This window comes from Anomaloglossus baeobatrachus, chromosome 3 (genome assembly GCF_048569485.1).
Source record: "Anomaloglossus baeobatrachus isolate aAnoBae1 chromosome 3, aAnoBae1.hap1, whole genome shotgun sequence".
Taxonomy (NCBI): Eukaryota; Metazoa; Chordata; class Amphibia; order Anura; family Aromobatidae; genus Anomaloglossus; species Anomaloglossus baeobatrachus.
The window spans coordinates 590,436,094-590,508,182 of record NC_134355.1 but is presented as its reverse complement, the minus strand read 5'-3'; positions in this window follow the sequence as shown (position 1 = coordinate 590,508,182).

Genomic DNA, 72,089 nt, shown 5'->3' with positions numbered 1-72,089 from the left:
CAGGTTAGTCCGAGGTTTCTGGGCGCCTCTGCTGCGGATTTCAGTCCGCAGCCGTCCCAGCAAATGGCGCTCTCATAGAAGCGCCATCATCTGGCGCTGTATCCAACTCTTCCAACAGCCCTGGAGCCGGGTGGCTTGTTGGGTAATCATGCGGTAATACTGGCTTTGTTTTACTAGCCAGTATTAAGCCAGAGATTCTTAATGTCAGGCACGTTTGACCCGGCCATTAAGAATCTCCAATAAAGGGTTAAAAAAAACACCACACAGAGAAAAAATACTTTAATAGAAATAAATACACAGACACATTAGAGACTCCATCTTTATTACCCCCTGTCAGCCCTCCACGATCCTGCTCTTCTGTCTTCTTTCTTTCTAGTGTAGTAGTAGTGACGATTGTAGTGAGGATGAGGTTCCCCAGCCCATCATGGGCTGAGGCATCTCATCCTCACTACAATCCTCACTAGTGTAGTAGTAGTGACGATTGTAGTGAGGATGAGGTGCACCAGCCCATCATGGGCTGGGGAACCTCATCCTCACTACAATCCTCACTACAATCGGGAAGCAGCGTGCAGCCTTCACTCCGTGAGTGATCAGTGCTGGCTGTCAGTGGTAACAGCGGTAACGCTGACAGACGCGTTACCATAGCAACGGTGCTCTCGGAGCCGCGGTTAGCGGTGACGTCACCGCTAACTGCGTTTCTATGGCAACGGTGATCTCCGTTAATGACCGGCTGTGTCAGCCGGTCCCTAACAGAACGGGGAGTCGACCGGGTGCTAGAGCATGTTGCCGGTACACGGCGATACACATATGTGCACCGTGTACCGGAGAGATGCACTCGCAGGTCCTACATGACGTGTCATAGTCATGTGACCAGTCTGTAGCCAATGAGATAATAGCCACGTGACTGGTCACATGGCTATTTTGACGTCACGATAGGTCCTGCATCTCTGCTGGCAGTGCAGGTCACCGGGAGGATTCAGCGATCATCGGATGGAATAGCGGCAGGAGACAGAGTGCAGAAGGGATCGCGAGGACCGGTAAGTGTTATGGCAATGTTTATTAACTGTTTGTGTACATTTATAATGCATTTTTATGTGTTTGTGATTGCCTCCCATTATAGCCTATACGTTCGAGTTCGGTTCGTCGAACGTTCGACGAACCGAACTCGAACGGGACACCCGTTCGGCGAGCCGACCTCGAGCCGAACCGGGACCGGTTCGCTCATCTCTAGTAATAAGGAGTTAATGGCAGCAGCCCAAAGCTGCCACTAAGTCCTAGGTTAATCACGGCAGGCGTCTTCCCCAAGAAAGCTTTCATGATTAACCTGTAAGTTAAAGAAAATAAACACACTCACCTGAAAAATCCTTTATTTGAAATAGAAGACAAAAAAACACCCTCTATCATTACTTTATTAATCTCCAAATACCCCTCTAGGTCCGACGTGATCCACATGAGGTCCCATGACGCTTTCAGCTCTGCTACATCGGAAGCTGACAGAGAGCGGCCACAGACCAAGACCACTCTCTGTCAACTTCACGAAGCAATTAAAGTGAGCAGCGCGATCAGCGATGACGTCACTCAGGTCACCCGCGGCCACCGCTCTCAGGTGGAGGATTCCAGCGGTGGCCGCAGGTAACCTGGGTGATGGCACCGCTGATTGCACTGCTCACTTCAGTCACTCATGGGATTTGCGGTCACAGGTGTGTCCTTCACGGTTGACCGCTAATCAGGACGCCACACACAGACAGAGCCGCGAGATGACAATGAAGTTGGGTGAAGTTCATCCGAGTTCATTCTCATCGCTCGGCTCTGTCTGCGTCTGCTGTCAATGGGCATATAGCAGAGCTGAATTGTCGGGGGACTGCACTGACAAAAATGCATCCAAAACGGATGTAAAATGCATGCAAAATGCATTCAAAATACATGCATTTTGGATGCATTTGTAATAACCTGCAGGTAACGGGATACGCAAGGACTGCACGGAACCGGGGGTTAATCAATGCAAATTTAATAACATATTGCACAACACAGGTGGAGGAATAGTTCGGGAAAGGAGGGGAAGAAAAGCGGGAAGGTGCACAGCAGTAGATATAATGTAATATACATACAACCACTTTGAATAGATTGTCAAGGGTGGGAAGCCTCCGATAGTACTCCCAAAAGCAAAACACAAAAATCCTTATTAGGCAAAAAAAACCGCAGGGTCCTTGTTACCTTACTTGTATAACACAGTGCAGAGTCTTCTCCTATCTGTCCCTAACTAAAAGTAGTGTGCACACTTAACTGCAGGTTTCAGCGTGGGGTACCTCGTCACCGTTGGGGCCCGTATTCCGCCGCAGACACCTCTAAAGTTCAGTCTTTGTCCCGGCTCTGTAATTTGCTCGTGCTGTCTGGCTCCTCGCTCCACATCCAGCCTTTCTTGGATCTGTGTCTTGGGGAGATGTCACGCAACACTCAGGTACTTGGACCTTGTTCAGCAGGGCAGAATGCGGCCTTGCCTTCTTCAGCACGTCCAAACATACACCTCTCTGCATAAAAACAGCTACCAAACAAAAACTAGCTCCTCTTCACATCCTGTTCAGGACTGTACCAAGTAAATCAAGCAGCAGGGGGTTTGTGCCCGTTGTTCTTTGTTTTGACAGCAGGTGGCAGCATAACAAGGAAAAGTCCACAGTCTTCTAACCTATATATGTAAATGTTAACAGGTCTTACATTTCCCCCCCTCTTTAACCTCGGCCATCCCGGCCGATACTCTCCTGAGGTGCTCTGCACAGGGGCACACGGTGGCAACTCCTGCCCTGCTTCACAACCTGTTGCTTGGGAGCCAATGTCTTAAAACAGGATCCAGTGACAGAACACACAAATTCATCTGCCAAGTACCGATCAGGGGGAATACCAGCATTAGCCCGCTCAGTCCGGCGTGGTACTACGGCTAAGTCACCAGATGTCGGCGCCGTATCAGGGAGTACAGTATTCTCGTCCCCATCTCTGGCGATTGGTGACTCCTGCTCTGCACGGGTGGCACCTGTGTCTTGAACAGATGGGGGCGTGGATCTCTCCCAGTCTGCTGGGTTGGCCGGGGCCCGCCACCATTCTTCATCGTCAGAGCCCTCTTCGAGGGTAACAGGAACGGGCACGGGCACCATCTCCGAGGTACTTTGTCTGGTCCTGTCTTCTGAAAACCAGGGCCTCAGCATATTGCGATGCAGGATGAGGGTGCTGCCTCTTTGCTCGCCTCTCACTTCGTATACTGATCCGTGGGGCGAGATTCTTCTGATCACAATGTAAGGCTCTGTTTTCCAGCGCTCGCTCAACTTGTATCTCGGGTGCTTCTCTGCAACTAGTACTCGGTCCCCTGGCAAGAACGGGGTTTCACACACAGGTTTCCGCTGTGGATGTGTCTTTTCTTGCAGCCGCTTGGTGACAATTCGATGGATAGTCTCCAGCCGTCGACGGTGACAGTCAACCCAGGAACCCACGATCTGACCTTCACTGATCTCGGGGGGAGCCAGGTTTAGCTCTTCAATGCCTCTTCCAGCTCTTCCAAACTGTAGCACGTACGGGGTGTACCCAGTGGTGGAGTGGACACGATTATTGTACGCCCACACGAGTTCTGCGAGATAGCCGGGCCAGTGATTCTTACGATCATCCTCTAACGTGCGTAGCATTTGTAGGAGGGTCCGGTTAAATCTCTCGCAGGCTCCGTTGCCCTGTGGATGATAAGGCGTAGTCCTTGACTTCTGCATTCCGTAAATCCTTTGCAGCTCTCTCATGACACCGCCCTGAAAGCAAGCCCCTTGGTCGGAATGTATTCTTTTGGGGCAGCCGTACACCCGGATAAAGTCATCACTGATGGCTCGAGCAGCTGATTCAGCCATCTGATCTCTGGTGGGTGTCACCACCGCAAATTTGAGGAAGTGATCTGTCATCACAAGAAAGAACTGATAGCCCCGGTGCGAGTGACCAATCTTCAGATAATCGATCATGAGTACTTCCAAAGGCTCTTTGGTTGCAATAGTCTGTACTGGTGCTCACTGTGGGGGAGCTTTACTTAACTCACAGGAACGGCACAGTTTACAGGCCTTCTCTACTGCCCGAAGCATCTGAGGACAGTATACTATTCTTTGCAACCACTGGTAAGTCTTGTCCGGTCCAAAATGGGCTCCCTTCTCATGCGCCTCTTGGGCCAATGGTACTGCCATCTTCTGGGGTATCACTACTTGCCACCACACTTCCAACTCTGTAGCTAGGTGCACCTTCCGATACAGCATCCCTTCTTGCACCGACAGCTTATCCCACTGGCTGAGAATCTGGAGGGCCACGTGCGACAGGGTGGCCCGTATTTCCTTCTAGGCTTGCGCTGCAGGATCACCCACTCTTTCACTTGAAGCAGTTCTGGGTCAGATGACTGGATTTTCACCTATTCCTCTCTGGTTTGGCCAAGCAGGCGTGATGTCGTGCCCGACGTAATTTCCAGCATACGCGCCTCTACCAATTGAGCGGTGAATTTACTGAAGTCCGGAATTTCGTCTTCCTCCAACTGTTCATCTCTCTCCCCCACTGGGGCTTTGGTGGTAACACGAGATAGGGCATCCGCATTCTGATTTTCATGCTTGGAGCGGTACTGCACATGATAATTGTATCTGGAGAGTTGTGCCAGCCACCTCTGTTCCATTGCTCCCAGTTTGGCGGTGGAGATGTGAGCCAGGGGATTATTATCCGTATAGACTTCAATTTGGGCTCCCGTGAGATATTCCGAGAACCTTTCGGTTATTGCCCATACTAGTGCTAGTAACTCCAGCCGAAAGGAACTGTAATTCTCGGGGTTGCACTCGGCTTCCCGTAACGTCCGACTTCCATATGCAATCACCCGTTCAGTACCATTCTGTACCTGGGCCAGTACTGCACCCAGGCCGTAGAGGCTTGCATCTGTATACAACCGAAAAGGGAGGTTATAGTCTGCATAGGCAAGCACAGGGGCGCTAACCAAGGGCTCTTTCAATCGGTGTAAGGCTTCTGCTTGTCTTGGTCCCCAGCAAATTTTCTGTGCTTTTGGTCCTTTCGCAGTCCCTCGGAGCAATTCGTGCAAAGGTTCTGCTTCCTTCGCGAAATCTTTGATAAAGCGACGGTAATATCCGGCTAGCCCCAGGAAAGCTCGAACCTCCCGCACTGTGCTGGGTGTGGGCCATTGTAGCACTGCTCTCACTTTACCATCGGAGGGCTGTACGCCGGCTTCCGACACCTTGTGTCCGAGATATTCAATCTCTTCCTGAAAGATCCGGCATTTTTTTGGTTTCAGTTTAAGCCCATGGGCCCGTAACCGCTGAAACACTTGACCCAGGTTTTCTAGATGTTTTTCGAAGGTTGCAGAATACACTACTATGTCATCCAGGTAAATCAACGTGGCCTCGAAGTTCATGTCTCCAAGGCAACTTTCCATGAGGCGCTGAAAAGTTCCTGGGGCATTATTTAGTCCAAACGGCATGCGATTGAACTCGAAGAGTCCCATGGGTACAATAAATGTGGTCTTGGCCTTGTCTTTCTCTGCCACAGGGACCTGCCAATATCCGCTGGCCAGATCAAGGGAGGAGAAGTATCGTTCCTTTCCCAGCTCCGACAGGGACTCCTCTATATTGGGCAGAGGGTAGGAATCGCGAACCGTGCATCCATTAAGCTTGCGGTAGTCAACACAGAAGCGGGTAGACCCATCCTTTTTCTTGACCAGCACGATTGGGGCAGCCCATGGACTCTGACTTTCTCTTACCACCCCGCTCTTCAGCATCTGCGCCAAGAGCTCTTTCACCTCTTGGTAGTACTTTGGGGGTATTTGTCTGTACCTTTCCCTGATCGGTGGGGCATCTCCCGTGGGTATTTCGTGCTGAATCTTGTCAGTACAGCCAAAATCTTCTGCGTGACGGGAGAACGTGGCTTGATTCTCCCAAATAAAGTCTTCTATAGCTTGGGCTTGCTTCGAAGCGAAGGGGCTCAGGTCCACTCCCATCTGCCCTAAGATGACGCGACTGTTCCACTGATCAGTGGGTTTCTCTTTTATTTCCATAGAAACAGCCCAAGTCCAGGCTTCCCCTGCCATGGGCTGCAATTCAATCGATTCTGCGGTCGCCACCTCTTCAGGCGCCAGGTAGACATGGGCCAGAACAACTCCCGAGGTCACGGTGTAGGCCTGTTCACCGGTGTTCACGCAACGGAAAGGGACTCTTCCATTTCTTACTGTTGCTAAAGTGCGAGCCACCAATGGTTCATCTCCGTTCTCTTCACCACGGTAAGGCTCCACCAACACCTCCATCCCCTCGAGTGTACGGTGGGCTCCGACTGGCAAGGTGAGGACTGTCTCACGATTTGGAGGTAGAGTAATTGTTGTCTGTCTTGTGACTCGAACCCTCCCCACTGGGTAGCGGCTCCCACCATTCCTCCACAGTCCTCGGGCACGGATAAGGTGTTGGAAGACCTTTTGGGCGGGCCTGTTAGCAACTGTCGTCTTCCAGTAATCACAGCCCCCCTTGTTGAAGAGCAACTGGTCTAATTCTTTCAGGACGTTCATACCCACGATAGCCGGCACCTCTCTGTCGTACCGGCCCTCCGTTAACACAATCCCTTTTTTGCCTAAGTTCTGGCCACATGCACGTATGTTCATCCACACGACCCCTACAACCGGAATGGGAAGATTGTTTGCAGCCCTCAGTTTGATATGTGCCCCTTTGTCAATGGATACAGTTTGTCCAAAATGTTGGTAGAAGAACTGTTCTGGCATGGTGGTCACTTGGGACCCAGTATCCATCAAGCATCTTACTTCTTTCCCTTCAAATTCGGCCATGATCGTCGGCGTGCTGGCTGCTATATCTTCAGGGCATTGGTTTTCTCTAAGCTCAGTTGGTCTCCCCGCCATGTGCCCATCCATGGAGGGAGGCACTAGTTTAACGGCGGTCTTTCTTGAGACGTCTTCCTCTCCGGACAGTGTCGGAATAAATGGTTCTGATTTCCACAGTTCCAACACTGGTACTCTCCAGCGGGTCTCGATCGTCTCTGCTCGATCTGTCCCCTCTCTTCTTGATAGGTATGCGTGCGGGTATTTGGCCGCGGTGCTGTCGTTCTTACTTCTGACGCCGGGGCTTGCATATTCTTCAGCAGCTCTTGTAGAGCAGTAACCGTCTCTTGTAACTGATACACTTTAGCCTCAAGTTGGCTCGGTTCTTTGTTTTTCTCACCCGGGACTATCTTATGCATACAAACTTCTCCCCAGGCGTTCTGCGGGTCGCAATTTTCAGTTTGTGCGCGGGAGACTGCTTCTTCCAATATTTCCTGGAAAGTTAGTTTTTTTTCTACCCTGAGCCGCTCACGGAGGGCACCTTTGATCTTGGGGTTATGTAACCCACGGAGGAATTAAACTCGTAGGGTACGGTCAGCATAACCGGGGGTTTGTGCTAGCTCTGGCTCTGCTGTAAGCATTTGTCTCATTATTCTCTGAAGTGCATTTGCATACTGTGGCAGACCTTCTTCTTCACCCTGCAGCCTGTAGAACAGTTGTGCCTGTAAATCTCTTGCTTCTGGTTTCCCGCCATACACTCTCTCAAGAATCTTCACCACCTGCTCTAACGTCTTTCGTTCACTCTCAGGGCGCAATAAAATAGTCTCTTGAGCATGGCCTTCAAGGGCAATCAACAGTATCTCCCCATGATTTTCTGCAGTCACTCCTGCTACTCTCAACATGCCCCTCACTCTCTGCGCCCAGTCATAGAGAGGTACATTGTTGCCAGTAAAGTTTGGTATATGGGTCAGCATAGCCCCCAGGGACAGCTGCCTTTCTGGTATTCCCCCATCAGGATGTATTAGAACACCTCCATCAGCGACACCCCCCTGTCCGTCCATTGTTCCGTACCAGCCTGCGTGTCCTGCCGACTACGCCAAATGTAATAACTTGCAGGTAACGGGATACGCAAGGACTGCACGGAACCACGGGGGTTAATCAATGCAAATTTAATACCATATTGCACAACACAGGTGCAGGAATAGTGCGGGAAAGGAGGGGAAGAAAAGCGGGAAGGTGCACAGCAGTAGATATAATGTAATATACATACAACCACTTTGAATAGCTTGTCAAGGGTGGGAAGCCTCAGATTGTACTCCCAAAAGCAAAACACAAAAATCCTTATTAGGCAAAAAAAACGCAGGGTCCTTGTTACCTTACTTGTATAACACAGTGCAGAGTCTTCTCCTATCTGTCCCTAACTAAAAGTAGTGTGCACACTTAACTGCAGGTTTCAGCATCAGGTACCTCGTCACCGTTGGGGCCCGTATTCCGCCGCAGACACCTCTAAAGTTCAGTCTTTGTCCCGGCTCTGTAATTTGCCCGTGCTGTCTGGCTTCTCGCTCCACATCCAGCCTTTCTTGGATCTGTGTCTTGGGGAGATGTCACGCAACACTCAGGTACTTGGACCTTGTTCAGCAGGGCAGAATGCGGCCTTGCCTTCTTCAGCATGTCCAAACATACACCTCTCTCCATAAAAACAGATACCAAACAAAAACTAGCTCCTCTTCACATCCTGTTCAGGACTGTACCAAGTAAATCAAGCAGCAGGGGCTTTGTGCCCGCTGTTCTTTGTTTTTACAGCAGGTGGCAGCATAACAAGGAAAAGTCCACAGTCTTCTAACCTATATATGTAAATGTTAACAGGTCTTACACATTCTTTTTGTCAAAACGCAGTGTCAAGTCTGCCAGCGGGTGCACTTTTTTCTGCACTGGTCATGATGCATGAGCCCTAAAGGTTTTGGAGATGAGTAGGTGAAAAATGTACAAGTGTGGAGAAGAAACAGATGTTTTGGAAGGACCGGAGGTTATGTGTGGTAAGTTATCAGGAGATTATTTTGGAGATACATTGAAAAGACACATTGATGGCTTCATAGGTCAATGTTAGCAGTTTGAACAGGATACATTTGGGAATTGGGAAACCGTTAAAGGGAACCTGTCAGGTGCAATATGCACCCAGAATCACGAGCAGTTCTGGGTGCCTATTGCTAATCCCTGCCTGACCGTCCCTGCATACACTAGCATAGATAAAGGGATCTTTAGAAAAAGTATTTCTAAAGATCTTATATCGTATGCTAATGAGCGAAGGGACTTGTCTCAAGGACGTTGCTTCCCTTGCCAGTTGGCCCCATTAGCATGATAGTATACCCCTGTGGGTGTGATAATGTGGTGCCCCTGTGGCATCAGGCGCCACAGGGTACTCCACCTCACCCAAAGTGCAATAGTCATCTCGGATTCGGAGGAGGTCATCACCGGTAAACAACCACCACAACACATCCAACACATAACACGGGAGCTCTGTGACTGGGACTGGGCAAGGATAGGAGCCGGGGGTAGCGTTCATGAGGTATGGGACCTCTTGCCCACTAGTTCAGCAACCCGGGAGGCAGGGCACCTGCAGGGTAATTTAGGAGCCATCTCACATTGCAGGCAGTCAGCTGCAGGCTCAGCAACCGTCAGGTCGCACTCAGGAAGAGACAACTGTGCCGCCCCCGTGGGAGCAGCGAAGCTGCTCTGATCCGGGTTCGCTGTGGCTCGAGGGTCTCTGGACCCGGGGGTCATGCGGCCACTCTAGTGAAAGGGGTATTTACAGGGGAGTTATAGTTCGTGATGCCACCCGTTGTGTGTGGTAATTGGGAGTACCACCGCTGCCGCTAGGAGTACCCGAGTGTGATGGAGTGGGGCAGCAAGGTGTTGCAACCCTCAACGGATAGGGTGGATGCCCCAGGACTCGGTGAGGGGTGCCATGGGGTGCAGGGGTCATTCTCGTACTAACTCAGTTCATAAGCAGACACTGACATCCGGGTAAACCAAGTCTCTGGGTACTGCTGTCGCTGAGGGGAGCTCGTCCGGGTCCCGTCCCCACGTGGTGCTGCCTGGTGATCCGTGACCTGCCTCCTGGCACTTAGTTTGACTTCAACTTGATGGCCCGGTAGCATTGAACTAGCCGGGCCCCGCTCCCTACTGTGGCTAAGGGGTACTTTACACATTGCGACATCACTACTGCGATGTCGTCGGGGTCAAATCGAAAGTGACGCACATGCGGATCCACTAAAGACGTCGCAACGTGTAAAGCCTAGAAGCACCGATAAACGATCGCAAAAGCGTCGTAAATTGGTGATCTGTGTAGTGTCGGTCATTTCCATAATTTCGCTGCAGCGACAGGTACGATGTTGTTCCTCGTTCCTGCGGCAGCACACATCGCTGTGTATGAAGCCGCAGGAGCGAGGAACATCTCCTTACCTGCGTCCCGCCTGCAATGAGGAAGGAAGGAGGTGGGCGGGATGTTTATGTCCCGCTAATCTCCGCCCCTCCGCTTCTATTGGCCGCCTGCCGTGTGACGTCGCTGTGACGCCGCACGACTCGCCCCCTTAGGAAGGAGGCGAGTCGCCGGCCAGAGCGACGTTGCAGGGTAGGTAAGTGCATGTGAAGCTGCCGTAGCGATAATGTTCGCTACGGCAGCTATCACAAGAGATCGCATCTGCGACAAGGGTGGGGACTATCGCGCTCGGCATCGCTACAATCGGCTAGCGATGTCGCAGCGTGCAAAGTACCCCTAAGTATGGGAGTTTGCTCTCAGGGCTTACGCTTGGGATTTTCTGGACCATTTGGGTTAGAAAGTCCTATCCCCCTCGTTGCGCTAATGCCCTGATTCTGGAGCGGGTGGGAATGGACCGTAAAAGGCACCATTCTCCTCAGGTGAATTGTCGGGTTGCCTGAAGCTACTCTCCGACCTAGCGTCCGTGTACCCCGTCATGCCTTCAGTCCCGGACCGGTGATAGTACTACATATGTGAAGATGGTTGACCTCGTGGAGATCAACATCCAACACAGCGGACACACCATCACATGTTTCTCAACGCATTGATACTAGAACAAGGCCCCCCTGGGAAAATATGCAAAACAAGAATGCCGCGGAGACACCATCACATGTTTCTCAACGCTGGCAGGAAACTAGCCTGGAATTTCACTGGGAAGGAACAACCACGGGAACGGCAGTCTCCAGTCAAGGAAACAGCCTATACCAAAACATGGTATCTATCCACAGACAGCTGTTTCGGGGTATTTGCCCCTCATCAGTGTGGAGTAGTAGGAACCACTTAAGTAGGGACCCAGAACCAAGTGGGAGGCGGAATACTGCACGGAAGGGCAGCTTGTGCAGTACCCTGTGACAACCTGATAGTCCAGGGGCACAAGAGTCAGAAGTGACAAGGACAGATAGGGGCCCTTGGTCTGGAGCTGGAGGCTCGACCTGGGTTCTTAGGAAGAAGGGGGATCTCAGAGTGCACAAGGAGGGCTGCAGGCACCTGTGACCCATTCCATGGCCCAAGAGCTGGGGTGGAGGGAAGACCACTGGAAAGGACACACAGAAGGAAACACCGAACCTTGACCACTGAACTATCCGGGATCGACTAGAGCCCATCACAGCAGAACATGGCACTCCAAAGGCGATGTGACATAAGTTCTTAAAGAACTTGAACTGCACCCATCATCGCGACCAGCACCATCGGCGACTACTACCACCACTATTCTCCCTAGGGCCTAGCTCTACCTCTGGAGAGCTACAACACCTGAGCTGTGTCACCATCCACCCCAGTAGAGAGAGACTTCCTACAGCGGCGGCTGATAACTGAAGGCACACCACAGGTAGCGTCATGAATAACTACTCCTATCATACCCATCCCCATCTTTATTGACAACGCCGGGGTCACGGAACTGGGCCAGGCAGCTGTGACATCCCAAACCGACACCGGCCCAGTGACGAGTAACCCTCGAGACCCCGTGGTCGCGTAACTAAAATGCTAATGAGTGTGTGATGCCCTGGCCTATCAGGTCGTCACAGGGTATTGTGCAATCTGCCCTCCTGTACAATATCCACCTCCTCCTTGGTTATGCGTCCCTGACCTTTGGTGTTGCCAAGAACAAGCTAATCAAAATCCTAGGAACACTCTGCACCACACCCACCAGACACACCAGTGGCTGACCTGAAGGGAATAGGGTCGCCCACTTGGGAGGTTGGTTAAGGGGAGGTCTGGAGTGTCAGGAGATAGTCAGTGTAGTGTTGGAGGTGAAAGTGAGAGGAGGTCAGGACCTGGGCTCCTTGGAGCTAATAGGTGGCAGACATTGGTCTGGGCCTAGTAGGAGCTGGACCCCGGTCGCAGGGGATCGTGACAAGGGCCACGGACTGTCAAGGAGGATAGCCGGCTGCCTTGTGCCATCACCAGGCAGGGGCCTGGGCACAATGGGGTACGTGGACCTAGGTCAGGAAGGAGCTTCAGGCGTCCTGGCAATTTACCCAACGAGGACGGAGCCTTCAAGATCCATTCTCCACCCACTCCAAAATCTGGGTAATAGTACAACGAGGGGGATAGGACTTTCCCAATACATAGTCCAGAAAATCCTAAGCGTGAACCCTGAGAACAAGCTCATCCAGTGAGCCACACTGGTGAGCGGGACCCGATAGTTCTATGCTAAAGGGACCAGTTAAAAGTAAGGTGCCACGGAAAAGGCCACAGGCTAACAAGCAGCACCAACGGACATGGGATCCAGGCATGCTCCCTCCCAGCTGCAGCGATATCAAGAACTTTGGTTTACCACGGTTGTCGGTGTCAGCGTTATTGGACTGAGTACTTAAGTGATTCCTGACTGTCCCAACGGCACCTCCCTGTCACCAACACCGAGTCCTGGGGCATTCCCCCTACCAGTGGAGGGGTTAAACATCTGGCTGCCCACACAATCGCCACCGGGTACTACCCATTGCAACGGTGTACTCCATGTTACCACGCACCACAGGTGGCGTCACGAACTGTCCATACAATCCCCTTTAAATAACCCCCTTTATTCCGAGTGGCCGTGTGACCCCGACCCCTGGGTCCGGAGACCCCTCGAACCACCGCAAATCCGGATCTGAGCAGCGGCGGCAGGCTGCTGACGCAGGGGTGGCACATGTGCAGTATCAGAGGATGGATCGCCGCCCGACGCTGGATTTTGGCTCAGTGCGCATGACTGTAGACTTTCGGTCATGCGCACTACTTCAGTATGAATCCGGGACGGTACACCCGGCTTCAAAGTGCGCATGACCACAATTCCGTAGTCATGCGCACTAATCCGAAATCCAGCATCGGGCGGCGATGGCAGCGGAGAAGTGAGTCAGATCATCCTCTGACATTGTGCATTCATTAGCATGGTAGCACACCCACAGGGGTGTGCTAATGTGGCGCCCTGGACAAGCCAGGGGCCACAGAGAACAACACCACAACACCCCACGCTCCCAGCAGGCACATCAAAGTCAGACACAAAACCCTTGTTGCCTTCCTCCAGGGGCTGATGTCCACACCAGGGGGTGGGCCAGGCGATTGGTCCAGCCCACCGTGGAGTTCACAGTCCTGGAGGCGGGAAAGCAGACAGATCAGTTTTGACAGTGACAGTGGAAGAAGGAAAGTGTAGTAGCAGAGCAACTGACTGACAGCGTCCGGGTGTGTGGCCCGGGCGAGACAGCATGGTTGGCAGACGGTGGTGACCGTCTGCAGGAGTGGCCGATTGGAGTCTACCATAAGGACCGTGGACGGGTGGTGGCCCGGCGGTACCGGACCGGTACACAAAGAGAAGCCAGCACCATCTGGCAGGGGCTTTTCGGACCCCGGCAAGGCTAGGAGTCGCCGTGAATTTGCCGAATCCGTCAGTGAAAGGGACCTCCTGGGTTTCCAAACAGTCAAGTCCCGACAGAAGGCAACAGTCCAACCAAGTGAGGGAGACACCGCCACCGCCAAGGCAACCGTTTCTCAGGGCCAGCGCCTGCGGGCAAAGGGGGCTCCTCCGGCCCATATCCAAGCCAGGGAGCGGGTTACCGGTGGGAACCCATTGGAACCGTACAAGCAACTTAGGTGCAGGGAAAGGCAGTTACCACCAACCTGCTGGGAGACAACAACACCGCAGCCGCCTGTGGGACCCTTCCATCCAGCCGAGTATTTTACCGAGAACTGTGTCTTCATCATTGGGCTGAGTGAGTACCACCGTGCCGTGCGGCACAGCGCTGCCCCCGCAACCCTGCACCTCACCAGGCCCCGCACCCGCCTGCCATCCAGCCCTACCCCATCACCGGGCCCCGGGACAACCAATCCCCTACCCACGGAGGGGAGAACTAACAACCAAGCTGCTCCCTGTCACCGCTCCCAGGATCCCCGTCCAGAGCAGCGGTGGTGTCACCAAAATCATGGCGTCATGGACAATATCCCTAAACCAAACCACCCCCTTTCACTCACGGGCGAGGAGCGCCGCTCGAGTCCCCGGGATCCGGCCCATCGCTCGAGCCACCGAGTAGCAGCAGCAGCAGCCGGACCCGAGCAGTGGGAGAGCGCAGTGTCCCCTCCTCCGCCCGCGACACTAACATGCAAATGTGGCCAATTAGCAAGGGAAGCAACACGCTTTGGATTAGTCCCCTTACTCATTAGCAAATGATAAAACATCTTTAGAAATATTTTTTCTAAAGATCCCTTTGTGACGCCCTGGACTAGCCACAAACACAACATCACACACAACCCCTCCCCTGGTTAGGCAACAACAGTCAAACAAAATCCTTGTTGCCACCCTCCAAGCTTTATGTCCACACCAGGTGGGACGGAGCCAGGTGGTTGGCCCCGCCCCACGAGGAGTTCACAGGCCTGGAGGTGGGAAAAGTAAACAGATTTGTCTGGAAAGGGAAAGTGGCAGGACAGAGAAACTGTTGGTGTCTGGGTTGGAGCCCAGGCACGTACAGCAAGGTCGGCAGACGGTGGTGGCCGTCTGCAGGAGTTGGCGCAGGTTTGCGGAACCGTAGGACCGGGGACGGGTGGTGGCCCGCCGATACCGAGCCGGGGAGCAGATCTGTACCAAGCACAAAGGCAGGGCCATCAGACCCCGACCAGGCTAGGAGCCGCTGAAAAGGTCAAATCCGATAGTGACCGGGACCCCAGGGGTTCACTCACACCCAAGACCCGACAGAAGGCAACAGTCCACACAGTGAGGATAAACAGCCACCGCCATAGGCTAAAGATCCAAGGGCCAGCGCCTGCGGGCAAAACGGGCTCCTTCGGTACATACACGCCGGGGAGCGGACTACCAGTGGGAAACCATCGGAGTCAATACATTCTACAACAAGTGCAGGGAAAGACAGCCACCATCAACCTGTCCGGGGAGAGCAAAGACACTGCAGCCGGCTGCGGGACCCGTCCATCCAGCCGTTTGGTTTACCAGAGACTCTGTGAATCTGTGCCTGAGTGAGTACAACAGTGCCATCCGGCATCGTGCCGCGCTGCCCCGCAACACTGCACCCCGGCCTTCCTGCCTCCCCTAACCACCACCGGGCCACGGGAACACCAACCCCTACCCACGGAGGGGAAACCAACATTCTAGCTGCTCCCTGCCATCGATCCCGGGATCCCCGTCACCAGCAGCGGTGGTGCCCATTATCACCATGACCCGTGGGTGGCGTCACGAACTATCTCCCCAAACAAACCACCCCTTTTCACTCGTGGGCGAGGAGCACTGCTCGAGTCCCCGGGTCCGGCCCACCGCTCGAGCCACTGAGCAGCAGCAGCCCCAGACCCGAGCGTAGCGAGTGCGGCCCCTCCGCCCGCGACACCGTTATCTATGCTAGTGTATGCAGGGATGGTTAGGCAGGGTTTAGCAATATGCGCCCAAATACTGCTTGTGGTTCTGGGTGTATATTGGACCTGACAGGTTCCCTTTAAGGGATTTGGAGAAGGGAGAAGTGGAAAAGTAGATTAGAGAGAAGTGGATTAGTCAGGTAACAGTTAAGGATGGACTAGAGAGGTGTGATAATGTTAGCAGGGAGACCATAGGACATTGCAGTGGTTAAGGCTAAGTTCACATTTCCGTTGATTTGTATCAGTCACATGCGTCGCTTGACGCATGTGACTGATGCGCTGTTCAACGCTGTACAACGGATGACAAAGAACAGAATTCTTTGTCGGATTCCGTTGTGTGCGGGGGGCGGAGTTCGGGGGCAGAGCCGAGCGGGGGGCGGGGCCAGGCGCTGAGGATGTCAGTGGAAGTGCTGCGGTCTGCATGGCTGGGGACAGGTGAGTGTATGTGTGAGTGAGTGTGTGTATGTGCATGTATGTATGTATGTATGTATGTGTGTGCACATGCAAAGTGCGGGAGGGGGCGGAGCCGAGCGGGGGGCAGGGCCAGGCGCTGAGGATGTCAGTAGAAGTGCTGCGGTCTGCATGGCTGGGGACAGGTGAGTGTATGTGTGAGTGAGTGTGTGTATGTGCATGTATGTATGTATGTGTGTGTGTGTGTGTGTGTGTGTACATGCAAAGTGCGGGAGGGGGCGGAGCCGAGCAGGGGGCGGGGCCAGACGAGGGTGTCAGTGGCAGTGCTTGTCTGCATGGCTGGGGACAGGTGTGTGTGTGTGTGTGTGTACATACATGTGCGGAGTGCGGGAGGGGGCGGGGCCGAGCGGGGAAGTGTCGGCCTCCCTGCACACGTAACCAGCCTAAATATCGGGTAACAGCAAAGCACCCGATGTTTACCTTGGTTACCCGATATTTACCTTGGTTACGGGCCTACACCGCTTAGCGCTGGCTCCTTGCACCGTAACCAGGGTAAATATCGGGTAACCAACCAAAGCTGGTGACGTGTGCAGGGAGCCAGAGAGCATGCGCAGCGAAATCCGACGGATCTCGCTGCTCAAAAAACGTTACATGCTGCGTTCCTCCCGCCCGGCGGTCAGTCGTTCCATGACTGATCACTCGGGCGGAGGGTGCAACGCAGCATCATCAGTCACAATCCGCTGCTCATACAAGTCTATGGGAGCAGCGGAATCCGCTAAACGGATTCCGCTGTTTACAAGAGCAGCGGATTATGACTGATAGATTTTAGCGGAAATGTGAACTTAGCCTAAGGCAAGAGATGATGAGGGCAAGCACTAGCATTTTAGTAGATTCAGTGTTGAGGAAAGGACAGATTCTGGACATATTTCCAAGTTGCAGGGGGAATTACATCAAGGCAGTGGACTCTGCTATGTGGAAAGCATGATGTAATTTATTGTAATATACACTGTATATTGGGGAGGAGAGCTAAGTGGGATGGAAGAAAGATAATGAGTTTGTTTTTTTCACATTGAGCTTAAGGAAACCAAAGGAGGATATGGCTGTTGGACAGCAGGGAGGTGATGTCCTGGCCGGAGAGGTAGATGTGGGTATCAGCATATAGGTGGCACTGGAAGCCATGGTACATTATGAGTTAGTTCAGACCAAGGTATAGATGGAGATTAGTAGGGGTTCCAAGACAGAGTATTAACACCAACAGAGAGAGAGGGTGGGATGTGGAGGTTGATTGGGAATAGGAGATGCTAGGTCATGTGCATACATTGATTAATAATGAGTTTTTACCTCAGCATTTGTAAGCCAAAAGTGGGTAAAAAATCTAGAAGTGGTGAAGTGTTTCTATTATACTTTTCATCTGACTGTTCCATGTTCCACTCCTGGTTTTGGCTACAAATACTGAGGTAAAAAACTGACAACATACTCAAAATGTGCATGTGGGCTAAAGGAACAGTTACAAAAGTGTAAGGGGTACTTTGCACATTGCGACATCGCAAGCCGATGCTGCGATGTCGAGCGCGATAGTCCCTGCCCCCGTCGCAGCTGCGATATCTTGTGATTGCTGCCGTAGTGAACATCATCACTATGGCAGCTTCACATGCACTCACCTGCTCTGCGACGTCCCTCTGGCCGGCGACCCACCTCCTTCCTAAGGGGGTGGGTCGAGCAGCGTCACAGCAACATCACATGGTAGGCGGCCAATAGAAGCGGAGGGGCGGAGATGAGCAGGACGTAACATCCCGCCCACCTCCGTCCTTCCGCATAGCCGGCGTGAGCCACAGTGACGCAGGTAGGAGATGTTCCTCGCTCCTGCGGCTTCTCACACAGCGATGTGTGCTGCCGCAGGAACGAGGATCAATATCGTACCTGTCGCTGCCATGACATTATGGAATTGTCGGACCCTACACCGATGATACGATTACGACGCTTTTGCGCTCGTTAATCGTATCATAAAAGATTTACACACTACGATATCGTCTGCGACGCCGGATGTGCGTCACTTTCGATTTGACCCCACCGACATCGCACCTGTGATGTCGCAACGTGCAAAGCCCGCCTAAGGAGTCGGCAAGATGTTTGATGTCAAAGGAAGAGAGAATCTATAATAAGAGGTAGTGGTCAACTGCGAAATTCGATTCTGAGAGAATAACTCAAACGTGTGGTGGGATTGGCTGTGCACAGATTGTAGCAGAGGTTGCATGGTAGAAATTTAAGATGGGATATACAGGGAGATGTCTGGCAGTGCTGGACCAGCAATAGCACCCACAGCAGTAGTAGGATAGTATATCACTATAAACAGAATGAGAAGCCAAAAGATTTATGGCTGGCTTGGCTGTGCAGTAGCTATGGCCGAAGCCGCATGGTTAGAAAAATATAACAAGGCAGGGAATTGGATGTCTGGCAATATATGGCCAGCAACAACACCCACGTCAGCAGTACAGTAGTACACTACAAAACATAGTAGGAAGGCATGTGTGATTGGTACAATGTGTAATGGCAGCTTCACAAGTCACATGGTAGAAAAATGTGTTGGAGCCTGCAAAGAGAGGTCTGGCAGAATAAGGGTTAGGCAGTTATCCAATCGGTAAACATTTCCTGCTATATAGGTGCTTCCATTATCCTACCCTCTAATCACATGATGAAGACAGCAATCAACTGTTGAAACGCGCAGTGTCCGTTAGAGGGTTTCAAATAAAAGGTTTGTTTATAAAATGTACTCACCTACACCATGTGCAAAATTATTAGGCAAGTTGTATTTAAGAGGTTTTTTTGTATTATTGATCAACAGCTATGTTCTCAATCAACACAAAAGACTCATAAATATCAAAGCTTAATATTTTTGGAAGTTGGAGTGTTTTTTTTTAGATTTGGCTATCTTAGGAGGATATCTGTTTTTCCAGGTAACTATTACTGTGCAGAATTATTAGGCAACTTAATAAAAAACAAATATATTTCCATCTCACTTGTTTATTTCCACCAGGTAAACCAAAAAAACTGCACAAAATTTAGAAATAGCCATTTCTGACATGCAAAAACAAAACCCAAAAATTTAGTGACCAATATAGCCCACCATTCTGTATGATGACACTCAACAGCCTACTGTGACGCCCTGGACCCCAGGGGTCACAGGTAATTACACCAGCGACATACACTTACACCCCCACCCCCTGTGAGGTCACACACAGTCACCCGAAAGGGAAGCCTGATGCCTCCCTCAGGGCCAGTAGAGCACACCAGGTGGGCGGAGTCAGGCGGAAAGACATGCCCACCAAGGAGACTACTGTCCTGGGGCAGGAAGTTCAACTTCAGAAGAGACAGACAAGTTTTGAGTGGACAGTGAAGTGGTAGTGGAGCAGCTGTCACTGACCCGGGTAGGAGCCTGGGCCCCTTTGGAAAACGTCAGGCAGGCAGGCGGTGGTGGCCGTCTGCAGGAGTACCGGTACAGCAACCGGCGGAACTGTACTGACCGGGCCTGGGTTGTGGCCCACCGGTCCTGAACCGGGGAGTCAAACGTGTACCGGAGCACCAAAAGGAAGGGTACTCAGACCCCGACCTAGCTTAGAAGCCACTGAGTATAGGCGAATTGACTGATTGCTGGCCGGATCTCATGGGTTCATCCACAACCAAAGACCCGAAGGAAGGCAACAGCCTACCAAGACCGGGTGAGCGCCACTGCCAAGGGCCAAACACCCGACGGGCCAGCGCCTGCGGGCAACAGAGGGCTCCTCCGGCAGCTCAACGCCAGGGAGCGGGCTACCACTGCTGAAGCAGGGGGAGCCGAAACACAAACATCTAGAGGTGCACGGGAAAAGGGGCCACCATCAACCCCGCAGGGGGACATCAGCAGCCGGCCGCGGGGACCGACCAGACCCGAACTTTGGTTTACCAGTGACTCAGTGTGAATTAATCATGAGTACACCAGTGCCATCCGGGCACGACACACTACACCGCGGCACTGCGCCCTGCACCCCGACTACAACAACGTCAAACCATCTCAGTCCCCCACCGAGCCCCGGGACACACCTCCCCTACCCACAGAGGGGCTAACATCTCGGCTGCGGCTCCAACACCGTTCCCGGCCGAGCCCGCCATCACTCCTGCCGCAGCAGTGGTGCATTCCCCGTCACCACGACCCATGGGTGGCGTCACGACCCGTTACACATGACCAAACCACCCTCCATCCGCCTCCCCTTTAATAAGAGCAACGTGGCCCCCGGTCCGGAGGCGCTTGTGCCACCGACAACCCGAGCCCGGACCTCGAGCGGCTCGGCCCGAGCAAGCGGAGGAAGCTGCCGGGCCCCTCTCAGGGCGGTACACGTATACTCTTTCTGGCATCACGAACAGGATTCGGACAGTCCACTTACCTGTGGCAAGTGCGCCTTAGAAGTTTCCATCCATGGCGTAAAGCCGAAAAAGTTGAAGTCCCGCCATCTTGGCGCGAAAGTTTTCCGCTCGAGTCGTCTTCCCCGAGCAGTGAAGGCGCGAAAAGAGAAGCCCCGCCCACGAAGGAGGAGTGCTAAGAGAAAACCAAGGGGGAGGCGGGCGAGAAGGCTGCCAGATGCAACCGAGAAGATAAAAAGGCAGGGACTCCAGGACCCTGCATCCGTTCTGTTCCTGGACACAGACTGTGCAGCATGGCGACTCCCGTCCAGAATCCCGAGACCCTGGAGCCCGCGCAAGGAACGGCGGTGTGGGTGAAGGCCCGGACGGAGGAGATGTGTCGCCGCCTCCTGCACCAGGTAAGCTTCCTGGTGGAGCACTGGGCGGCGGAGATGGGGGAGATAGTGGCTGCTGTGCGGGTCCATGAGAGGATGACGGTGTTGGCAGGGTGGGGAGGCGACCCACGTCCCTATGCCCTTGAGGAGTGGGTCATCGCGGCTGAGGGGCTCAGTCTGCTGTTGCCCGCCATACCGCCTCCTCCATTGCCCGTGGCAGTTGTTGCTGCACCTCTACCCGTATCCCCACCCCCAACATCGGTGGCGGAGTACGTCCCGGGCGTGAACGGGAAGCTACTGGAGGAGGCAGGCCTGGACTTGCAATGGAACCCGGCCGCGCAGAGCCCGTTGCCGGAGGAGACCCCTTACCGGACGGCACCTGAACCGGAGGTGACGCTGAAGGCCCCCGAAGTGGCCGCACCCAGAGGTACCCAGGCTCCAGCAATCCGCCTGGCCAAGAAGGCCCCAAAGGCAAAGCAAGCCGCTCCAGGGTCGCGGGCCTCGGCTGAGGTTCCGCGGGGAGGCAGCTGCAGGGCAGCAGAGCCGGCCGCGACACAGCGGCGCTCCCCTCCGAGAGTGTCAATATTGGTCGACATTGGAGAGCGCCGGCTGGGCCAGACCCCCACTGAACCAGACCCCGGGCATGTAAACCCACCATACTGGGAGTGGCAGCCCAGCCAGTTGAGTCGGGAGATTGCGGCCCGTGAAAGGAAGAGAGAGCAGGTGCTAGCCCGTACCATTGAGGGGAAGGAACACCTGAGGAGTGCTGGCTACTGGATACAGGGCCCCACCCACCAGGGCCAAGTCTGGCGCTTCAATAAGGACAAGGGCTGGGGCTTCTTGTACGACCCCGGCCTGGAGGTAGAGGTGTTCTTCTCCTGGCCGGATGTAAATATCCATCTCACGTTCGGGCACCCGGACCGTGACCTCCTGCCCGGCGATTTGGTGCACTACACCCGGCACCGAGAGGAGAGGGGCTGGTTTGCCCTAGATGTCCGGAGTAGCAGACAGCCCCCTCCTCCACCGTACACCCCCGAAGTAGAGGTGGAAGATGAGTTCCCTCTTGATCAGTGAAATGGAAAACCGTTGCAGCTAAAATGGACCCGTCCCCGTTGGGACTTGTGCGTTGTTAAAACCCCTGTTGCGTGAGTGACTGCTCATGGACAAGGCCGTGCCGGCCACCCAAAAACGTATGGGGTTGTAAATATTGCCTTTTCCTGCCCTTTTATCATGCCTTCCCGTACCGTTGGCCTCCGGAGAGGCAGATTGGAGGAAGGACCCGCAGCAGAGCAGGCTGGGGTCCGGTCACCACTGGGACTGGTGACCATCCTCCGGGGAGCCCTTGACAACTGCCGGGTGCACTGAATTGTACCCATTCCCGCCTGGGTGACCTGCCACGTTCCCGTTTCCGGACTGGGGAAAAGGGGTGCTGCCCGTTTCTTAGGGGCAGCATCAAGGCTAGGTTGTTTGGGTGGGGAAGGTGGAAGGACATGGACCCGTTCCCATTTAATAAAGTTTGAAACGTTAAAGTAAAATGCCTCCCATTAGGGGAAGACCTTCAGTAATCATATTTTGTATTCATGTTATTATAATTGTAAATGTTTACCCGTTTTTTTTTCCTGTTTTACAGCTGAAAAAGGAAAATAAACCGGAGTTGGTCGGGCAGCCCACGGACGGTCTGCATTAATCCAAGGGGATATGTGATGCCCTGGACCCCAGGGGTCACAGGTAATTACACCAGCCACATACACATACACCCCCACTCCCTGTGAGGTCACACACAGTCACCCGAAAGGGAGACCTGATGCCTCCTTCAGGGCCAGTAGAGCACACCAGGTGGGCGGAGTCAGGTGGAAAGACATGCCCACCGAGGAGACTACTGTCCTGGTGCAGGAAGTTCAACTTCAGAAGAGACAGACAAGTTTTGAGTGGACAGTGAAGTGGTAGTGGAGCAGCTGTCAGGGACCCGGGTAGGAGCCTGGGCCCCTTTGGAAAACGTCAGGCAGGCAGGCGGTGGTGGCCGTCTGCAGGAGTACCGGTACAGCAACCGGCGGAACCATACGGACCGGGCCTGGGTTGTGGCCCACCGGTCCTGAACCGGGGAGTCAAACGTGTACCGGAGCACCAAAAGGAAGGGTACTCAGACCCCGACCTAGCTTAGTAGCCACTGAGTATAGGCGAATTGACTGATTACTGGCCGGACCTCACGGGTTCATCCACAACCAAAGACCCGAAAGAAGGCAACAGCCCACCGAGACCGGGCGAGCGCCACCTCCAAGGGCCAAACACCCGACGGGCCAGCGCCTGCGGGCAACAGAGGGCTCCTCCGGCAGCTCAACGCTGGGGAGCAGGCTACCGCTGCATCTAGAGGTGCACGGGAAAAGGGGTCACCATCAACCCCGCAGGGGGACATCAGCAGTCGGCCGCGGGGACTGACCAGACCCGAACTTTGGTTTACCAGTGACTCAGTGTGAATTAATCGTGAGTACACCAGTGCCATCTGGGCATGACACACTACACCGCGGCACGGCTCCCTGCACCCCGACTACAACAACGTCAAACCCTCTCAGTCCCCCACCGGGCCCCGGGACACACCGCCCCTACCCACGGAGGGGCTAACATCTCGGCTGCGGCCGCAACACCGTTCCCGGACAAGCCCGCCATCACTTTAGCCGCAGCGGCGGTGCATTCCTCATCACCACGACCCATGGGTGGCGTCACAACCCGTTACACATGACCAAACCACCCCCCATCCGCCTCCCCTTTAACAAGAGCGATGTGGCCCCCGGTCCGGAGGCGCTCGTGCCACCGACAACCCGAGCCCGGACCTCGAACGGCTCGGCCGAGGAAGCGGCCGGGCCCCTCTCAGGGCGGTACACTACCATCCATAGATTCTGTCAGTTGCTTGATCTGTTTACGATCAACATTGGGTGCAGCAGCCACCACAGCCTCCAGACACTGTTCCGAGAGGTGTACTGTTTTCCCTCCCTGTAGATCTCACATTTTATGAGGGACCACAGGTTCTCCATGGGGTTCAGATCATGTGAACAAGGGGGCCATTTCATTATTTTTTCATCTTGTAGACCTTTTCTGGCCAGCCACACTGTGGGGTAGTTGGATGCATTTGATGGAGTATTGTCCTGCATGAAATTCATGTTTTTCTTGAAGGATACCGACTTCTTCCTCTACCACTGCTTGAAGAAGTTGTCTTCCAGAAACTGGCAGTAGGTCTGGGAGTTAAGTTTCACTCCATCCTCAACCCGAAAAGGTGCCACAAGTTCATCTTTTGGACTTTTCAGAGCCCGTAAAATCTCTCTTCTGACCCATTTTGCCCGTGGAAAGGAAATTGTCTAATAATTAAGCACACCTTATATAGGGTGTTTATGTCATTACTAGAGATGAGCGAACCGGTCCCGGTTCGGCTCGAGGTCGGCTCGCCGAACGGGGGTCCCGTTCGAGTTCGGTTCGTCGAACGTTCGACGAACCGAACTCGAACGTATAGGCTATAATGGGAGGCAATCACAAACACATAAAAATGCATTATAAATGTACACAAACAGTTAATAAACATTGCCATAACACTTACCGGTCCTCGTGATCCCTTCTGCACTCTGTCTCCTGCCGCTATTCCATCCGATGATCGCTGAATCCTCCCGGTGACCTGCACTGCCAGCAGAGATGCAGGACCTATCGTGACGTCAAAATAGCCATGTGACCAGTCACGTGGCTATTATCTCATTGGCTACAGACTGGTCACATGACTATGACACGTCATGTAGGACCTGCGAGTGCATCTCTCCGGTACACGGTGCACATATGTGTATCGCCGTGTACCGGCGACATGCTCTAGCACACGGTCGACTCCCCGTTCCGTTAGGGACCGGCTGACATAGCAACGCAGTTAGCAGTGACGTCACCGCTAACCGCGGCTCCGAGAGCACCGTTGCTATGGTAACGTGTCTGTCAGCGTTACCGCTGTTATCGCTGACAGCCAGCACTGATCACTTACGGAGTGAAGGCTGCACGCTGCTTCCCGATTGTAGTGAGGATTGTACTGAGGATGAGGTTCCCCAGCCCATGATGGGCTGGTGCACCTCATCCTCACTACAATCGTCACTACTACTACACTAGTGAGGATTGTAGTGAGGATGAGATTCCTCAGCCCATGATGGGCTGGGGAACCTCATCCTCACTACAATCGTCACTACTACTACACTAGAAAGAAAGAAGACAGAAGAGCAGGATCGTGGAGGGCTGACAGGGGGTAATAAAGATGGAGTCTCTAATGTGTCTGTGTATTTATTTCTATTAAAGTATTTTTTCTCTGTGTGGTGTTTTTTTTAACCCTTTATTGGAGATTCTTAATGGCCGGGTCAAACGTGCCCGACATTAAGAATCTCTGGCTTAATACTGGCTAGTAAAACAAAGCCAGTATTAACTCATGATTACCCAACAAGCCAGCCGGCTCCAGGGCTGTTGGAAGAGTTGGATACAGCGCCAGATGATGGCGCTTCTATGAGAGCGCCATTTTCTGGGACGGCTGCGGACTGAAATCCGCAGCAGAGGCGCCCAGAAACCTCGGGCTAACCTGTGCTGCGGATTCCAATCCCCAGCTGCCTAGTTGTACCCGGCTGGACACAAAAATGGGGCGAAGCCCACGTCATTTGTTTTTTAATTATTTCATGAAATAAGTGAAATAATTAAAAAAAACGGGCTTCCCTATATTTTTGGTTCGCAGCCGGGTACAAATAGGCAACTGGGGGTTGGAGGCAGCCCGTGGCTGCCTGCTGTACCTGGCTAGCATACAAAAATATGGCGAAGCCCACGTCATTTTTTTGGTGGGCAAAAAAATTCTGCATACAGTCCTGGATGGAGTATGCTGAGCCTTGTAGTTCTGCAGCTGCTGTCTGCTCTTCTCCATACAGATAGACAGCAGCTGCAGAACTACAAGGCTCAGCATACTCCATCCAGGACTGTATGCAGAAGTTTTTTGCCCCCTGAAAAAATTATGTGGGCTTCGCCATATTTTTGTATGCTAGCCAGGTACAGCAGGCAGGTACGGCTGCCCCCAACCCCCAGTTGCCTATTTGTACCCGGCTGGGAACCAAAAATAAAGGGAAGCCCTTTTTTTATTATTTCATGAATTTCATGAAATAATTAGAAAACAAATGACGTAGGCTTCGCCCCATTTTTGTGTCCAGCCAGGTACAACTAGGCAGCTGGGGATTGGAATCCGCAGCATAGGTTGGCCTGAGCTTTCTGGGCCCCACTGCTGCGAATTGCAGTCTGCAGCGGCCTCAGAAAATGGCATTTTCATAGAAGCGCCATATTCTGGCGCTGTATCCAACTCTTCCAGCACCTGCCTGCTATACCTGGCTAGCATACAAAAATATGGCGAAGCTCACGTCCTTTTTTTGTAGTTTTTTGGCAAAAAAAATAAAAAATGCTTCCCTGGATTTTCCATTGCCAGTGAAGGTAACACCAAGCAGTGGGGGTTAGCAGCCAGTAGCTGCTTGGATTACCCTTAGCTAGCAATACAAAAAATGCAGCGGGAGCCCATATATATTTTTTTTAATTATTTATTTAAATAACTGAAAATAAAATGGGCTTCCCTGTATTTTGATTGCTGGACATCACAGTGCTGTAAAAATAAATCTTTAAAAAAATGACGTAGCGCTCCGCGGTATTTTTGATTCTCAGCGCAGATAAAGCAGACAGCTATGGGTTGCCACCCCCATCTGCCTGCCGTTACCTTGGTTGGCAATCAAAATACAGGGAAGCCCATTAATTTTTTCTATTTAAAAAATAGTTAAAAAAAAAAATGACGTTGGGTCCCCCCATTTTTGATAGCCAGCTAGGGTAAAGCAGACGGCTGTAGCCTGAAAACCACAGCTGGCAGCTTTACCGTGGTTGGGGATCCAATGTGGAGGTCCCCTCAGGCTCTTTTTTTATAATTATTGTATAAATATTAATAATTACACAATAAAAGTAGGGTCCCCCCCAAATTGGATCACCAGCCAAGGTAAAGCAGACAGCTGTGGTCTGGTATTCTCAGGGTGGGAAGGTCCATAGTTATTGGGCCTTCACAGCCTAAAAATAGCAGGCCGCAGGCACCCCAGACGTGGCGCATCCACTAGATGCGCCAATCCTGGCGCTTCACCCCAGCTCATCCAGTGCCCTGGTGCAGTGGCAAACGGGGTAATAAATCGGGTTGATACTAGCTGTAAAGTAACCTGAGATCAAGCCCAGCAGTTTGTGATGTCATGGCGTCTATTAGATACTCAACATCATAAACTGTCAGTACTAACAAAAAAAAAAAATCGACAAAAGAAATTTATTTGAAAAAACAGTCCCCAAAACATTTCCTCTTTCACCAATTTATTGTAAGAAAAAAAATAAAGGGGTCCCACGACGACTCTGGACCGTCTAGAATATGGGGGGGAGACACTCAGGGAACGTATCCCCCATTTTCTAGGAGTGCGGACCCTTCATGTGAGGAGTGTGGGTGTAATGAATCTGCACTCACTCTTCTCGGGTCCACAGCAGCAGAATCCATGTCGTAATGGTTGCTACCAAAGCTGCAATGCCCTGCTCATGAGGTAAGGGCATGCCTAATCAGGAGAACTACTGTAGAGGAAGCTCTGCTCACTGGTATATAGGTGCTCAGAGGTAATAATAGATAAAATTAGTGAGTAGCCTCGGCACTCTAAATCTCCCAGACTAAGTCAGTAAGTCACAACGGATAGTAATGCAAAATCACTCTTCATTTGTCCGTATTAAGAAAAAATTTTTTTTCATAAGCATATATGTTTTTGTCCAAAACAAGTTACAAATGACGTTTCGGCCTGAGCCTTCGTGAGATTGGACTTATCTGCATGTAATCATGAAAAATGACAATAATCAGTATCACATAAGAGTGAGAGAACAATAACATAAACTCGAACAATGTAGAGGTACAATTGGGATGCAGCAAAAAAATTGCAACACAGCAAGAAATGAAACACATGATACAAATGTCATAATACAGTACAAGGACAATATAGTAATGACAAATATGGGGTCAGAGTAGACTTAGACAGCTCTGGTACGAAAGATATGTCAATCATAAAGTAACATGTGCAGTAGGTGTAGAGCTACAGTGTGCATGGCAGAGCTAATGGGTAGACTGACCATAGAAAAAGAATGGAGAAAAAGTGGAGAAAAAGTGGAGAAAAAGTGGAAAAAAAATGGAGAAAAAGTGGAGAAAAAGTGGAGAAAAAGTGGAGAAAAAGTGTAGAAAAAGTGGAGAAAAAAATGGAGAAAAAGTGGAGAATAAGTGGAGAAAAAGTGGAGAAAAAAATTCTCCACTTTTTCTCCATTTTATTCTCCACTTTTTCTCCACTTTTTCTCCACGTTTTCTCCACTTTTTCTCCATTTTTTTCTCCACTATTTCTCCACTTTTTCTCCACTTTTTCTCCATAAGTGGAGAAAAAGTGGAGAAAAAGTGGAGAAAAAAATGGAGAAAAAGTGGAGAAAAAGTGGAGAAAAAAAATGGAGAAAAAGTGGAGAAAAAAATGGAAAAAAAGTGGAGAAAAAGTGGAGAAAAAGTGGAGAAAAAGTGGAGAAAAAAATGGAAAAAAGTGGAGAAAAAGTGGAGAAAAAAATGGAGAAAAAGTGGAGAAAAAGTGGAGAAAAAGTGGAGAAAAAGTGGAGAAAAAAATGGAGAAAAAGTGGAGAAAAAGTGGAGAAAAAAATTCTCCACTTTTTCTCCATTTTTTTCTCCACTTTTTCTCCACTTTTTCTCCACTTTTTCTCCATTTTTTTCTCCACTATTTCTCCACTTTTTCTCCACTTTTTCTCCACTTTTTCTCCATAAGTGGAGAAAAAGTGGAGAAAAAGTGGAGAAAAAAATGGAAAAAAAGTGGAGAAAAAGTGGAGAAAAAAATGGAGAAAAAGTGGAGAAAAAGTGGAGAAAAAAAATGGAGAAAAAGTGGAGAAAAAGTGGAGAAAAAAATGGAGAAAAAGTGGAGAAAAAGTGGAGAAAAAAATGTAGAAAAAGTGGAGAAAAAGTGGAGAAAAAAATGGAAAAAAAGTGGAGAAAAAGTGGAGAAAAAAAATGGAGAAAAAGTGGAGAAAAAAATGGAAAAAAAGTGGAGAAAAAGTGGAGAAAAAGTGGAGAAAAAGTGGGGAAAAAAGTGGAGAAAAAGTGGAGAAAAATTGGAGAAAAAGTGGAGAAAAATTGGAGAAAAAGTGGAGAAAAAAAATGGAGAAAAAGTGGAGAAAAAGTGGAGAAAAAAATGGAAAAAAAGTGGAGAAAAAGTGGAGAAAAAGTGGAGAAAAAATGGAGAAAAAGTGGAGCAAAAGTGGAGAAAAAGTGGAGAAAAAAATGGAGAAAAAGTGGAGAAAAAGTGGAGCAAAAGTGGAGAAAAAGTGGAGAAAAAAGTGGAGAAAAAGTGGAGAAAAAGTGGAGAAAAAGTGGAGAAAAAGTGGAGAAAAAAATGTAGAAAAAGTGGAGAAAAAATGTAGAAAAAGTGGAGAAAAAATTGAGAAAAAGTGGAGCACCCTTTGATGCCTTTCATGTGGCACTAAGGGGTGCTTAGCTTTGTATTTAGCCAAAAAAATGAAAAAAAAAATGACGTAGGGTTCCCCCTAGTTTTGTAGCCAGCTAGGGTAAAGCAGACGGCTGCAGCCTGCAGACCACAGCTGACAACCTCACCTTGGCTGGTAATCCAAAACTGAGGGCACCCCACGCTGTTATTTTAAATTAAATAAATAATTTTAAAAAAAAAACACGTAGGGGTCCCCCAAAATTGGATCACCAGCCAAGGTAAAGCAGACAGCTGGGGCCTGATATTCTCAGACTAGGGAGGTCCATGGTTATTGGACTCTCCCCAGCCTAAAAATAGCAGGCCGCAGCCGCCCCAGAAGTGGCGCATCCATTAGATGCACCAATCCTGGTGCTTCGCCCCAGCTCATCCCGCGTTCTGGTGCGGTGGCAAACGGGGTAATATATGGGGTTAATACCAGATGTGTAATGTCACCTGGCATCAAGCCCTGGGGTTGGTGAGGTCAGGCGTCTATCAGATACCCGACATCACCAACCCAGTCAGTAATAAAAAAAAATAGACGACAAACACATTTTTATTTGAAAAAACACTCCCCAAAACATTCCCTCTTTAACCAATATATTAGAATGAAAAACAAATCCAGGTCTGGTGTAATCCAAGGGGTTGCCATGACGATCCACACTGTCCCAGTCAATGAAGAGCAGGATGTTCCCCATTGGCTGGGAGAGCAGTGCAGTGACCTGAGCTAACATCAATGGGTCAGCCCAGGTCACTGCAGGGGATGACAAGTGCTGCTGTCAGCGAGGTACATTACCTGCGCTGATCTCCAGCACACTGACAGCCCCTGTGACTGAGTTCAATGACCGGCGCCTTCACTCCAAGTATCGCGAGAGGTCCGTGACGTCACTGCTAGTCAGTCTCGGGTCGGAAGCGAGAGGTTATGTGACAAGCGGTGGCCATGGAGGACAGTGACAGCGCTGAGGTCGGGATGGCGGGACTTCATCACCGCAGGTAAGCCGAGCGGGGTGTGTGTGTGTGTGTGTGTGTGTGTGTGTATGTGTGTGTGTGTGTGTGAGTGTGTGTATGTATGTGTACATGCCGTGGGCAGGAGGGGGCGGAGCGAGCTGAGCGGGGAAGTGTGGGCTTCCTGCACGTAACTAAGATAAACATCGGGTTACTAACCAAAGCGCTTTGGTTGGATACCCGATGTTTATCTTGGTTACCAGCTTCTGGCAGGCTGCCAGCGATGGCTCCTGCACACTGTAGCTGTAAAAAGCCCTGCTTTTTGCTGCTAGAACCGTTCTCGAACGTTTCTAGAACTATTGAGCTTTTGCAAAAAGCTCGAGTTCTAGTTCGATCTCGAACAGCCTCCAAAATCACTCGAGCTTAGAACTGGAGAACCTCGAACCGCGAACCGCGCTCAACTCTAGTCATTACACCACACCCCTCCTCATTACAGAGATGCACATCACCTGATTTACCTAATTGGTAGTTGACTCTCAAGGCTATGCAGCTTGGAGTAGAACAACATGTATAAAAATTATCATGTGATCAAAATACTCATTTGCCTAATAATTCTACATGCAGTGTATATACACATAGTGTATGGATTGGGAATGGAGCATTGATACTACATAGATCAGATGCCCCAGAACACTTTGATAGAAGACACCCTCGTGCCCACCTTATAGAAAATTACAATCCCCCCCTTTCACATAGTGTGCCGTCATTACAGACAGAGACTGCCAGGCAGGGAAAGAGACAGACAGAAAGACAGACAGAGACTGCCAGGCAGGGAAAGAGACAGACAGACAGAGACTGCCAGGCAGGGAAAGAGACAGACAGATAGACTACATGCACAGATACACACACAGCCCTACAACAGGCACATTTCCTTACACACACTATAAATTACCTCATCTTGAAGCTCCTGATCGGTGCAGTGCAGGAGGAGAGCAGACACTGAGAGCTGCACGGAGGCTGCAGCAGCTGAATAACAGGACCTGCCAGGTCACTGGTCATGTGACCAGGCAAGGTCCTTCATCTAAGCCTCCGTTCTGCTTCAGTACATTTCCTGTCCTGCTCTGCACCGATCATCACATAAATCAGTGCAGGAAGAGAGAGGGCAGCTCTCTATGCGTAACCCGGGTGCCTCACTGCCCTGATGATGGCCCTGTTCCCTGGGGCTCGGTGAGGAGAGGCAGAGGCATGAAAGGGGAGGGGCCTGGGCTATCAGTGGCCCCGCCCCCCTCCTGGCTTCTGCTTACGGGGCCCTTTACAGGAGTCATGATTGTAATACCCTGATGATGGCCCCCGTCCTGCCGATGTGCTGCAGGGCGGGCGGATGACCCAGCAACTTTTAAATGTTTCATACGGATTATAATGGGGGCCCATTACTTTTCTGAGCATGGGCCCCCTGGAGCCTCGGGCCCATTATAATCCACCTCTGCAGGGCCGGCATACCCGGGCAAATGCCAGGGCCCTGGAGAGCTGGGGGGGCCCACTCGGCCTCGTCAGTTCTGGTGCCCCTTGGCCGGGGCCCACTCGCCTTAGTAATTCTGCCCCCGGGCCGAGTTCCGGGGACCGCAGTCCTCGGCAAGAATCTGCAGCGCCGTCCCTTTAAGGTGCGCAGACTTCCTGGTTTGAACTTCATCTGTGGGCGGAGCTACTGCCCGGCGTCCTGCTCAGTCCCACAGATGAAGGAGTTGCAGTGCCAGCCAGCGACCCCCAGCACAGCACTTCTTTCCGGCGCTGCGTGGCCCCTCTCCACCGTGACCTGAGCCATATGTGCCCTCCCCGCCCCCCCCAATTTATGGGCCCTGGTGAGCTGTATGGGCTTCTCCCCCCCTAGGTGTATGCCCTGCTCCCCCAGTGCCGTATGTGCTGGCCCCCAGAGCTGTGTGTTTGGCCCTCCAGAGCCGCGTGTGTGGGCCCCCAAGAGTCGCGTGTGTGGGCCCCCAGAGCCGCGTGTGTGGGCCCCCCAGAGCCGCGTGTGTGTCTGTATGTATGCAGCAGAGCTTTGTGTGTCTGTATGTAGTAGAGCTATGTGTGTATGTATGTAGCAGAGCTATGTGTGTATGTATGTAGCAGAGCTATGTATGTATGTAGCAGAGCTATGTTTGTATGTAGCAGGGCTATGTGTGTATGTATGTATCAGAGCTATGTGTGTCTGTATGTAGCAGAGCTATGTGTGTATGTATGTAGCAGAGCTATGTGTGTATGTGTGGCGCCCCAGCATCTGGTTGCCACAACAGTGTTGTCCCTCCAAAGGGTTAATGCTGAGCCTGGAGGTAGTTGGGGAAGTCTATTAGCCAGTAAGCACCAACATGCAGCACGGTTTCTCCCTCAGGCTCAGCAGGGGGAGCTCTAAACCTGGGGATCCAGGGAGCCTTCCTTAAGCCTGACCTGGGGGAGGAGTTAAGTACTCTGAGAGAAACGTTGAAAAGGGAAGGAGTTGGAGTAGTGCAGTCCTGCAAGCTGGGGTCTGGGGCTAAGATAGCTCAGTCCAGAAAAGCAGGATCTGCAGAGAGGCACGGAGAAAAGATTCTGAGGAGAACAGATTTGTTCCGGTTCGCCTTAGAAGAAAACACTGAAAATTAGACATCGGAGTCTGTTGTTGCCAGGGTGTTAGATACCCCAGTAACCAAATCCGAAGGGCAGGAGGACTGTAGGTCTCCTGGCCCCCAAAACAACCCGAAGGTACAGCTGCATTACCGGGGCCCGGTGTGGACTCCAGCAGAGAAGCATCAGAGAGGGCCTTCGCAACCTACCATGCGGGAACGGGACGTACCACAAGTCCCAGCAGAGAGAGGGCTCCCGCTAAACCAATATTGCAGGGTTCTGTAAAAGAGAAGAAAGAGTAAGGAGAAGGCCTCAATACTCACCTGGCCAAGGAGATAACCCCAACTGCTTCCAGGCCGACCAAATCGCCATTACCACTGTAACGGGTCCCAGGACTGCACCGTTTGTCGCAGAGTAAAAGAAGGTAAAGAAACTGCTGTTTGTGTCTGTTCCTTTCACTGCCCTGTCGGCCCTGCACCACATCATTCACAAAACCATCATAGACTCTTACAAGCACCAACGGTTGCCCCGGGGTACCGCTCCACCTGTGGGGAGCAGAACCATCATAGCTGCCATTACATCAGCCCCGGAGACCCCATCCAGCAATGGCGGCTCCATAGCCGCAATCCACAGGTGGTGTCACGAATATATATTTCCACAAACTTTAACACTACCATCTCCCCCATCAACACCGCCACTTTTATTGACTCCACCAGGGTCACGGAGTCGGGCCTCGCCACCGCTGCCTACCCTGGACTAGTCCGGCCCGACACCGAGTCACCTAAGGCCCTGTGGTGGGCGAGTCAACTTTGGCATCACAAACAGGATTTCGTGCCCGGTCCCACCGGGTACTGTGGGCCTACGAACTGCATTTAATAGACTGTGATTAACTTGTGTGAAAAAGCTGCCGTTACCATTGACACTGCCAGGTGCAGGAAGAAAGGGGGCGTGCCAAAAGAAGAGTGCGAGAAAGGCGCACCATCTGAGCGACGGTTGGTTAACCCCGCGCTGCCCTGAAGAAAAGGAGCGGAGCCTGGTAAGGTCCACTAAGGGGGAAGAAAGATGTCCGATGCAGAGGAGGAGCAGGTAGCTGCTATAGCCCAAGATGCCGCAGCACCGGCCAATGTAATCCCAGTCGCCGTTGCCCCAGCTCCCGCTGTAGCGCCCGTAATGCCACTAACAATGCCGTACTTTCCGGGAGCGGACTGGCTACCGCAGTACTCCGGGGAGTCACATACGCTGAGCGACTTCAGAGAAAGACTGCGCAGCTTGTTTAAGGTGTATCCTCTAACTGAAAGCCAGAAAGCGGGCATAATAATAGGACAGTTAACTGGCGCAGCCCAGCGTGAAGTAAAGTCCTGGCCTGACACTGATAAAGGGACTAACCCAAATACTGGCCAAGTTAAAGAATTCTTTTGAAACCCGCACTGCAGCAGAAATCAAAATGAAATTCTTTGGGTGCAAACAAAGGGCACAAGACAGCATACGAGACTATGCCCTAAACTTGCAAGAGGCGCTAAGAGCAGTTAAACAGGTGGACCCAGAGAGTGTACGTGGTGAAGACAAACTACTGACTGAGCAGTTTATAGAAGGGCTCCTGTCAGACACTCACAGGACACAGCTGCGCATTATGGTTCTGCAGAACCCTGCCCTGGATTTTGCAAAGTTTAAGGACCAGGCCATTCGGGTGCTGAGAGAGTCTACACCAAATGACACAGTACCCCTCCGGCCTCTTGCTATCACATACCCAGAGGTGGTGCCTGCAACCCGAGCCACTGCAGGGGCTGAAGCGCAGACCCTGGATAATGACCCCTCTGCAGATCTCAGACATCAGGTCCAAGAACTGACCAAGACTGTGGTTGCCCTCGCAAAAACAGTGCAGTCTCTACAAGTTACCCCATCGTCGGCGAGAATCAAGTTGGCCTCCAGTCCAGATGACGTCCCGTGGATGCAGCAAAGGAGGATTCCGCCGACCCGAGGAAAAGACACAGACCGGTATAATTCAGCTGGACAACCGATCTGCCACCGCTGCAGCCAGGCGGGCCATTACGCAAGGCACTGTCCTTTAAACGGGCCGAACCTGGGGCCAGGAGCCAACCCCCAGGTGTAAGAAACCCCGGCTCGACTTCCTGGCGCAACGACCGGACCTTCCTATTGTGCTGGATGTGTGACGCCCTGGACTAGCCAGGTAGTCACAAACATAACACCATACACCCCCCTCCCTTAGACAGTTACATCAGTCAGACGAAAACCCTTGTTGCCTCCTCCAGGGTCTGATGTCCACACCAGGTGGGGCAGAGCCAGGCGGTTGGCCCCACCCACCGAGGAGTTCACAGGCCTGGAGGTGGGAAAAGTGACAGATTGAGTTTGGAGGTGAAAATGAGAGGTCAAAAAACTGTCGGTGTCTGGGTAGGAGCCCAGACACAAACAGCAAGGTTGGCAGATGGTGGTGGCCGTCTGCAGGAGTTAGCGGAACTCTGCAGAGCAGTAGGACCGGGGTCGGGCGTTGGCCCTCTGGTACCGAACCGGGGAGTGAAGTGAAGCTAAGCACACAGGCAGGGCCATCGAACCCCAACTAGGCTTGGAGCCACTGACAATAGTCAAATCCGAGTGTGACTGGAACCCCAGGGGTTTCCTAACAACCAAGACCCAACAGAAGGCAACAGTCTACACCGTGAGGATATACAGCCACCGCCATAGGCTAGAGATCCAAGTGCCAGAGCCTGCGGGCAAAACGAGCTCCTCTGGCACCTATACGCCGGGGAGCGGACTACCGGTGGGCAACCACAGAGGTCAGAACATTCTACAAGGTGCAGAGAAAGACAGCCACCATCACCCTGTCTGGGGAGTGCACAAACACTGCAGCCGGCTGCGGGACCCGTCCATTCAGCCGTTTGGTTTACCAGAGACTCTGTCATTGATTATCTGAGTGAGTACACCAGTGCCATCCGGCACCGTGCCGCGCTGCCCCTGCAACCTTGCATCCCAGTCATCCAGTCTCCCCGCTACACCATCGGGCCCCGGGATCACCAACCCCTACCCACGGAGGGGACAACATCCTAGCTGCTCCCTACCATCGTTCCCGGGATCCCCGTCACCAGCAGCGGTGGTGCCCTTATCACCACAACCCGTGAGTGGCGTCACGAACAATCTCCCTAAACAAACCACCCCCCTTTTCACTCGTGGTCGAGGAGCGCTGCTCGAGTCCCTGGGTCCGGTCCACCGCTCGAGCCACCAAGCAGCAGCAGCAGCAGCCCCGGACCCGAGCGTGGCGAGCGCGTCCCCTCTGCCCACGACAGATGGAATCCCTTTGACTGCCTTCTTGGACACGAGGTCCCAGGTAATGACCATACCTTATGTACTGTACAAAAGATACTGGTCCGAGTCAGCCATTACCCGTGGCCCAGATGATGATTTAACGATTGTAGCCAGTAATGGCCAGCCCGTGCCTCAAATTGGGTACAAAGAGGTAACCATTAAAGTGGGGCGGGTAGAATTGCCATCTCAGGGAATGATAATTGTGGATGTTGATCGCAAAGAATCTCTGCCAATGTTGACAATCGGTACAAATGTGATGGAAAATTGTCTTGCCGAGGAGATAATTTTGTTGCAACAGGTGGCTGAAACTGCCAGTTCCAGGTAGCAGCGTGCCCTATAGAGGGAGATCAGAGTCCTGATGAGGAGGCAGCAAGTAGAGCTGGTCAGAGGAGAAATTGGCAGTGTGAGGGTAAGTGACCCCTTCCCCATTGCAATACCCCCAAGAAGTGAAATGTTGATATAGGGCAGCAATAGGCCTCAGGGGTCAGGATTACCAGGCCCTGGTAGAACCTGTGTATTCAGACAGCAGGACTGGAGTCCTAACAACCAGAGGGGTAGCAGACGTCCGCAAGGGAAGAGTACCCATCCGCATCCTGAATTGTGGGGAGGAGGAAGCCAAATTGCCCCGGTACGCCACTGTAGCTAATCTGTACATTGTCAGTAATAATGCCATCAGGACAATGGAACCCTTGATCTCGTCCAACCAGGTGGAAGACAATGGCTCCAAAGGAGAGCTGGAGGACTGGTTTCAAGAATTACATGTGGGCACCGACTCCACCCCTTCACACCAAAAGCATGGGGTTTATCGTGTGGTAAAGGAATACGATCAGGTCTTCAGCAAACACCCTCTAGACTTTGGGCAGGTAAAAGGGGTTAAACATCGGATCCCCACTGGTGACCATCATCCCATTAAAGAGAGATACCGCCCTATTCCCCCAAGCTCAATACCAGCGTGCCAAAGAAATGTTACAGGACATGAAGGAGGCGGGGGTGATCAGAGACAGTTGTAGCCCCTGGGCAGCTCCACTAGTGCTCGTAAAGAAAAAAGATGGCACAATGAGAATGTGCGTTGATTACAGTCAAATTAACCGCATTACACATAAAGATGCTTATCCACTACCCAGAATAGAAGAGTCCAGCTTTGAAATCAGCTAACTATTTCTCCACCTTGGATCTCACCAGTGGGTATCGGCAGGTTCCAGTGGCAGAGGCAGACAAGGAGAAGACTGCATTCACTACACCAATGAGCCTCTGCGAGTTCAACTGTATGCCTTTCGGGCTCTGCAACGCCCCAGGGACATTTCAAAGATTAATGGAGTGCTGCTTGGGCCATTACAACTTTGAAACCGTGTTATTGTACCTGGATGACGTCATAGTCTACTCGAAAACCTATGCAGACCACCTGAGGCACTTGGCAGAAGTGTTTGAGTCCTTGTCCGAGTATGGCCTGAAGATAAAGCCGTCAAAATGTCACCTCTTGAAGCCAAAGGTACAGTACCTGGGTCATGTAGTCAGCGCAGAAGGTGTGGCACCTGATCCAGAGAAAGTCACAGTAATCAAGGACTGGCCAAGACCCACCACAATAAAGGAGGTGCGGCAGTTCCTTGGGCTGGTGGGCTACTACCGAAGGTTCATTGACGATTTCACGAAAATAGCAGCGCCTCTTCAAGATCTCCTGGTGCGTCAGCCGAAGAAGGCTAAGAAGCAAAGTCCTCCATTCAAATGGAGCAGTCAAGTAGAAACATCCTTTGTCCGGTTGAAGATGGCTCTCACTGGAGAATAAATTCTGGCTTACCCTGACTACCGCCAGCCGTTTGTACTGTACACAGATGCCAGTAACGTGGGATTGGGGGCAGTTCTGTCCCAAGTACAGGGAGGCCGAGAGAAAGTTATAGCCTACGCCAGTAGAAAGCTTCGTCCCACAGAGAGGAATCCAGAAAACTACAGTTCCTTTAAGCTGGAGTTCCTCGCCATCATCTGGTTAGTGACCGAATGCTTCAAGCACTATCTGGCGTCGGCCAAGTTTACCATCTTCACGGACAACAATCCGTTGACCCACCTGGCAACAGCCAAGCTAGGTGCGCTAGAACAGCGATGGATGGCTCGGCTGTCTAACTTTGACTTTACCATCATGTACAGCATGTCAACTCACATGTATCTTAATGAATAAAGTGAGATGTTTTGTACATGATTGTTGCCTTATCTCTCCTTTTTCTCCGGTTTTATATATACCATCATGTACAGAGCTGGCCGAAAGAATAACAATGCTGATGCGCTGTCCAGAATGCCTCATTTACTCGAAGTTGGAGAAGACCAGCTTTCCACCAACCGGGTGTCTCCCAATGCGGGCATGCTGTAAAAGAGAAGCGCTCGAGTCAGCAAGGGGTCTCGGTCAACCCATTACTCTATCATTGATGGGAGGAAACACAGAACAGTGACTCGGCCGTCCGATTAGTCAAAGAAAAGCTAGCACAAGCTGAAACCCATCTTGGTCCAGGTGCTCCACAAAAAGCCCAACAGCTGTGGAAGGAGAGGGGACGACTGTTTCTCTACAAGGGCAAGCTATGCAAAAGATATGTTAACTGGCGAACCAATGAACTCATCTAGCAAATAGTGGTTCCCCAGAGGGATGCCCCTATGGTCCTAGCATCTTACCACGATGGAGCAGGACACTTCGGGTGGAAGAAGTTGGAGATCCTACTCCGCGATCGGTTCTACTGGGTGAACATGAGAAAGGCAATTGAGAAGTGGTCCCGAGAATGTGGTCCGTGTAACCTAAGGCGGAAAAAGATGATACCAACCGGAGATCTCCCCTGCAGCCAATTATCACGAAGCGTCCCCTTGAGTTAGTGGCCATGGACCACGTGAAATTAACACCAAGCCAGTCAGGCTATGTCTATGCCCTCACCATTGTGGACCATTACTCTCGTTTCCTGGTAGTAGTGCCTGTGAAGGACCAAACAGCCAGAACAGCAGCTAGGGCATTTCAAGCATACTTTTGTCGACCCCACGGTTATCCTGAACGGGTAGTGACTGATCAAGGCCCTGCATTCGAAGCATAAGTGTTCGAAGAATTCTGTCACATGTACGGCTGTAAGAAAATAAGAACAACACCGTACCACCCTCAAACCAACGGACTGTGTGAGAAAATTCATCATGTGGTTATTGACTTGCTCAAGACTCTGCCTCTAGAAGAAAGAAACCAATGGCCAGAGAAGTTACCAGATCTGGTGGACCTGTACAATCATATCCCAGTAAACTCCACCAACTGCATCACCGCTTACTTGATGCGAGCAAGACCTGGCAAGTTGCCTGCAGACTTCGATATGGGAACTGTGTCCCCTGAAGCGGTTCAACAGATGGAAGATTGGGATACAGAGCGACAACAACAATACCGCAAGGTTCAGGAATGCGTAGAAAAGAGCCTGTCCCAAGCCAGAATGAGGCAAGAAAAGAACTACAATCAAACAGCCCCAGCAACTCCCTTATCACCTGGAGAACAGGTTCTCAAGAAAAAGCGGAAGATGCACAAATTAGATGACCAGTGGGAAAATGAACCCTACACAATTATCCCTTAAAATTGACAATAGCAAAGTGTGTCTCATAAATAAGGATGGAGGCAAAACATATCAGCAGTCTCAAGAGATTGTCTGAAAGTATGCCCTGAACGGTGTAAAATCAAAAAAGACGTTCAAGAAAGTCCCCAAATTCAAGAGAAAGAAGGAGAAATGATCCAAACAGTACTTGGAAAATTCCCCAAAACATGGACCCAAATAAATAAGGCTATAGTGGTACCAGTATTGACATTCCCGCAAGTGGTTGTACCAGAAACAGAAGAGGTTCCAGATCCACCTGGAGAACTGTCGATCCCAAGGCTAGATGCCACAGTGGAACAGGAGAATCAACCCCCCGCCAGTGGTGAATCTGTCATACCCTTGGTGAATCTAAGACCCCGTAGGCAGCAATCCCGCATACCCATCATAGTTAGTCCTACCAGCAACACTGAGGTAGTAGACACCCCAAGTAGTAGAGGATCAACGCCAGTACTACGCAAGTCCCAACGTAGTACCCAGGGACAGCCCCCTCTAAGGTATAGGAAATGAGAAGAAAAGTACCTAATAAAGTGTAAATAATTATTTTAAATGTTTTGTCTATAATGCTTTTGTTTAGGTGACTGAGTATATGGACAATTGGGTCACTGGACTATGGGTGACCAAAACTTTAAGTGTCTATAGTTAGCACACACTGTGCTCAAATTACCCCAGAAGAAAAACCCGTCCGGCAAAACATCGGGGCATCAATGCTCTGATGCACGCCCAGAGCCTACGTTGGGGGTTTTCTCGCGGTGGGTCCCCCATTGACTGGTACCTACACCTAGAGCAGTGTAATGGACACCCGGCAGGGAGCCACACTGGACTCGTATGATTGTATTGATAAAAGTTAAGTTTGTAACGTTTAAGAAAAATGCCTCCCAAAAAGGGATGGAATGTTATAATGTTATGCCTTGTTTATGTTTCTTCAGTCCGGGAGTACTGATTTTAACTAAGGGGGAGTGTGGCGCCCCAGCATCTGGTTGCCACAACAGTGTTGGCACTCCAAAGGGTTAATGCTGAGCCTGGAGGTAGTTGGGGAAGTCTATTGGCCAGTAAGCACCAACATGCAGGACGGTTTCAGCCTCAGGCCAACAGGGGGAGCTCTAAACCTGGGGTTCCAGGGAGCCTTCCTTAAGCCTGACCTAGGGGAGGAGTTAAGTAGTCTGAGAGAAACTTTGAAGAGGGAAGGAGTTGGAGTAGTGCAGTCCTGCGAGCTGGGGTTTGGGGCTAAGATAGCTCAGTCCAGAAAAGCAGGACCTGCAGAGAGGCACGGAGAAAAGATTCTGAGGAGAACAGATTTGTTCCGGTTCGCCTTAGAAGAAAACACTGAAAATTAGACATCGGAGTCTGTAGTTGCCAGGGTGTTAGATCCCCCAGTAACCGAATCCGAAGGGCAGGAGGACTGTAGGTCTCCTGGCCCCCAAAACAACCCGAAGGTACAGCTGCATTACCGGGGCCCGGTGTGGACTCCAGCAGAGAAGCATCAGAGAGGGCCTGTGCAGCCTACCATACGGGAATGGGATGTACCACAAGTCCCAGCAGAGAGAGGGCTCCCGCTAAACCAATATTGCAGGGTCCTGTAAAAGAGAAGAAAGAGTAAGGAGAAGGCCTCAATACTCACCTGGCCAAGGAGATAACCCCAACTGCTTCCAGGCCAACTGGATCGCCATTACCACTGTAACGTTCTCCCAGGACTGCACCGTTTGTCGCAGAGTTAAAGAAGGTAAAGAAACTGCTGTGTGTGTCTGTTCCTTTCACTGCCCTGTCAGCCCTGCACCGTTTCATTCACAAAACCATCATAGACGCTTACAAGCACCAACGGTTGCCCCTTGGTACCGCTCCACCTGTGGGGAGCAGAACCATCATAGCTGCCATTACATCAGCCCCGGAGACCCCATCCAGCAGCGGCGGCTCCATAGACGCAATCCACAGGTGGCATCACGAATATATATTTCCACAAACTTTAACACTACCATCTCTCCAATCAACACCGCCACTTTTATTGACTCCACCAGGGTGATGGAGTCGGGCCTCGCCACCGCTGCCTACCCTGGACTAATCCGGCCCGACACCGAGTCACCTAAGGCCCTGTGGTGGGCGAGTCATATGTATGTAGCAGAGCTATGTGTGTATGTATGTAGCAGAGCTATGTGTGTATGTAGCAGAGCTATGTGTGTATGTAGCAAAGCTATGTGTGTATGTATCAAGTAGAGCTATGTGTGTATGTATGCAGCAGAGCTATGTGTGTATGTATGTAGCAGAGCTATGTGTGTATGTATGAAGCAGAGCTGTATGTGTCTTGTATGTATCCAACAGAGTTGTGTGGTGTGTGTCTGTATGCATGCAGCAGAGCTGTGTGTGTCTTTATGCATGTATGATGTGTATCTGTGTATGTCAGTGTATATGACTGTATAGATGTGTCAGTTCTATATGTATTTTTGTGAGTTTGTCTTTAAATAAGTATATGTATGTGTACATATGTGTGTGTCTACGTGTGGATGGGGCCCACTGGGACTCTTCCGCCCGGGGCCCACAAAAACCTGCAGGTGGCCCTGCACCTCTGCTTGCAGGTTTTGTCATGCTTGTCAACCAGTATCCTCTCAGAACTGTCTTCAGCGATGCTGGTGGTGTCCTGCTGGATAAGCGCATCTGACCATCCTCTGAAAGTGTAGACTACGTAACTTTCATGAAAATGAACAAGTCATGGCTCTCCAATGACTTTTCCACCCCAGTTTCAGACTGTGCAGACTAGACAATGTTGTACTTTTCAGTGTGCTGCATAGGTATTGCGTTATTGCAGTTTGTGACACCTTTGTCGTGGCTTCTGTGGTGTAAGATGGTGAAGCGGCGAACTGTAGTGAACTCACTAGACCACAGGGGGGAACTTGGCTTACTCTTTAGTGGGAGGGGCTTCACTAAGTGTCGCGGGCGTAGGGGCCGCGCTTGCTACGCTCGGTTCCGGGGCTGCTGATGCTGCTGCTCGGTGGCTAGAGCGGTGGGCCGGACCTGGGGACTCGAGCAGCGCTCCTCGTCCATGAGTGAAAAGGGGGTGGTTTGTTTGGGGAGATAGTTCGTGATGCCACCCACGGGTCGTGGTGATAATGGGCACCACTGCTACTGGTGACGGGAATCTCGGCAGCAATGGCAGGGAGCAGCTAGGATGTTGGTTCCCCCTCCGTGGGTAGGGGTTGGTGATCCCGGGGCCCGGTGGTGATACGGGGAGGCAGGGTAGCTGGGGTGCAGGGTTGCGGAGGCAGCGCAGCGCGGAGCCGGATGGCACTGGTGTACTCACTCAGATAATCAATGACAGAGTCTCTGGTAAACCAAACGGCTGGATGGACGGGTCCCGCAGCCGGCTGCAGTGTTGTGCACTCCCTAGACAGGGTGATGGTGGCTGTCTTTCCCTGCACCTTGTAGAATGTTCTGACCCCTGTGGTTGCCCACCGGTAGTCCGCTCCCCGGTGTATAGGTGCCAGAGGAGCCCGTTTTGCCCGCAGGCTCTGGCCCTTGGATCTCTAGCCTATGGCGGTGGCTGTATATCCTCACGGTGTGGACTGTTGCCTTCTGTCGGGTCTTGGTTGTTAGGAAACCCCTGGGGTTCCGGTCACACTCGGATTTGACCGTTGTCGGCGACTCCAAACCTAGTTGGGGTTCGATGGCCCTGCCTGTGTGCTTAGCTTCACTCCGCTCCCCGGTTCGGTACTGGCGGGCCAACGCTAGACCCCGGTCCTACGGCTCTGCAGAGATTCACTAACTCCTGCAGACGGCCACCACCGTCTGCCAACCTTGCTGTCAGTGCCAGGGCTCCAACCCAGACACTTGCAGTTTTTCTGCTGTCACGTCTCAACTCCAAAACTAATCTGACACTTTTCCTGCCTCCAGACCTGTGAACTCCTCGGTTGGTGGGGCTAACCGCCTGGCTCCGCCTCACCTGGTGTGGACATCAGACCCTGGAGGGAGGCAACAAGGGTTTTTGTTTGACTGATGTTACTGTCTAAAGGAGGGGGTGTGTATGTTGTTATGTCTGTGACTACCTGGCTAGTCCAGGGCGTCACATTCCCCCTTGGTGAAATGCAGACCGTCCGCGGGCTGCCCGTCCATCACCGGTTTTATTTTTCTGAAAAATATAAATTAACATGTAAACATTGAACACAAGCATACTTTTTAGTTCTTCCCTTACGGGAGGCATAGCACTTTAACGTTTCAAACATATAAAAACATTTTTAATAATACCAAACTGGTTCATATTCGTCCGCTTTCTCCCACCCAAGCAACCTGATCCTTGATGCTGCCCCTAAGAAACGGGCAGCACCCCTCCTCCCCAGTCCGGAAGCAGGAACTCGGTTCCAGATTACCCAAGCGGGAACGTCATTTCATGGGGTCCTACGCCCAGGGAGACCCCGGACTCCCGGAGGATGGCCACCGGTCCTGGTGGTGGCTGGACCCCAGCCTGCTCTGCTGCGGGTCCTTCCTCCAATCTGCCTCTCTGGAGGCGGTACGGACGGAAAACGGCCCACAAATTATTTACAAGCCCACAAGTTTGTGGGTGGCCTGCAAGTTCTCGGCCATGTTCATAAGTAGTTCCTCATGTGGGCGGTGAAAACACACAGGGTCCCTACGGGGACAACTTGCTGGCAACGGCCGGGATAATCACTTGTAGATAATCTGGTTACAATTCGGATGATTAGTGTTCATTCATTCTGCTATTTACACAATCAACATATTGCACCCCTAGATGGCAGTTTTCCTATACCTAAGCGGGGGCCTACCTAGGTTGGGGCGTGTGGACCTTCTGGGGACAATGTCGCTAGTAGCGGGCAAGGGGAGAGATGAGACAACCGTTTCCTCTTCCCGTCTCTCAGATATGGCAAATGGAGACCCAAGGGGAGGGGTTGTAGGTGCATCCCTGGGCGCTTGTTCAAGTGGCTCACTGGCGGGTGTTTCCGTCTCCATTTCTTCCACGTCTTGTGGGAACATTATCACCGGAACAATCACCGCACCATTTTGCATAGGCCAGTCTGCTGGAAAATCACCCATCACTGTGTGGATCACCTCCTTCTCTTTTTCCCCGCTCGGCGTGGGAACCGGAACCTCATTTGTCACTCTCAAGGGGTGAGGGCATTTCTTCAGGTGGTCCCTGGAAACCGTAGTGGTGGCCCTCCCCTGGTTGCGACTGATCAGATAAGCCTTCTCATTCTCCCATTCAGTGGGCTGTATGACAAACGGGGTCTTTTCCCACTGGTCATCAAGCTTATGGGTCCTTCTCTTCCGTTTCAGCACCACATCCCCCGGCTCAAAGGGGACGGCTGACGCCCGTTTGTTGAAGCGTTGTGCTTGTTTCTCTCGGCTCTAATCGAGATTCTTCTCCACATACTCCTGGACCCGTCGGTATTGGATTTGTCGCCGGGTATCCCAGCCGGCAGTTGAGGGAAGGGCCTCTGGAGCCTCCAGGTCCATTTTTAGGGCCATCCAGCAGCCGGCCCGGTCGGGCTCTCATCAGATACGCCGGGGTGTATTTGGTAGAACTACAGGGAATGTTATTGTACATGTCTACCAGGTCAGGCAGCTTTTCTGGCCACAGGTTCCGCTCTTCCATGGGTATCACCTTGAGGAGATCCAGGACCAGGTGGTTCATCTTCACACATCTCATTAGTCTGGGCATGGTATGGTGTGGTCCTGATCTTCTTACAACCGTACAATTGGCAGAACTCTTGAAACACCTCTGATTCAAAGGCTGAACCTGGTCCGTAAGCACCCTCTCCGGGTATCCGTGCAGTCGGCAGAAGTAGGCCTGGAATGCCCTAGCTGCGGTACGGCCGGTCAAATCTTTGACTAGAACAACCAACATGAATCTGGAGTAGTGGTCCACGATGGTCAAGGTATAGGTATATCCATTCCGGTTGGGTGTGAGCTTGACGTGGTCCAAGGCAACCAACTCCAGCGGTTGATGGGTGACGATCGGCTGTAGAGGGGCTCTTTGGCTGACTTCATCCTTCCTTCTCAGCGCACAGGGGCCGCACTCTCGGCACCAGGCCTCCACAGATTCTCGCATCCCACTCCAATAAAACCGCTCTCTCAGCAACATTTCCAGCTTTTTCCAGCCGAAATGCCCGGTACCATCGTGATATGCCCATAGGACTTTGGGCACACTGGCCTGAGGGACCACCAGCTGATGAACCTTCTCGTGAGTCTTTGGGTTGATCAGCCCTCGATACAGCTTCCCTTTGTGCAGGTACAGCCGGGCCCGTTCTTTCCACAGCTGCTGGGCCTCAGAGGGAGCTGCAGGATCCATTCCAGAGGAGCCCTGCTCAGTCATGGTCTTGACCAGCTGGACGGCAGGCGCTTGGTCTTTGGTTTCTTGCCATCCCTGACTGGGCAGCGGGTCCAGCTTCGCCTGTTGTTGTTTGACATATAGTTTTTCGGCTAATGGCCGATGAAACGTGGGCAACTCAATTTCTTCGAGGTCATCGTCTTCCGACCCCCCATCCGGCAGGTGGGGCATCCGGGATAACGCATTGGTGTTCTTGTGGCCAGCTCTGTATTTGATAGTGAAGTTATAATTAGATAGCCTGGCCACCCACCGCTGTTCCAGAGCGCCCAGTTTGGCTGTGTCTAGATGGGTCAATGGATTATTGTCCGTGTAGGCAGTGAATTTTGCCGCTGCAAGGTAATGTCGGAACCTCTCGGTGATTGCCCACACCAGGTCCAGGAACTCAAGCTTGAAGAAGCTGTAATTTTCGGGGTTCCTTTCCGTGGGCCGGAGTTTTCTGCTGGCATAGGCGATCACCTTTTCCTTCCTGTCCTGGACCTGGGACAGAACTGCTCCCAAGCCCACATTGCTGGCGTCGGTGTAGAGAACAAACGGGAGGCTATAGTCGGGGTACGCCAGGACTTCTTCTCCTGTCAAGGCCATCTTTAGCTGGGGAAAGGACTCTTCGTGCTTCTCCTCCCACACAAACGGGGGCCCAGTGGCCCTGCCATCCTTGGTCTGTCCCACGAGGAGGTCTTGCTTAGGTGCAGCTATCTTCGTGTACCCCTTGAAGCGGCGATAATAGCCCACCAGGCCCAGGAACTGTCTCACCTCTCTCACTGTGGTCGGCCTCGGCCAGTCCTGGATAGCAGTGATATTCTCAGGATCTGGGGCGACACTTTCTGCGCTCACCACGTGTCCGAGGTACTGTACCCTAGGCTTCAGCAGGTGGCACTTGGAGGGCTTCAGCTTCATCCCATACTTGGCAAGGGACGTGAGCACCCCGGCCAGGTGCTCCAGGTGGGCCTAGTACATCTGGGAGTATACGATCACATCATCCAGATACAAGAGGACAGTTTCGAAATTGAGATGTCCCAGGCAACACTCCATGAGCCGTTGGAAGGTCCCAGGGCATTGCACAGCCCAAACGGCATACTGTTGAACTCGCAGAGTCCCATGGGAGTGGCAAATGCGGTCTTCTCATGGTCCTCTGGCGCGATCGCCACCTGCCAGTATCCGCTGGTAAGGTCAAGGGTAGAGAAGAAGTTAGCAGTTCTCAGCACAGCCAGCGACTCTTCGATACGAGGGAGAGGATAGGCATCTTTATGTGTTATTTGGTTGATCTTACGGTAATCCACACACATTCTCATGGCGCCATCCTTCTTTTACACCAGCACCAGTGGGGCTGCCCAGGGACTACAACTATCCCGAATGACCCCTGCCTCCTTCATTTTCCTCAACATGTCTTTGGCGCATTGATAATGTGTTGGCAGGATGGGCCTATACCTTTCTTTGATGGGTGGATGTAGGCCTGTAGGGATATGGTGTTGAACCCCTTTGATCCTCCCGAAATCTAATGAGTGCTTGCTTAAAACCTGCTCATACTCCTGCACTACCCTGTATACCCCTTATTTGTGATGCGTGGTTGTAGCTTCAGTGCCTACATGCAGTTCCTGGCACCACTCCTCTAGTTGTTTGGGTGGTATATGGTAACTGGCAGGGGGTGCTGAGGTAGGAGGGGCGGCTTCCTGAATGGTGTGAGGGTCTAGGGTAAGCAGCTTGGCAAGGGTAGCGTAACGGGGAAGCCTAACTTCTTCCTCCCCACAATTCAGCACTCTCAGAGGCACTCTCCCCTTTTTGACATCAACCACCCCCCTGGCCGTCATCACCGTGGGCCAGTGCTCAGAAGGCGTGGGTTCCACCATTGCCGGGTAGTCGCGCCCCTGGGGACCTACTGCTGTCCTGCACCAAATCATCATCTCGCTTCTTGGTGGCACCACTAAGGGGGCCACATCCATCACCCTTACTCCACCAATCTCTCCACCCGTTGAATTCACTTGCTGCCGATATAGGAGGGCCCGTATCTCACGCTGCACAGCCCTCTGTTGGCCTCTTCCTGCTGTAGCAGCCAACTGTTGCAACAAACTCAGCACCTCACTCATACAATGCTCCATCAAATTAGTCCCTAGAATTACTTTTGGGTTATGGTCACTGGGTTCATTCATCACCATAATCATTCCTTGGTGTTTTAGCTCCGCACGTCTCACGGTCAGGGTCACTTGTTTGTATCCCACTTGGGATAGAGGTAGTCCATTGGCCGCGACAAGGGTCAGGCTATCGTCAGAGGGGGCAAGTTCGTCAGTACCCCAATACTGCTGGTACAACGTATATGGTATAGTGGTTACCTGTGATCCTGTGTTTAATAGGGCCATGAGCGGGATGCCGTCCACGGCCAGAGGGATGATGGGACGAGCTCCAACGTACCGGTCTCGCCAATCAGGGGGGCCATCGGTGTCTACTCCTGAGGATTGGCCCTTGGCCCCAGGGGTCGCTCGTTTAACGGACATCGCCTAGAGTAGTGGCCAGGCTTGTTGCACCTGTAACAAATAGGAGGCTCATACCGTGAGTCATTGGTCCTTCTCTGCTGCATCCAGGGGACGTCTTCCGGGCTGTCGGCAAGCTGGATCTTCCCTGGGGGCTTGATTCTCGTCGGAAGCTGGAGTGCGGCGAGGATCTTGCCGAGGTCTCCATCCATGCGGCGGACCTGGGCAGCCAGGTCCTTAATCATCCCAACAGGCCCTGCAGGGGCCGGTAGAACCGGGAGGAGAGGTGCCACCGAGATGGGAGCCGTTTCAGCCGGCCATGGGGCCGCCTCAGGAGCATCTGGCGTTGGGGCCTGCAGGGCCTTGATGGCCCGCTCCTTCAACACTCTAAAGTCCAGATTGGGGTGTTCCAGGGCCCACAGCCGTAGCTGGTTGCGGTCTTCCGCAGACCCCAGCCTTTGCAAGAATTGTTCCACTAGCATCTTATTGCTGTCCACATCGTTAATAGTATCCACCCACTTCAGCGTACGGAGGGCTGTTTGCAGGCGCAAGGCATAGTCTCTTATATTATCCGCAGGCCACTGTCGGCATTGATAAAACTGCATCCGCAACTCTGCTTCCGTGCGGGTCTCAAAAGCGGTTTGCAGTTTCTCAAAAATGGTAGTCACTGAGGCCCGGTCCGCGTCGGTCCAGGTCTCCGTCTCCTGCTCAGCCGCGCCGGTTAGCTGCCCTAGCACTACCACAGCCCGTTGCCTGTCAGTCAAGGGATACAGGTAAAGGACTGGGCCAATCTTTTTCCGGAACACGTGTAAAGCATCAGGCTTCCCATCGTACTGCGGTAGCCAGGTAGCACCAGGCACATAGGGCAGGGAGAATGGCATTACCTGGGCGACCGCTGGACCCGCGGCCTCCCCCGCTCTTGCGACCGGAGCAAGGGCTGCCCCACTTCCATCTGCGGGCGCCGCTGCGGCTGCGACCGCCGCTCCTTCAACAGCTCCGTCGGGCGCAGACATCTTTTTCCCGTCCCCCTTGGTTCTTTCTAGCACTTCCACTTGTTGGGGACGGGGCTTCACTTTCGCGCCTTCCCTGCTCGGGGAAAACGCTCGAGCGGGAAATCTTCGCGCCAAAAGATGGCGGCAGTTCAAAATTTTCGGCCGGACACCGCCGGCGGGGACTACAAGGCGCACTTCTACCGGTAGGTAGATCGGTTCTATCCTGTTCGTGACCCCAAGTTGTTGCGGGCAGAGGGGACGCGCTTGCTACGCTCGGGTTCGGGGCTGCTGATGCTGCTGCTCGGTGGCTTGAGCGGTGGGCCGGACCCGGGGACTCGAGCAGCACTCCTCGCCCACGAGTGAAAAGGGGGTGGTTTGTTTGGGGAGATAGTTTGTGACGCCACCCACAGGTCGTGGTGATAATGGGCACCACCGCTGCTGGTGACGGGAATCCCGGGAGCGATGGCAGGGAGCAGCTAGGATGTTGGTTCCCCCTCCGTGGGTAGGGGTTGGTAATCCTGGGGCCTGGTGGTGATATGGGGAGGCAGGGTAGCTGGGGTGCAGGGTTGCAGAGGCAGCGCGGCGTGGAGCCGGATGGCACTGGTGTACTCACTCAGATAATCAATGACAGAGTCTCTGGTAAACCAAACGGCTGGATGGATGGGTCCCACAGTCGGCTGCAGTGTTGTGCACTCCCCAGAAAGGGTGATGGTGGCTGTCTTTCCCTGCACCTTGTAGAATGTTCTGACCCTTGTGGTTGCTCACCGGTAGTCCGCTTCCCGGTGTATAGGTGCCAGAGGAGCCCGTTTTGCCTGCAGGCTCTGGCCCTTGGATTTCTAGCCTATGGCGGTGGCTGTATATCCTCACGGTGTGGACTGTTGCATTCTGTCGGGTCTTGGTTGTTAGGAAACCCCTGGGGTTCCGGTCACACTCGGATTTGACCGTTGTCAGCAGCTCCAAGCCTAGTCGGGGTCCGATGGCCCTGCCTGTGTGCTTAGCTTCACTCCGGTCCCCAGTTTGGTACTGGCGGGCCAACCCCCGACCCCAGTCCTACGGCTCTGCAGAGATTCACTAACTTTTGCAGATGGCCACCACCGTCTGCCAACCTTGCTGTCAGTGCCTGGGCTCCAACCCAGACACTTGCAGTTTGTCTGCTGTCACTTCTCAACTCCAAAACTAATCTGACACTTTTCCCACCTCCAGACCTGTGAACTCCTCGGTGGGTGGTGCCAACCGCCTGGCTCCACCCCACCTGGTGTGGACATCAGACCCTGGAGGGAGGCAACAAGGGTTTTTGTTTGTCTGATGTTACTGTCTAGGGGAGGGGGTGTGTATGTTGTTATGTCTGTGACTACCTGGCTAGTCCAGGGCGTCACATAAGCACCCACTGTGAGGCAGGCTCCAGGTGCCACTCCCAGGATAGTGACCGGGAATGTGGCAGCTGATCCACAGGGGAAGGACAGACACAGAGATGCGAACAGGCAGAGTCTCTAGTGTAGACAGGAACCACCAGGATGGCTGAGGCAGGTAGCACAGCCAGGATGGACAGGTACAGTCACTAGTTTAGACAGTAATCACCGGCACAGCTGAGGCAAGTAGCATGGCCAGGGCGAACAGGTACAGTCATTAGTATAGACAGGAACCACCGGCACAGCGGAGGCAAGTAGCATGATCAAGGCGGACAGGTACAGTCACTAGTATAGACTGGAACTACCGGGAGAGCTGAGGCAGGTAGTATGGGCAGGACGGACAGGCACGGTCACTAGTACATACAGGAACCACCAACAGGATGGGATTTAGAGTAACAAGGTACTAGCGGGGCAAGGAGACTGGAATGTACACTGGTTAGGTAACAGACAATGGACAAGGGGACCTGACAACTAACTTACTAGGGGACAAACCACTAACTAACTAATAATGTTGCTCAGGAACCTCTCCTAATGGGAAGGTACCTTAAGTGCCCAGTAACTCTCAGCAATAGGTTGAGGGGCACTTTCAGGAAATCGCACTCTTGCCCTTTAAGAGAACGGCAATGGAGCATGCATACACCCTAGGAGCACTGCCAGAGGACCTGTGCGATGTATATAGGCTCCAGGAGGGGAAGCAGGGGACACCCATGTGGAGGACTAATGGGAAGTCAGGCCACGTGGTGTGGGCCGTCCAAGGCGGTAAGTGAGTTGGCGTCCCTGCAGGAAGGAGAGAGAGGAGTGCAGGGATGCTGGCGCTACATTTGGCTTGTCTTGCTACTGCTGCTGATGTTACTAGTACCTGCCTTGATGTTGCAACAATCAAGCAGTGTGTCCACCTCTGTTACTTTTACACCTTGACTATTTGTTATATATGAAGCAACTACTATTCCTCCTACTTTTGCTTCCTCCTGAGTCATGACAAGCCTAATTTTCTTTTAAAATGGAGGCTCTTAATCGGATCTACTTTTTGTGTGTTGCATGTAATGGCATGGATCTTAGACCAAGAGGCCTACACCTGTCAATCATCCACCTACCTCTTGATTTGAAAAATGTAAATCTTGGGCCACACCCGTGTGGTGCAAGGCCAATGCCAGACTGCTGTGAAAAGACATTATGGGTATTCTGGCAGAATTAATGAAATTGTCTTGGTGTCTGCCTCTAATTTTGGCAAATATGGAAACTTTCAGTTGGGTCCCCAAGTTGTGTCGTGACTGTAATAGCAGGGGTCTCAGAGCAAGACACATATCAGTCAATCATCCACCTATCTCTTGATTTGAAAAATATAAATGCTGGGCAATACCTTGTTTAATGCATGGCAAAAGCAAAACAACTGTGAAAAGACACTATAGGTACTCTGTGGCAATTGATGAAACTGTTCTAATGTCTGCCCACAATTTTTGGCAATATGGAGACTTTTAGTTGGCTCAGCAAGTTGTGACATGTCTGTAATGTCAGGTGTCTCAGAGCAAGATGCCTACACTAGAGATGACTGAGTACAGTAATATTTGTAATCCCTATACTCGTAATTAGTACTTTGTAATACTCGCGTATTCGTTCCAATGGGAAATGCAAGTCATTTTCTACTGGACCCAACAAAGAGGTGTGGGGGCTTAAGGAAAAGGATGAAATGAATGGAAAAGTGATGAAACTGAATGAGGAGAGCCTGGAGAATATGCCTGCCTGCATTTTAGACTCCCATATGGTTTCTGGGAATAAAGATGTCACAGGATTACGCCACTTTTATTGATGCACAAGAACACCTACGAAATCTAACCTAAATTGCATTTTACAGGCCAAAAAGGTTAAAAAAACCCAGCTTTTTCTGCATAATCATTTGTATATATAAGGCTAAATAAATCGAAGAAAAAAGAAATATGCCTTTTAGCCTTTGTTCACATGTAGTATTTTGGCTTTTTTTACTTTTACAGTTGTCAGGGCCCTGACTTATACATTTTGTAGGTCCCTCTGTCATACATAATTCCTAGTTAGCTATTCCCTAGCAGTTTACAAGGCCAGCTAGGATGTGCCCATTGGTATATTGTTATTTGACATGAAGGCCCTCAAGTAGTCCTGTAACATATGTTTTGGAGGGACTGCTATTACTTATACATTTGGGCGGTCCCTCCCTCATTGAGACTCAGATAGTGGAATACATATACCATAGCAGTTTATGATGCACCCATTGTAGGGGGTCACAACCTGGTTATTGCATTTTTTTACCTTGCTAACGTTCTGGTTTTGACCCTGCCTGGCGACTATCCCCCTCTCTGGACTACAGCCTACCTTAGGCAGTGAACCCCTGGACCCTGCAGTAATTCCAGATCCCTGTAAAGGGGTTAAAGGGTTTCTGGGTATCTCGGGGTCCTGCTTAGTGGGTGGCTTGCCGTTACACTTGCCCATCCAATCCTCAACCTGGTAATCCTTCTTCCCCATCAGTCACAGGAGACATATGACCCTAAGCTTGGCCACTCCGAGGATCTGTTTTGTATGTATCCTTTGGTTGGCTCTGGCCTCTCACCGTGCAGTATTGAAGAGGGATATGAGGAGGTGGCATGCGTTAATGCGCAAGTATTTGATGACCGACGGCCAAAAGAAAGCCACTTTGAGGAAGCTGATTTATTGTCTCGAGAGGTGGAGGCTGATGACGAGTCAGCTGATCCGACCTGGACTGTTGACATGCATAGCCAGCACAGCAACACAGAGGAAGATGGATATGTAGCACCAACACAGGCACCAATGGATAGTGGTTTTCTCAGAGTGAGAACTGGGTCAACTGTTCCGAAGATCACCCCCACTGTGGCCCATGTCCGGGCAAGGGGTCGTTTAGCCGCTGTCTGGAAGTTTTTTTTCTTAAAGTTCTTTAGAGAAAAACATTGTAGACTGTAGCATCTGCCATACCAAGTTGAGGAGAGGGCAGGGCAAAGGCAACCTGAGTACCACCAGTATGCGGAACAACATAACAGCCAAGCACCCCAGCAATAATAATATTATTATTAATAATAATAATAATAATAATAATCTTTATTTCTATAGTGCCAATATATTCCGCAGCACTTTACAATTCAAAGATTCATATAAAAGCAAGTAACAGTTATAGAAAATACAATAACTATAGCAAAAAACACAACCCTGCTCATGAGAGCTTACAATCTACAATGAGGTGGGGGGGCAAGGTACAGGTGCTTATTTCCAATGACAATCCACCCATCTCAAAGAAATGTTGGATAGATAAAGATTGCGTGAACCAGTAAGCCAATCTCTAAGGTGCTTTTGGGTGCAGTGGAGTTTGATGGAGAATTATGTTGTGAGACGTCGTGGAGGGACTATGTGAATTCATTCTGAGTAGGGAGTGTAATAGGCCACCCTAAAAAGATGTATTTCTAGGGAGCGTCTGAAGCTGAGTAAGTTGTGGGTCATCCTGGTATCTTGGGGCAGAGCATTCCAGAGGATTGGTGCAGTCAGGAAATGTGTGGTGGCTCCTGCTGTGTGTAGGAGACTGTGTGGGGGCTCTTGCTGTGCGTAGGAGGCTCTGTGGGGGCTCCTGCTGTGCGTAGGAGGTTGTGTGGGGGCTCCTTCTGTGTGTAGGAGCCTGTGTGGGGGCTCCTGCTGCATGTAGGAGGCTGTGTGGGGGCTCCTGCTGTGTATAGGAGGCTGTGTGGGGGCTCCTGCTGTGTGTAGGAGGCTGTGTGGGGGCTCCTGCAGGTATTTGCATAATGTTGTAGTGTGGCCTCTAGATATAACTCCTGTGGACCCCAGACACTGGAGTCTGACCCTGTATGCAGCCTATCTTTTATATAGTATCTACTGTATGTGTGTCATGCATTTGGTGTAATTTATGCAGTGACAAAATGACTGGGCCTGTGGGTGATGGGGGCGATCGGTATTTCCTTGGATGCATGGTTGAACACCATCGAGGAGCAGATGGCCACTGGCTCCCTGTTTCACTGCAGCTGTGGGCTCCGAATAGGTGTAATGACATCAGGGAGAGCCTGTGACGTGATGCCGGTGGGCCCTCCAGCTGCGGCCAGAGTGGGTGCAGAGCATATGTAGGGGGTAATATATATATATATACATATATAATAATTTTATTTTCCACCCTAAATATGCCCTGTACCTGTCACATGTAATGTAATGTCATTCTGAATATTGACCTGCCATATCCTATAGGTGTGTAATATGCACTCTGTTAGGATTTCACTTGCTGATTCGAGTAGTCATCATCTGATCGCTCACATGCGATTTGCAGTGTGTGGTCATCTGCCGAATGACTCTCCTCCTGTTTCTCTCAAATTGAAAATTATAACAATGAGAGAAGCAGGAGGAGACGTCATTCAGCAGATGACCCCCAGTCCGCAAATCACTGGTGAGCGATCACATGTCCACTCAGATTGGCAAATGAAATGTTAGCCGTATATTACACACTTTGGGGATTCAGCTAAAGTGCAGAATGTCACACAAGGGAGACACTGGTCAGTCCAGGGCAGCAGAGCAGGGAGAAGCCGCCGGGAACCGGCCTCCTGGGCTCCTCATCCTGATTGCATCGTCCCCGGCCAGATATTAAATGTGTGTTTTATCTGAAATGTGGCAGCATCAGAGAAAAATATACACAACTGCAATAATGGAGCCAGTGTCTGACTCCTTCCACCCAGGGGTCGTGCAGGAGGAATTAGCGGTCAGGGACCTTATCTTGTAGCAAAGTAACATTGAAGTCTCATACGTGACATGGCGTCTGCATATCACATGCAATGGTTTAGTGTAGGTATGAAGGCCATTCTATCAATGTAATGTATAGAGATGAGCGAACCGGTCCCGGTTCGGCTCGAGGTCGGTTCGCCGAACGGAGGTCCTGTTCGAGTTCGGTTCGTCGAACGTTCGACAAACCGAACTCGAACCGCATAGGAAACAATGGCAGGAATTCACAAACACATAAAAACACATAGAAAACACCTTCAAAGGTGTCCAAAAGGTGACAAACAACTCACAACACAACACAAACACATGAGAAAGTGACAAGGACATATACTCATGTGAAAACAAAAGAGCAGGACAAGGAAAAAGAGGAGGAGACACAGATATAGGCATGGCACGCCCTTCTAAAATCATGCAAAACACCGCAAGGTGACTCCAAGCGGAGTCTTCCTTTTTTCCAAAAATTGGGCCACACACACACCCACCCATTCAGTGGCAGCAGTTGTGCCCCAGATGTACAATTCACAGCTAGGTTTGCATCAAGCACATTCAAAAATACGCCATAATTAACCGTCCCCAGGATGACACCAGGGTAGGTAGCAAAGTCTTTCCTGATCCCAGCTCTGTTCATCTTGGCTCCTTTTAAAAAACACAGCAAGCAAGGGTTACTCCAAGCAGAGTCTCCCTTTTTTCAAAAAATTGGGCCCCACACACACCCACCCCTTCAGTGGCAGCAGTTGTGCCCCATTTGTACACTTCACAGCTAGAATTGCATCAAGCACATTCAAAAATACGCCATAATTAACCGTCTCCAGGATGACACCAGGGTAGGTAGCAAAGTCTTTCCTGATCCCAGCTCTGTTCATCTTGGCTTCTTTTAAAAACAATGTAAGCAAGGGTTACTCCAAGCGGAGTCTCCCTTTTTTCCAAAAATTGGGCCCTACACACACCCACCCCTTCAGTGGCAGCAGTTGTGCCCCATTTGTACACTTCACAGCTAGGTTTGCATCAAGCACATTCAAAAATACGCCATAATTAACCATCCCCAGGATGACACCAGGGTAGGTAGCAAAGTCTTTCCTGATCCCAGCTCTGTTCATCTTGGCTCCTTTTAAAAAACACAGCAAGCAAGGGTTACTCCAAGCGGAGTCTCCCTTTTTTCAAAAAATTGGGCCCCACACACACCCACCCCTTCAGTGGCAGCAGTTGTGCCCCAGTTATACAATTCACAGCTAGGTTTGCATCAAGCACATTCAAAAATACGCCATAATTAACCGTCCCCAGGATGACACCAGGGTAGGTAGCAAAGTCTTTCCTGATCCCAGCTCTGTTCATCTTGGCTCCTTTTAAAAAACACAGCAAGCAAGGGTTACTCCAAGCGGAGTCTCCCTTTTTTCCAAAAATTGGGCCCCGCACACACCCACCCCTTCAGTGGCAGCAGTTGTGCCCCAGTTGTACACTTCACAGCTAGATTTGCATCAAGCACATTCAAAAATACGCCATAATTAACCGTCTCCAGGATGACACCAGGGTAGGTAGCAAAGTCTTTCCTGATCCCAGCTCTGTTCATCTTGGCTTCTTTTAAAAACAATGTAAGCAAGGGTTACTCCAAGCGGAGTCTCCCTTTTTTCCAAAAATTGGGCCCCACACACACCCACCCCTTCAGTGGCAGCAGTTGTGCCCCAGTTGTACACTTCACAGCTAGATTTGCATCAAGCACATTCAAAAATACGCCATAATTAACCGTCCCCAGGATGACACCAGGGTAGGTAGCAAAGTCTTTCCTGATCCCAGCTCTGTTCATCTTGGCTCCTTTTAAAAAACACAGCAAGCAAGGGTTACTCCAAGCGGAGTCTCCCTTTTTTCAAAAAATTGGGCCCCACACACACCCACCCCTTCAGTGGCAGCAGTTGTGCCCCAGTTGTACACTTCACAGCTAGATTTGCATCAAGCACATTCAAAAATACGCCATAATTAACCGTCCCCAGGATGACACCAGGGTAGGTAGCAAAGTCTTTCCTGATCCCAGCTCTGTTCATCTTGGCTCCTTTTAAAAAACACAGCAAGCAAGGGTTACTCCAAGCGGAGTCTCCCTTTTTTCAAAAAATTGGGCCCCACACACACCCACCCCTTCAGTGGCAGCAGTTGTGCCCCAGTTGTACAATTCACAGCTAGGTTTGTGTGGCGCCCCTGACCTGGTCAGGCACCACAGAGTATTGCACCCATGCGGGAGCAATGCTTCCAGGTAATCTCCAAAGGCCAGGATGAGGTGCACACACAAACATATAGTGACCAGGCCTCCCACATTACCAGAGGGGACCCTTGGGTAGCCAGTAGGGGTTAACTTTCAATTCCCAGCTGGGGGTGTGTTCAGGGGCTGGTTGCTAGGAAGCAGGGCAGAGAGAGAGAGGAAGAGGGGAGTCTAGAGGAAGAAGTTGAAGTGTGTGGAAGGGAGCAGAGGAGCTCTCGTGTCAGACAGGTCCTGAGGAGTGCCGTAGCTGAAAGCGGGGGAGAAAGGAGTACCGTGGGTCGGCCTGAAAATCATCCAGAGAGAGAAGGGTGGCTGAGTACGGAGATCCCGGTATCCGAGCACACAAGGGGAACTAGATCCCCAGTTCATGCAGCAAATCATTCGGAGCTGCTCAACTCACAGGTGGGGATACTTCATGCCCTCACCACTACTACGCAGAGCTCGGGCCAAGCAGCAATCATCGGGCCCATAAGGGGACAGGGCCAGAAGCCATCCCACCAAGGCCACGCTGCCGGCAGACGAGCCAGAGAGAGGGGAGCAGGGTGGTAACAGCTTCCCTGGAGGGGTCCTAGCACGCTTCAAGCAAAGGATCCTCCTAAAACAGAAAGAGTGCAAGGAAGGCGAGTGGACAGCTACCCTCAGAACGGCCTCCTGGAATTCCTGGTTCAACCTGGTTATCACAGTGTCGCCCGGGCATCTCACCGTGACCTCCAAACAGTGAGTAAACACGTTGAAAGACTTCTTGGACTGTGTTTGAGTCATTCTGCGACCTGTGGTCCCACACACATACACCGGGGCCTCGGGCTTGCCTCACTCTCAGGGGGCTAATATACTGACTGCACCCACCATCAGCCCCAGGCATCCCTTAATCTGCAGTCGCGGTCCCCGCTGACCGCAATACTGAGAGTGGCGTCACGACAATCCCAAATAGAAGATTTCCTACCTGTGACCAGACTGTTCCATCCACGTGGAGTCCCTGAAGGTAATGCACAGACACATACTAGCGGGGCTTCACAACTTCTGGCGTCACGAACAGGATAAGGACTAGACCTGTTCAGACAGGTGACCGTGTGCCTCAGAGGTCCGACCGCAAAAATTGAACCGCCGCCATATTGCCATCTTCAAAAGCGCGCGCTGCAGCCCGCGCGAGGGAGAAGAGCACCGCCCACGAAGAGGTGTGGCCGCCCCAGAATCCCCACAATTCGGAGAGCGTTCTGACCCAGGAAGTGGAAAGGGGGCGCGGGGATTTTTGAAGAAAAATGGACGCTGCAGGAGGTAATGCCCCTGGTCAGGGCGACGCAGCCCAAGCGATGCCAGCCCCCGTCGCGCTGGACGCAGCAGCGCCTGGTGCCGGTGCCGCGGTCGCAGCCGCGCCGGCTGAAATCTCCCCCATAATGCCAGTTTCCTTGCTGTATGTCCCAGGAGCGCAATGGCTGCCCCAATACGCCGGTAAAATAGACACGCTGACCGGGTTTAAGAAGAAGATCAGCACCCTGCTAGACATGCACGCGATGACTGGTAAGCAGAGGGCCGCTGTGGTGCTGGGACAATTGACTGAGGCAGCAGAATTGGAAGCTGAGTCCTGGACCAATGATGACCGGAGCTCTGTTGAGACCATCTTTGCCAAACTAGCAGCTGCTTTTGAACACCGCACCGAGGGAGAGCTGAGGACGGACTTCTATAACTGCCGGCAGAAGCCCCAAGATAGCATAAGAGCCTATGCCCTCAGGCTGCAGGCTGCACTACGGGCTCTCAAGCTGGTGGACCCTGTCAGTGATCAGGAAGGAAACCGGATGATGAAGGAACAATTCTTGCGGGGCCTGCGTTCTCCTGAGGATGGGAAGCAGATGAAGCTGTGGTCCCTGGAACACCCTGACGTGGACTTTGCCATTCTGAAAGACAGGGCAGTGAAAGCACTCCAACCTCCTGTGGACACAGACCCCGTCGCACCAGCATGGCCTGCCAGTTCCACGGCTGCAGGAGCGGAATCCTCCTCGCAGGCCCTGGTAACTGCAAAAGGACTCAACACGCCAGCAGAGACCATAAATACACTATCCTCCCAGGTGCAACAGCTCACTAAGGACGTCGCACAAATCCTGAAAGCAATGCAGTTGCCCTCAGAGACCAAAGTCCCTCATCGGATCCTGCTAGCTGACAACCCAGAGGACGTCCCTTGGATGCGGAGGAGAAGAGGTCCCCCAACCCGAGGCAGGAGCAGTGATCGCTATGACTCATCTGGACAACCCATCTGTCGTCGTTGCCAGGAGGCAGGACACTATGCAAGGGCCTGTCCTTTAAACGAGCCAAACCTGGGGCCGGGGGCCAGTCCTCAGGATTAAGAAGATCAGGCCCAAGTCGCTGCTGTGATCAGTACGTGGGTGGACGTCCTGTCCTGTCCATCGTCCTGGACGGGATCCCTACCCCGGCATTATTGGACACCGGCTCTCAGGTCACCACGATCCCGTATGTCCTTTATCGTAGGTTTTGGTCGGACGACGATCTCCGACCACCGGACCCCTCCCTCACCATCTATGCTGCCAACGGACAACCTATAGACCAGATCGGGGTCAAAGAGGTAACCATAAAGGTGGGAAGGCAGGAAATGAAGGGACAAGGACTGATTGTTGTGGACACTGATATTAGAGAAAGGAACCCGCAAATGATTTTAGGCACTAATGTCATAGAAAATTGCCTAGGGGAAGTGTTGTTGTTGCTTCACCAGATTGTTGAAGGTGCTGAGGGCAGGTCGCAAAGAGCCTTGCAAAAGGAGATCCGAATCATTCTGAGGAAGCAACAGGTAAAACAGGCTGGCGGTGAGATTGGTAGTGTACGGGTGATGGATGCAAACCCCATTGTGATACCCCCACGGAGTGAAATGATGATGTGGTGTAGAGCAGCGGTAGGTCTCAGAGGACAAGATTACCAGGCTGTACTAGAGCCCACTCATTCAGACCACTGGCCCACGATTCTGACAGCCAGGGGGGTAGTTGATGTACACAAGGGACGAGTGCCTGTACGAGTGTTGAACTGTGGGGAGGAGGAAGCCAGACTACCAAGGTACGCTACCATAGCCAAACTGTTTACATGCTCAGATGACGCCATAACACCTGTAGGTCCCCTGACACAAGCTGACTCAACAGAGGACGAGACCTCCCAAAAGCAGTTAGAGGACTGGTGCCAGAAACTACACGTGGGGACTGACTCTACACCCGTCTACCAGAAACATGGGGTTTACAGGGTCGTGCAGGAATACGAGCAGGTCTTTAGTAAGAACCCACTAGACTTTGGTAGGATCAAAGGGGTGCAACATCACATACCCACAGGCAGTCATCCTCCCATTAAGGAAAGACATAGGCCTATTCCACCAGCCCATTACCAGCGCACAAAGGACATGCTGAAGGACATGAAGGAGGCAGGCGTCATAAGGGACAGTTGTAGCCCCTGGGCGGCTCCCCTGGTCCTGGTAAGAAAGAAGGATGGCACGATGAGGATGTGTGTGGATTACAGACGGATAAATCAGATAACACACAAGGATGCCTACCCTTTGCCAAGGATAGAGGAATCCCTCGCTGCCTTGAAAGCCTCTAACTACTTTTCTACCCTAGATCTTACTAGTGGCTACTGGCAAGTATCTGTAGCAGAAGAAGATCGGGAGAAGACGGCCTTCACCACCCCAATGGGCCTCTGTGAGTTCAACAGCATGCCATTTGGACTCTGCAATGCCCCCGGGACCTTCCAGAGGCTTATGGAATGCTGCCTAGGGCACCTCAACTTTGAAACCGTCCTGCTCTACCTGGATGATGTCATCGTGTACTCCAAGACCTACGAGGACCACCTGAAACACCTGGCTGAAGTCTTTGAAGCACTATCCCGATATGGAATGAAGCTGAAACCATCCAAGTGCCATTTACTGAAGCCAAAGGTCCAGTACCTAGGTCACGTGGTCAGTGCAGAAGGAGTAGCACCGGACCCAGAGAAGGTCACAGTCATCCAGGAATGGCCCACACCTACTACCGTCCGGGAGGTACGTCAGTTCCTTGGCTTGGTAGGCTACTACAGAAGGTTCATCAAGGGCTACACGAAAATGGCAGCGCCTTTGCAAGAGCTCCTGGTAGGCCACCCAAAGAAGAAAGGAAAGATCTCCGGCCCGCCATTTCACTGGGGAGAAGCAGAAGAACACTCCTTCAGACAAATGAAAGGGGCCTTGACGGGTGAAGAGATCCTAGCCTACCCTGACTACGGTCTGCCATTCGTACTGTACACCGATGCCAGTAATGTGGGACTGGGAGCAGTGCTTTCACAGGTACAGGGAGGCAAAGAGCGTGTGATTGCTTACGCCAGCAGGAAGCTCAGGCCTACTGAAAGAAACCCGGAGAATTATAGCTCATTCAAGCTAGAGTTCCTGGCCATGGTATGGGCTATCACAGAGCGGTTCAAGCACTACCTGGCAGCCACCAAATTCACTGTCTTCACGGACAACAACCCCCTGACCCACTTGGATACTGCTAAATTGGGTGCCATGGAGCAGCGTTGGGTAGCCCGACTGGCGAATTATGACTTTACTGTCAAGTATCGAGCTGGCCGCAAGAACGGCAACGCAGATGCTCTGTCCAGGATGCCTAACCTAGCAGACGAGGGTGAAGATGTAGATGATCTTGAAGAGATTGAGCTGCCAGCGTTCCATCGCCATGGAGCAAAACAGTGTCGGCAGTCGCGTGCCAACCGCCAAGAGGTGACCCTGAACCCACTACCTCACTACAACTGGAAGGAGACCCAGGAAAATGATCCAGCGGTAGGCTTGGTAAAGAAACTGATCAGCCAGCCGGGCGCCAGCCTTGACAAAGGAGCCCCACCTGAGGCACAGTACCTATGGAAGGAGAGGGGTCGATTATTCATCTATCAAGACAAACTTTACAGGAGCATCATTGACCCGAGGACGCATGAGAAGGTGTGGCAAGTGATTGTACCACAGAAGGACACGAGGATGGTGCTAGAAGCCTATCACAATGGTGCAGGCCATTTTGGTTGGAAGAAACTGGAGGCCCTACTTAAAGTAAGATTCTACTGGGTGGGCATGAGATCTGCCCTAGAGAAGTGGTGTCGAAACTGCGGGCCCTGCAATCTTAGAAGAAAAGACCAGCACAGCCAGAGAGCACCACTCCAGCCAATCCAAACTAAACGGCCCCTGGAGATCGTGGCCCTGGACCATGTAAAGTTGGCACCCAGCAGACAAGGCTACAACTACGCTTTCATTATGGTTGACCACTACTCCAGATTCCTGGTGGTAGTACCAGTCAAGGACTTAACAAGTTAAACTGCAGCCAAAGCTTTCCAGACACACTTCTGTCGACCACATGGCTATCCAGATCAAGTGCTCACTGACCAAGGACCAGCCTTTGAAGCTGAAGTGTTTAAGGAGTTTTGTAACCTATACGGCTGCCAGAAGATCCGTACTACGCCTTACCATCCTCAGACCAATGGCATGTGTGAGAAGATGAACCACATCATTCTCGACCTTCTGAAGACGCTCCCACTAGAAGAACGAAGTCAGTGGCCGGAAAAACTGCCCGATCTAGTGGAGATGTATAACAACATCCCTGTGAGTTCCACGAACTGCACACCGGCATACCTGATGAGGGCCAGACCAGGGAGATTGCCAGTAGATCTGGAAATGGGAGTTGAGACCCCTGAAGACCATCTACAAGGTGCTGATTGGGATTCCAACCGCCAAGCCCAATACAAGAAAGTACAAGAGTGTGTGGAGCGAAGCCTGACTCAGCAGCGTGAGAAACAAGAAAAGGCCTACAATCGAAAAGCACCTGCTGTTCCTTTGATGCCAGGAGATATAGTTCTCAAAAGAAAGAGAAGACGTCATAAACTTGACAATCACTGGGAAGAAGAACCCTATACTGTGTTACCATCGACGCTTAGCAATGAAAAGACATGCCTTATCAGCAAAGATGGAGGAAAAACAACAGCTGTCGTTTCTAGAGATCGCTTAAAGAAATGTCCTGAACAACTAAGAATCCCTGAAGAAATTCCCAACCCTTTGCCAGTTCAAGAACCAAAAGAAAAGATGATCCATACTGTACTTGGAGATTTTCCAGCAAGTTGGCCTCAATACAATGGAGCAGTAGTTATTCCGGTTATTACATTCCCTCAATCTGGAGAAGTAAGAGACCCAGAAGAACCTGTTCAGAACCTGGAAGAGCCAAATGTAGCTGAAGCAGAAGACCATGCACTGGTATCAATACCTAGCACACCTATTATTCACATTGAGACACATACATCGGGTGGGAGGACACAACCTCAGACAGATGACAGTATAGTACTGCGTAGGTCAACCCGCAGCAACTTTGGTCAGCTCCCATTACGCTATAGAGAAAGTACAGTTTAGTTCAAAGTGACGGTATGAAAGGTAATGTTTAACCTGTTTATAGTTAAGTAACGTTTAAGCGAAATGTGCCCACAAGGACTATTGTGAGACCTCCTTAAAATGTTAGACCACTGGTTATGAACTGGCTTTAACCACAAACTTTGCATTGTAAAAAGTTGCCTCCTTGGTATCAACCCCAGAGTCTGCCTGTTGAGGGGCATGGCTCTGCACCAACAAGGGGGCACGCCTGTTTATGGGGCCTGCCCTCCAACACTCGGAAGCGGGTACGCCTGTTTATGGGGCCTACCTTACACCACTCCCCTCAGGAGAGGAAGATTGGAGGAAAGGTCTGGGGAATGTGATGGCCCAGCCCTGGTCACCAAAAGGACCGGCGACCTACCTCCTGGAGGTTTTTGGGTGGGGTTCGGACATGTGGGTGGTTGGTGGTGGAATGGTACCTGGTATGTTTAAATGTAAATAATTGCCCCTGTGTGGGAAAAGTTTGTATTTACCTTTTCTCTTGTCTTTGCAGCCCGAGGACGTGCTGATGATAACTAAGGGGGAATGTGGCGCCCCTGACCTGGTCAGGCACCACAGAGTATTGCACCCATGCGGGAGCAATGCTTCCAGGTAATCTCCAAAGGCCAGGATGAGGTGCACACACAAACATATAGTGACCAGGCCTCCCACATTACCAGAGGGGACCCTTGGGTAGCCAGTAGGGGTTAACTTTCAATTCCCAGCTGGGGGTGTGTTCAGGGGCTGGTTGCTAGGAAGCAGGGCAGAGAGAGAGAGGAAGAGGGGAGTCTAGAGGAAGAAGTTGAAGTGTGTGGAAGGGAGCAGAGGAGCTCTCGTGTCAGACAGGTCCTGAGGAGTGCCGTAGCTGAAAGCGGGGGAGAAAGGAGTACCGTGGGTCGGCCTGAAAATCATCCAGAGAGAGAAGGGTGGCTGAGTACGGAGATCCCGGTATCCGAGCACACAAGGGGAACTAGATCCCCAGTTCATGCAGCAAATCATTCGGAGCTGCTCAACTCACAGGTGGGGATACTTCATGCCCTCACCACTACTACGCAGAGCTCGGGCCAAGCAGCAATCATCGGGCCCATAAGGGGACAGGGCCAGAAGCCATCCCACCAAGGCCACGCTGCCGGCAGACGAGCCAGAGAGAGGGGAGCAGGGTGGTAACAGCTTCCCTGGAGGGGTCCTAGCACGCTTCAAGCAAAGGATCCTCCTAAAACAGAAAGAGTGCAAGGAAGGCGAGTGGACAGCTACCCTCAGAACGGCCTCCTGGAATTCCTGGTTCAACCTGGTTATCACAGTGTCGCCCGGGCATCTCACCGTGACCTCCAAACAGTGAGTAAACACGTTGAAAGACTTCTTGGACTGTGTTTGAGTCATTCTGCGACCTGTGGTCCCACACACATACACCGGGGCCTGGGGCTTGCCTCACTCTCAGGGGGCTAATATACTGACTGCACCCACCATCAGCCCCAGGCATCCCTTAATCTGCAGTGGCGGTCCCCGCTGACCGCAATACTGAGAGTGGCGTCACGACAATCCCAAATAGAAGATTTCCTACCTGTGACCAGACTGTTCCATCCACGTGGAGTCCCTGAAGGTAATGCACAGACACATACTAGCGGGGCTTCACATTTGCATCAAGCACATTCAAAAATACGCCATAATTAACCGTCCCCAGGATGACACCAGGGTCGGTAGCAAAGTCTTTCCTGATCCCAGCTCTGTTCATCTTGGCTCCTTTTAAAAAACACAGCAAGCAAGGGTTACTCCAAGCGGAGTCTCCCTTTTTTACAAAAATTGGGCCCCACACACACCCACCCCTTCAGTGGCAGCAGTTGTGCCCCAGTTGTACACTTCACAGCTAGATTTGCATCAAGCACATTCAAAAATACGCCATAATTAACCGTCCCCAGGATGACACCAGGGTAGGTAGCAAAGTCTTTCCTGATCCCAGCTCTGTTCATCTTGGCTCCTTTTAAAAAACACAGCAAGCAAGGGTTACTCCAAGCGGAGTCTCCCTTTTTTCAAAAAATTGGGCCCCACACACACCCACCCCTTCAGTGGCAGCAGTTGTGCCCCAGTTGTACAATTCACAGCTAGGTTTGCATCAAGCACATTCAAAAATACGCCATAATTAACCGTCCCCAGGATGACACCAGGGTAGGTAGCAAAGTCTTTCCTGATCCCAGCTCTGTTCATCTTGGCTCCTTTTAAAAAACACAGCAAGCAAGGGTTACTCCAAGCGGAGTCTCCCTTTTTTCCAAAAATTGGGCCCCACACACACCCACCCCTTCAGTGGCAGCAGTTGTGCCCCAGTTGTACAATTCACAGCTAGGTTTGCATCAAGCACATTCAAAAATACGCCATAATTAACCGTCCCCAGGATGACACCAGGGTAGGTAGCAAAGTCTTTCCTGATCCCAGCTCTGTTCATCTTGGCTTCTTTTAAAAACAATGTAAGCAAGGGTTACTCCAAGCGGAGTCTCCCTTTTTTCCAAAAATTGGGCCCCACACACACCCACCCCTTCAGTGGCAGCAGTTGTGCCCCAGTTGTACAATTCACAGCTAGATTTGCATCAAGCACATTCAAAAATACGCCATAATTAACCGTCCCCAGGATGACACCAGGGTAGGTAGCAAAGTCTTTCCTGTTCCCAGCTCTCTTCATCTTGGCTCCTTTTAAAAAACACAGCAAGCAAGGGTTACTCCAAGCGGAGTCTCCCTTTTTTCAAAAAATTGGGCCCCACACACACCCACCCCTTCAGTGGCAGCAGTTGTGCCCCAGTTGTATAATTCACAGCTAGGTTTGCATCAAGCACATTCAAAAATACGCCATAATTAACCGTCCCCAGGATGACACCAGGGTCGGTAGCAAAGTCTTTCCTGATCCCAGCTCTGTTCATCTTGGCTCCTTTTAAAAAACACAGCAAGCAAGGGTTACTCCAAGCGGAGTCTCCCTTTTTTACAAAAATTGGGCCCCACACACACCCACCCCTTCAGTGGCAGCAGTTGTGCCCCAGTTGTACACTTCACAGCTAGATTTGCATCAAGCACATTCAAAAATACGCCATAATTAACCGTCCCCAGGATGACACCAGGGTAGATAGCAAAGTCTTTCCTGATCCCAGCTCTGTTCATCTTGGCTTCTTTTAAAAACAATGTAAGCAAGGGTTACTCCAAGCGGAGTCTCCCTTTTTTCCAAAAATTGGGCCCCACACACACCCACCCCTTCAGTGGCAGCAGTTGTGCCCCAGTTGTACACTTCACAGCTAGATTTGCATCAAGCACATTCAAAAATACGCCATAATTAACCGTCCCCAGGATGACACCAGGGTAGGTAGCAAAGTCTTTCCTGATCCCAGCTCTGTTCATCTTGGCTCCTTTTAAAAAACACAGCAAGCAAGGGTTACTCCAAGCGGAGTCTCCCTTTTTTCAAAAAATTGGGCCCCACACACACCCACCCCTTCAGTGGCAGCAGTTGTGCCCCAGTTGTACAATTCACAGCTAGGTTTGCATCAAGCACATTCAAAAATACGCCATAATTAACCGTCCCCAGGATGACACCAGGGTAGGTAGCAAAGTCTTTCCTGATCCCAGCTCTGTTCATCTTGGCTCCTTTTAAAAAACACAGCAAGCAAGGGTTACTCCAAGCGGAGTCTCCCTTTTTTCCAAAAATTGGGCCCCACACACACCCACCCCTTCAGTGGCAGCAGTTGTGCCCCAGTTGTACAATTCACAGCTAGGTTTGCATCAAGCACATTCAAAAATACGCCATAATTAACCGTCCCCAGGATGACACCAGGGTAGGTAGCAAAGTCTTTCCTGATCCCAGCTCTGTTCATCTTGGCTTCTTTTAAAAACAATGTAAGCAAGGGTTACTCCAAGCGGAGTCTCCCTTTTTTCCAAAAATTGGGCCCCACACACACCCACCCCTTCAGTGGCAGCAGTTGTGCCCCAGTTGTACAATTCACAGCTAGATTTGCATCAAGCACATTCAAAAATACGCCATAATTAACCGTCCCCAGGATGACACCAGGGTAGGTAGCAAAGTCTTTCCTGATCCCAGCTCTGTTCATCTTGGCTCCTTTTAAAAAACACAGCAAGCAAGGGTTACTCCAAGCGGAGTCTCCCTTTTTTCCAAAAATTGGGCCCCACACACACCCACCCCTTCAGTGGCAGCAGTTGTGCCCCAGTTGTACAATTCACAGCTAGGTTTGCATCAAGCACATTCAAAAATACGCCATAATTAACCGTCCCCAGGATGACACCGGGGTAGGTAGCAAAGTCTTTCCTGATCCCAGCTCTGTTCATCTTGGCTTCTTTTAAAAACAATGTAAGCAAGGGTTACTCCAAGCGGAGTCTCCCTTTTTTCCAAAAATTGGGCCCCACACACACCCACCCCTTCAGTGGCAGCAGTTGTGCCCCAGTTGTACACTTCACAGCTAGATTTGCATCAAGCACATTCAAAAATACGCCATAATTAACCGTCTCCAGGATGACACCAGGGTAGGTAGCAAAGTCTTTCCTGATCCCAGCTCTGTTCATCTTGGCTTCTTTTAAAAACAATGTAAGCAAGGGTTACTCCAAGCGGAGTCTCCCTTTTTTCCAAAAATTGGGCCCCACACACACCCACCCCTTCAGTGGCAGCAGTTGTGCCCCAGTTGTACACTTCACAGCTAGATTTGCATCAAGCACATTCAAAAATACGCCATAATTAACCGTCCCCAGGATGACACCAGGGTAGGTAGCAAAATCTTTCCTGATCCCAGCTCTGTTCATCTTGGCTCCTTTTAAAAAACACAGCAAGCAAGGGTTACTCCAAGCGGAGTCTCCCTTTTTTCAAAAAATTGGGCCCCACACACACCCACCCCTTCAGTGGCAGCAGTTGTGCCCCAGTTGTACAATTCACAGCTAGGTTTGCATCAAGCACATTCAAAAATACGCCATAATTAACCGTCCCCAGGATGACACCGGGGTAGGTAGCAAAGTCTTTCCTGATCCCAGCTCTGTTCATCTTGGCTCCTTTTAAAAAACACAGCAAGCAAGGGTTACTCCAAGCGGAGTCTCCCTTTTTTCCAAAAATTGGGCCCCACACACACCCACCCCTTCAGTGGCAGCAGTTGTGCCCCAGTTGTACAATTCACAGCTAGGTTTGCATCAAGCACATTCAAAAATACGCCATAATTAACCGTCCCCAGGATGACACCAGGGTAGGTAGCAAAGTCTTTCCTGATCCCAGCTCTGTTCATCTTGGCTTCTTTTAAAAACAATGTAAGCAAGGGTTACGCCAAGCGGAGTCTCCCTTTTTTCCAAAAATTGGGCCCCACACACACCCACCCCTTCAGTGGCAGCAGTTGTGCCCCAGTTGTACAATTCACAGCTAGATTTGCATCAAGCACATTCAAAAATACGCCATAATTAACCGTCCCCAGGATGACACCAGGGTAGGTAGCAAAGTCTTTCCTGTTCCCAGCTCTCTTCATCTTGGCTCCTTTTAAAAAACACAGCAAGCAAGGGTTACTCCAAGCGGAGTCTCCCTTTTTTCAAAAAATTGGGCCCCACACACACCCACCCCTTCAGTGGCAGCAGTTGTGCCCCAGTTGTACAATTCACAGCTAGGTTTGCATCAAGCACATTCAAAAATACGCCATAATTAACCGTCCCCAGGATGACACCAGGGTAGGTAGCAAAGTCTTTCCTGATCCCAGCTCTGTTCATCTTGGCTCCTTTTAAAAAACACAGCAAGCAAGGGTTACTCCAAGCGGAGTCTCCCTTTTTTCCAAAAATTGGGCCCCACACACACCCACCCCTTCAGTGGCAGCAGTTGTGCCCCAGTTGTACACTTCACAGCTAGATTTGCATCAAGCACATTCAAAAATACGCCATAATTAACCGTCCCCAGGATGACACCAGGGTAGGTAGCAAAGTCTTTCCTGATCCCAGCTCTGTTCATCTTGGCTTCTTTTAAAAACAATGTAAGCAAGGGTTACTCCAAGCAGAGTCTCCCTTTTTTCTAAAAATTGGGCCCCACACACACCCACCCCTTCAGTGGCAGCAGTTGTGCCCCAGTTGTACACTTCACAGCTAGATTTGCATCAAGCACATTCAAAAATACGCCATAATTAACCGTCCCCAGGATGACACCAGGGTAGGTAGCAAAGTCTTTCCTGATCCCAGCTCTGTTCATCTTGGCTTCTTTTAAAAACAATGTAAGCAAGGGTTACTCCAAGCGGAGTCTCCCTTTTTTCCAAAAATTGGGCCCCACACACACCCACCCCTTCAGTGGCAGTGTGAAGCCCCACAAGTATTGTGTCGGTGCATTACCTTCAGGGACTCCACGTAGCTGGATCTGGTCACAGGTAGGAGATCTTCTTCTTGTCGTGACGCCACTCTCAGATTTGCGGTCAGTGGGGACCGCCACTGCAGGTTAAGGGATGCCTGGGGCTGATGGTGGGTGCAGCCAGTTGTAGTAGCCTCCTGAGAGTGAGGCAAGCCCCAGGGCCCTGTGTAGATGTGTAGAACTACAAGGCGCAGAATGACTCAACACAGGCAGAATGTCTTTCAGGGTTTTTACTCACTTCAGGTGGCAGGGTGAGTAACCCGGGCGTAGCTGGGATGAACCAGGCGGGAATCAGGTGTCCTTCAGGCTGACTTGTGAGGGTGACTACTAACTCGCCTTCCTTAGCCCTTGGTGGTTTGGGGTGACCCCGACTTTTAGTCCCTATGGGGGTCACCCAGGGAAGTTGCTGAAGCCTCACTCCCCTTCGTTTGCCGTGTGCTTGTTGCCTGGGCCAGATCACTCCAGCTTCTTGCCTCCTGTGAGCTATGGGCCCTAACTGTGGCTACGTGGCTGCGGCTTTTGTGGTGTTGTGGCGTGGGCTTTGAGAGCCCCACACCGGCAGGTTTAGCAAAAGAAAGCTGGATCTATCTCCGCTTCGGGATCTGCCGCCCGTTTGGGCCTGGTACTCTCTAGCAGTCTCCTTACTTCCCACTCCGTGCTCTCTCTTTAGCTGAAGATGGATTTCGGGTAGCACTCCTAGTTGACCGTTCTCCCCCGTCAGTAGCCACTGCGCGGGCGCTGTTAGACAGCAACAGCCCCACAGGTCTGCTTCTCACTGAGCCCTATGGAGTTCTGCTCTAACTGACTCACTGCCCCTCCTCTCCTGTTCTTGCCTACGCCACCTAGCAACCAGATTCTCTTACCACACCCCTTGAGAGGAGATGGAGGCTTTTGGCCCCCTCCACTATTCCAGTGAAGGTCAAGGCTTTTCCCCCTCCTGGGATCCCCAGGGGTCCTCTCATGGGTACATGTGTGAGACCTGATCACTATGCGCCTGTGTACCACACCCCTGTCAGCCTTCTGGATTACCTGTATTGTACTGTCCCCAGCATGGGTGCAGTACTCAGTGGTGCCTGACCAGGTCAGGGGCGCCACATTCCCCCTTAGTTATCACCAGCACGTCCTCGGGCTGCAAGACAACATTTTAAAATGCATAAAACATTAAAACATGTAAAACATTTTTAAAAGCACCAGGTACCATACATCACCACCCTCCACCCACAAGTCCGTTAACCCACCCAAAACCCTCTCACGTTGGCCGCGCCTTCAGCCAC